This window comes from Mesoplodon mirus, assembly GCF_964341445.2.
Source record: "Mesoplodon mirus genome assembly, contig: HAP1_SCAFFOLD_405, whole genome shotgun sequence".
Classification (NCBI taxonomy): Eukaryota; Metazoa; Chordata; class Mammalia; order Artiodactyla; family Ziphiidae; genus Mesoplodon; species Mesoplodon mirus.
In genome coordinates this window covers 375,407-447,495 of record NW_028295560.1, presented here as the reverse complement: position 1 = coordinate 447,495, position 72,089 = coordinate 375,407, and positions in this window count along the sequence as shown.

Below are 72,089 nucleotides of genomic sequence, written 5' to 3'. Positions count from 1 at the left end.
GTCATCAGAATGCTCCATGGCCTTCTCATCACAATGCTCCATGCCCTTGTCATCACAATGCTCCAAGAACCCTGTAATCACAATGCTCCATGCCCCTTTTCATCTCAATGCTCCATGAACCCTGTCATCACTATGCACCATGCCCATCATCATAATGCTTCATGCTATTGTCATCACAATGAAATCAAATGCTCCGTGACTTCTGTCATCACAATGCTCCAAACCCTTGTGATCACAATGTTCCATAACACTTGTCATCACAATGCCCCATGATGCTCTTCATCACAATTATACATAGACTTCTCATCACAATGTTCCATGACTTTGTCATCACAATGCTCCCTGACACATGTCGTCAGTATGCTCCTTGAAGCCTGTCATGACAAGGCTCTATGCCTTTCTCATCACAATGATCCATGCCCTGTTCATCACAATGCTCCAAGACCCCTGTAATCACAGTGCTCCATGCACCTTTTCATCAGAATGCTCCATGAGACTTGTCATCACAAGGCTCCATGGTCTTCTCATCACAATGCACCAGGACCTTGTCATCACAATACTCCATGAATATTTTCTGCCCAATGCTCCATGACCTTCCCATCACAATGCTCCATGGCCCCTGTCATCACAATGCACTATGACCACTGTCATCACAACGCTCCATGACCCCAGACAACACAATGATCCGGGACTCTTGTCATCAAAATGCTCCATGACCTTTGTCATAACAATGATCCATGCCCTTGTCATCCCAGTTCTCCATGACCCCTGTAATCACAATGCTCCGTGACGCTTGCCATCACAGTGCTACACGACCCTTGTCATCACAATGCTCCATGCCTTTGTCAGGAAAATGCTACATGACCTTGTCATCAAAATGCTCCATGCGCTTGTCATCACAATACTCCATTACCATTGTCATCACAATCCTCCATGAACCTTGGGATCACATTGCTTCATGCCCTTGTCATCACAATGCTCCTTGCTCCTTGAAATCAAAATGATCCATGACCTCTGTCATCACAATGCTCCAAACCCTTGTGATCACAATGTTTCATAACACTTGTCATCACAATGCTCCATGATGCGTGTCATCACAATACTCCATGCCCTTGTCATCACAATGCTCCATGCCCACTCTCATCACAATAATCCATGAAAATTTTCAGACCAATGGTCCATGCCCATGTCATCACAATGCTCCATTACCCCGTCATAAAAATGCTCCATGCCCATCATCATAATGCTTCATGCTATTGTCATCACAATGAAATCAAAATGCTCCATGACCTCTGTCATCACAGTGCTCCAAACCCTTGTGATCACAATGTTCCATAACACTTGTCATCACAATGCCGCATGATGCTCTTCATCACAATTATCCATGGTCTGCTCATCACAATGCTCCATGACATTTGTCCTCACAATGCTCAATACACTTGTCATCACAATGCTCCCTGACACTTGTCATCAACATGCTCCTTGAACACTGTCATGACAAGGCTCCTTGCCTTTTGCATCACAATGATCCATGCCCTTTTCATCACAATGCTCCAAGACCCCTGTAATCACAATGCTCCATGCCCTTGTCATCACAAAGCTCCATGACGCATGTCATCAGAAAGCTCCATGGCCTTCTCATCACAATGATCCTTTCCCTTGTCATCAGAATGCTCCATGACCACTGTCATCACAATACTCCATGAACATTTTCAGCCCAATGCTCCATGACCTTCTCATCACAATGCTCCATTACACCTGCCATCACAACGCTCCATGTCCCCTGACAACACAATGATCCGGGACTCTTGTCATCAAAATGCTCCATGACCCTTGTCAGCACAATGATCCATGCCCTTGTCATCCCAGTGCTCCAGGACCCCTGTAATCACAATGCTCTCTGACGATTTTCATCACAGTGTAACATGACACTTGTCATCAGAATGCTCCATGCCTTTGTCAGCAAAATGCTACATGACCTTGTCATCACAATGCTCCATGCACTTGTCATCACAATCCTCCCTGAAACTTGGGATCACATTGCTTCACACACTTGTCATCATCATGCTCCATGCTCCTTGAAATCAAAATGATCCATGACCTCTGTCATCACAATGCTCCAAACCCTTGTGACCACAATGTTCCATAACACTTGTCATCACAATGCTCCATGATGCCTGTCATCACAATACTCCATGCCCTTGTCATCACAATGCTCCATGACCTTTGTCATCACAATGCCCAATACACTTGTCATCACAATGCTCCCTGACACTTGTCGTCAGAATGCTCCTTGAACCTGTCATGAAAAGGCTCCATGCATTTTTCATCACAATGCTCCATGCCCTTTTCATCACAATGCTCCATGCCATTGTCATCACAATACTCCACAAGCATGTCACCAGAATGCTCCATGACAATTTTCATCACAATGCTCCATGACCCCTGTCATATCAAGCTCCATGCGTTTGTCATCACAATGCTTCATGAGCTTGTCATCTAAATTCTCAATGGCCCTTTTCATCACAATGCTCCATGCCCTCGTCATCACAATGCTCCATGACCCTTGTCATCACAGTGCTCCAAACCCTTGTCATCACAATGCTCCATTACCTTTGTCATCACAATCCTCCATGACACTTGGCATCACAAGGCTCAATGCCATTGTCATCACAATAGACCATGACATGTGTCATCACAATACTCCCTGACACCTGTCTTCACAATACTCCATGACCTTGTCATCACAATGCTCCATGCTCTTGTCATCACAATGCGTCATGCCCACTGTCATCACAATAATCCATGAAATTTGTCAGACCAAAGCTCCATGCCCCTGTCATCACAATGCTCCATGACCCCTGTCATCACAATGCTCCATGATTGCAGTCATCACAATGCTTCATGACCTTTGTCATCACAATGGTCCATGCCCTCGTCATCACAAGGCTCTGTTACCTTTGTCACCACAATGCTCCATGAACTTTTCATCACAATGCTCTGTGACTCTTGTCATCACAATGCTCCATGCCTTTGTCAGCACAATGCTCCATGACCTTTGTCGTCACAATTCTCCATGCGCTTGTCAGCACAATGCTCCATGACCCATGTCATCATAATGTGCCATGCACCTGTCATCACAATGCCCACAACCTTGTCATCACAGTGCTCCATAAGCATTCTCATCACAATGCTCCATGCAGTTCTCATCAAAATGCTCTCTCACCACTGATATCACAATGTTCCATCTCTAGTCATCACAGTACTCCCTCACACCTCTCATCACAATGTTCCATGACCCGTGTCATCACAATGCTACATACCCTTATCATTACAATGTTCCATGACCCATGATATCACAATGTTCCATAACCCCTGTCATCAAAGTGCTCCATGACCCTTTTCATCACAATGCTCCATGACCCCTGACATCACAATGTTCCATAACCACTGTCATCAAAATGTTCCATGACGATTTTCATCAAATTGCTCCATGAACCTGTCATCGCAATGCTCCCTGCCCTTCTCATCATTATGCACCACGCCCTTGTCATCAAAATGCTCCATGACCGTTGCCATCACAAAGCTCTGTGACCCTTTGCATCACAAGGCTCCATGCCATTGTCATCACAATGCTCCATGAACCCTCTCATCACATTGCTCCATGCCCTTGTCATCACAAAGCTCCATGACGCTTGTCATCACAATGCTCGATGCCCTTCTCCTCACAATGCTCCATGCCCTTGTCCTTATGATACTCCATGACCCATGTATCACAGTGTTCCATGCCCTCGTCATCACAAGGCTCTGTTACCTTTGTCACCACAATGCTCCATGAACTTTTCATCACAATGCTCTGTGACTCTTGTCATCACAATGCTCCATGCCTTTGTCAGCACAATGCTCCATGACCTTTGTCATCACAATTCTCCATGCGCTTGTCAGCACAATGCTCCATGACCCATGTCATCATAATGTGCCATGCACCTGTCATCACAATGCCCACAACCTTGTCATCACAGTGCTCCATAAGCATTCTCATCACAATGCTCCATGCAGTTCTCATCAAAATGCTCTCTCACCACTGATATCACAATGTTCCATCTCTAGTCATCACAGTACTCCCTCACACCTCTCATCACAATGTTCCATGACCCGTGTCATCACAATGCTACATACCCTTATCATTACAATGTTCCATGACCCATGATATCACAATGTTCCATAACCCCTGTCATCAAAGTGCTCCATGACCCTTTTCATCACAATGCTCCATGACCCCTGACATCACAATGTTCCATAACCACTGTCATCAAAATGTTCCATGACGATTTTCATCAAATTGCTCCATGAACCTGTCATCGCAATGCTCCCTGCCCTTCTCATCATTATGCACCACGCCCTTGTCATCAAAATGCTCCATGACCGTTGCCATCACAAAGCTCTGTGACCCTTTGCATCACAAGGCTCCATGCCATTGTCATCACAATGCTCCATGAACCCTCTCATCACATTGCTCCATGCCCTTGTCATCACAAAGCTCCATGACGCTTGTCATCACAATGCTCGATGCCCTTCTCCTCACAATGCTCCATGCCCTTGTCCTTATGATACTCCATGACCTATGTATCACAGTGTTCCATGCCCTTGTCATCACAATGCTCCATGTCCACCCTCATAAAAATAATCCATGAAATTTTTCAGACCAATGCTCCATGCCATTGTCATCAAAATGCTCCATTTCCCCTGTCATAACAATGCTCCATGACCCCTGCCATCACAATGTTCCACGGCCTTGTCATCACAAGGCTCCATGACCCTTGTCATCACAAAGCTCCAAGACCCACTGTGACAGTAATCATTGTGAAAGTGCCGATGGTGGCAGTTCTCATAGTGACAGTTCTTGTGACAGTCCTCATGGTGGCAGTGCTCGTGGTAACAGTGCTCTTGGTGACAGTGCTCATGGTGGCAGTGCCCATGGTGAGACTACCGATGGTGACACTGCCCATGGTGACAGTGCACATGGTCATGGTGCATCTGGTGGCAGTGCAAAATAGTGACAGTGCCCATGGTGATATTGCTCATCGTGATAGTGCCCATGGTTAGTGCTCATGGAGACACTGCCCATGGTGACCGTGCCCCTGATGACAGTGCACACTGTGATACTGCCTATGGTGGCTGGGCCCATAGTGACAGTTCTTATCATGATAGTGCTCACGGTAGCAGTGTTCATGGTAATAGTGCTCACGGTTGCAGTGCCCACAATGAGAGTGCCCATGGTGAGAATACTGACTGTGACAGAGCGCATGGTGATATTTCTACCTTTGACAATTCCTTTGGGACAGTTAGCATAGTGAAATTTCGCACAGTGATAGTGCCCATTGTTTCAGTGCTCATAGTGTCAAGACCCATGGCGCTAGTGCACATCATGGCATCGCTCACGGTGATAGTTCTCACTGTGACAGTGCCCATGCTGCTCTTACCCAGGGTGACAGTACGCAGTGATAAAGTGCTCATGGTGACAGTGCCTAAGGTGATAGTGCACATGGTGGCAGTGCAAAATGGTGACAGTGCCCATGGTGACATTTCTTAATGGGATAGTCCTTGTGGTGATAGTGCATATGGTGACACTGCCCACCGTGACAGTGCTCTCAGTGACAGTGCTCACGGTGATAGTGCCAATGTTGAAAGGGCCCATGGTGAATGTGCCCACGGTGACAATTCTTATGGTGAGAGTGCTCAGAGCGGCACTGCTCATGGTGACAGTGCCCATTGTAGCAGTGACCATGGTGACAGTTCTAAAAGTGATAGTGCCCATGATGACAGTGCTCATGGTGACAGTCCACATTGTGCCAGTGCCCAAGGTGACAGTGCTCACTGTGACAGTGCCCACGGTGACACTTCTCACAGAGACAGTGCTCACGGAGATATTGCCCATGGTGACAGTGACCTTGGTGACAGTTCTACCAGTGATAGGGCCCATGATGACAGTACTCATGGTGACAGTCCACATTGTGCCAGTGCCCAAGGTGACAGTGCTCACGGTGACAGTGCTCAATCTCACAACACTCACAGTGAAGGTTCTCATGGTGACTTTGCACATGGTGATACTGAGAATGGTGACAGTGCTTATGGCGACAGTGGTCATGGTTGCAGTACCCATGGTGATAGTGCTGAAACTGACAGTGACCTTGGTGATAGTGTCCATGGGGAGTGTGCTCACGTTAATTATGCCCATGGTGGCAGGTCCCATTGTGAAAGTGCTCATAATGACAGTGTCCATGTTGGTAGTTCCCATGGTGACAGTGCTCACAGTGATAGTGACCAAGGTAAGAGTGCACATGGTAGCTGTGCCCTTGGTGACAGTGCCCATGATGACAGTACTCATGGTGACAGTGCTCACGGTGATAGTGCCCATGGTGAAAATGCACATGGTGGTAGTGCACATGGTGGCAGCGAAAAATGGTGACAGTGCCATGCTGACAGTTCTCATGATGACCGTGCACACGGTGACAACCCATGCTGACAGTGCTCAAGGTAGCAGTACCCGTGGTGACACTGCTCACAGTGATAGTGCCCATTGTGGCAGTGCCCATGTGGACACTGCCCATGGTGACAATGCCCATGGTGACAGTGCCCACAGTGCCATTGCCTATAGTGACAGTGCTCACAGTGACAGGACCCATGGTAACAGTGACTAAGGAGAGAGTGCTCATTTTGATAGTGTCCATGGTGACAGGGCTCATTGTGACAGTCCGCATTGTGCCAGTACCCATGGAGACAGTGCTCTCGGTGACAGAGCCCATGGTGACAGTGTCCATGATGAGAGTGCTCACGGTGGTAGTACTAACAGTAATAGTGCTCATGGTGACAGTGCCGATGGTGACAGTGCTCACGGTGACAGTGCCCATGGTGATAGTGTTCATGGTGAGAGTCCGCACGTTGATAGTGCCCATGGTGGCAGTTCCTATTGTGAAAGTGCTCATGATGACATTGCCCATGTTGGTAGTTCCCATGGTGACAGTGCTCACGGTGATAGTGACCATGGTAACAGTGCACATGGTGGCCGTGCCCTTGGTGACAGTGCCCATGATGACAGTACTCATGGTGACAGTTCTCACGGTGATAGTGCCCATGGTGATATTGCACATGGTGGCAGTGAAAAATGGTGACAGTGCCCATGTTGACAGTTCTCATGGTGACAGTGCACACGGTGACAACCCATGCAGACAGTACTCACGGTGACAGTTCTCATGGTTGCAGTACCCATGGTGACAGTGACCACAGTGATAATGCCGATGGTGGCAGTGCTCATGGTGACAGTGCCCATGGTGACACTCCCTATGATGACAGTGCCCATGGTGACAGTGCCCACGGCACCATTGCCTATGGTGACAGTGCTCATGGTAACAGTGCCCATGGTGTCAGTAACCATGGTGAGAGTGCTCACAGTGATAGTGCCCATGGGGACAGGGCGCATGGTGCCTGTCCGCATTGTGCCAGCACCATGGCGACAGTGCTCATGGAGACAGTGACCACAGTGAGAGTGCTCATGGTGATATTGCTCACGGTAATAGTGCTCATGGTGACACTGCAAATGAGGACAATACCCATGGTGACCCTACTCATGTTGAAAATACCCATAGTGGTAGTTCTCATAGCAACAGTTCTCATGGTGACAGTGCTCATAATAGCAGTGCCCAAGGTAGTGACTGTGTTAATGGTGACGGTGCACATGGTGATAATGGGCATTGTTACAGTGTTCATGGTGAAAGAGCCCAAGGTGGCAGTGGCCAAGGTGACGATGCCCAAAATGACAATGCCCATGGTGACAGTGCCAACAGTGACAGTGTCCATGGTGACACTTCTCACGGTGACAGTGCCCATGGGGACAGTTAGCATGGTGAGATTTCTCACGGTGATAGTGCCCATTGTGACAGTGCTCACAGTGACAATGCCCATGGTGCCAGTGCCCATAGAGACATTCTGCGCGGTTACATTTCTCACGGTGAAAGTGCCTATGGTGATATTACCAATGGTGACACTGCACATGGTGGCAGTGCAAAATGGTGACAGTGCCCATGGTGACATTGCTCATGATGACTTTGCTTACGGTGATAGTTCTTACGGTGACAGTGCACATGGTGACACTGCACACAGAGACAGTGTTATTTGTTACAGTGTTCACGGAGATATTTCCCATGGTGAGAGTGTCCATGGTGACAGTGCCCATAGTCCCAATTCTAATGGTGTAGTGCTCACAGTGACAGTGCACATGGTGAAAGTACCCAGGGTGATATTATTCATGGTGACAGTGCTCATGGTGACAATCCCAAGGTGACAGTGCTAATGGTGATAGTCAGCGTGGTGACAGTTATTATGTTGAATGTGACCATGCTGACAATTCTCACAGTGACAGTGCCTATGGTGAAAATTCTCATAGCGACAGTGCTCATGGTGACCGTGCACATGGTGATATTACACATGGTGACATTACTCATGTAAAAGTGCCCATGGTGACACTACACATGGTGGCAGTGCAAAATGGTGACAGTGCCCATGGTGATATTGCTCATGGTGACATTGCTTATGGTGATAATTCTTATGGTGACAGTGCGCATGGTGACACTGCACACAGTGACAGTGCTCATGGTGACAGTGTTCACGTTGATAGTGCCGATGGTGGATGTGCCCGTGGTGACAGTGCCCACAGTCACAATTCTCACGGTGTACTGCTCACAGTCACAGTGCCCAGGGTGACAGTATTCCTGGTGACATTGCGCATGGTGAGAGTGCCCATGTTCACAACTCTCACAGTGATAGTGCCCATGGTGACAATACCCAGGGTGACAGAGCTCATGGTAAAAGTGCTCACGGTGACAGTGCCCATGGTGACAGTATCTAAGGTGACAATTCCCATGATGAGAGTTCTCATGGTAAAAGTGCCCATGGTGACAATACGCAGGGTGTGCTGCCCATGGTGACAGAGATCATGGTGACACTGCTCGTGTGGACAGTGCCATAAGTGACAGAGCTCATTGTGGCAGTGCTCATGGTGAACTTGCTCATGGTGACAGTGATTATGGTGATAGATGTCACGGTGGCCGTGCACACGATGACAGTGCCCAAGGTGACAGTGCCCACGCTGACAAAGCCCATGGTGATACTTCCCATTGTGACAGTGCCCACGGTGACAGAGCCCATGGTGACAGTACCCAAGATCACAGTGCCCATGTGGAGAGTGCTAATGGTGACTGTGACCATGGTGACTGTGCCCATGGTAACAGTGCCCAGTATGACAAGGCCCGTGGTGACAGTCCTCACAGTGACCGTGCCCATGGTGACAGTGCCGATGCTGAGAGTGCCAATAGTGACATAGCTCATGGTGAAACTGCCCATGGAGACATTGCCCATGGTGACAGTGCTCATGGTGACAACCCCACGGTGACAGTGCCAATGGTGAAAGTCCCCGTTTTGACAGTTCTTACGTTGAATGTGACCATGGTGACAGTTCTCACGGTGACAGTGCCTATGGTGAAAATTCTCATAGTGACAGTGCTCACGGTGACAGTGCCCATGGTGTTATTACCCATGGTGACAGTACTCATGGTAAAAGTGCCCATGGTGACACTGCACATGGTGGCAGTTCAAAATGTTGACAGTGCCCATGGTGATATTGCTCATGGTGATATTGCTTACAGTGATAGTCCTTATGGTGATAGTGTGTATGCTGAAACTGCACACAGTGACAGTGCTCATGGTGACAGTGTTCATGGCAATAGTGCTTATGGTGAATGTGCCCATGGTGACAGTGCCTATAGTCACAATTCTCACGGTGTAGTGCTCACAGTGACAGTGCCACGGTGACAATACACAGGTTGACAGTATTCATGGTGACATTGCTCATGGTGATAGTGCTGATGTTCACAACTCTCAGGGTGAGAGGGCCCATGGTGACAATACCCAGGGTGACAGAGCTCATGGTAAAAGTGCTCACGGTGAAAGTGCCCATAGTGACAGTACCTAAGGTGACAATTCCCATGGTGAGAGTGCTCATGGTGATATTGCCCATGGTGACAATACCCAGGGTGTCCTGTCCATGGTGTCAGTGATCATGGTGACACTGCTCATGTGGACAGTGCCTTAAGTGACAGTGCTCATTGCGGCAATGCTCATGGTGAACATGCTCATGGTGACAGTGCCCATGGTTACAGTGCTTATGGTGATAGATGTCACGGTGGCCATGCCCACGGTGACAGTGCCCATGCTGAAAAAGCCCATGGTGAGATTGCCCATTGTGGTAGTGCCCACGGTGACAGAGCCCATGGTGACATGGCCAAGATCACAGTGCCCATGGTGAGAGTGCTAACAGTGATTGAGCTGATGGTGACAGCACCCAGTGTGACAACGCCCATTTTGATAGTGCTCACGGTGGCCGAGCCAATGCTGACAGTGTCGATGGGGATAGTGCCAATAGTGAGAGTGCTCACGGTGAAACTGCCCATGGAAACACTGCCCATGGTGATAGTGCTCATCGTGACAACCACTTGGAGGCAGTTCCAATGGTGAGAGTCCCCGTGGTGACAGTTCTTATGGTGAAAGTAACCCTGTTGAAATTGCTCATGGTGACAGTGCTCATGGTGACAGTGCCCAAGATGATGGTCTCCATGTTGACAGTACTGATGGTGACTGTTCTCATGGTGACATTGCCTATGGTGATAATGCTCTTAGTGACAGTGACCAAGGTGACAGTTCTCACCATGATAGTGCCCATGGTGACAGTGTTCGTGGTGACAGACCACACTGAGGCTGTGCCCGTGGTGACAGTGCTCAGGGTGATAGTGCTCACGGTGATAATACTCACGTTGACAATGCCCAAGGTGACAATAGCCACGGTGACAGTAATCATGGTGAAAGTGCCCATGGTGGCAGTTCTCATAGTAGACAGATCTTGTGACAGTGTGCATGGTGGCAGTGTTCATGGTGACAGTGCTCATGGTGACAGTGTCCATGGTAGACTACCGATGGTGACACTGGCCATGGTGACAAAGCATATGGTGATGGAGCATTTGGTGGCAGTGCAAAATAGTAACAGTGCCCATGGTGATATTGCTCATGGTGATAGTGCCCATGGTGGGAGTGCCCATAGTTACAGTGCTCAAGGTGACAGTGCCCATGGTGACAGTGCCCCTGGTGACAGTGCACACCGTGAGAGTGCCCATGGTGGCTGTGCCCATGGTGACAGATCTTATCATGATAGTGCTCACGGTAGCAGTGTTCATATAATAGTGCTCACGGTGGCAGTGCCCACAATGAGAGTGCCAATGGTTACAAAACTGACTGTGACAGTGCCCATGGTGACTTTTCTCTCTGTGACAGTGCCCTTGGGGACATTTAGCATGGTGAGATTTCTCACAGTGATAGTGCACATTGTTTCAGTGCTCATAGTGACAAGACCCATGGCGCCAGTGCCCATCATGGCATTGCTCATGGTGATAGTTCTCACGGTGACAGTGCCCATGGTGATATTACCCATGGTGAGAGTACTCAGTGATAAAGTGCTCATGGTGACAGTGCCTATGTTGGCAGTGCAAAATGGTGACAGTGCCCATGGTGACGTTGCTTACTGTGATAGTCCTTGTGGTGATAGTGCGCATGGTGACACTGCCCACCGTGACACTGCTCTCGTTGACAATGCTCACGGTGATAGTGCCAATGTTGGAAGTGCCCATCGTGAAAGTGTCCATGGTGACAGTTCTTATGGTGACAGAGCTCACAGTTACAGTGCCCATAGTTATAATGTCCATGGTGGCAGTACTAACAGTGAAATTGTTCATGGGGACAGTACCCATGGTGACAGTGCCCATGGTCACAACCCTCATGGTGATAGTGCCCATGATGACAGTGCTCATGGTGACAGTCCACATTGTGCCAGTGCCCAAGGTGACAGTGATCACGGTGACACTGCCCGTGGTCACAAGCATCACGGTGAAAGTGCTCACGGTGACAGTGCACATGGTGAAAGTGAACGTGGTGACAGTTCTAACGGTGATAGTGCCCATGATGACAGTGCTCATGGTGACAGTCCACATTGTGCCAGTGTCCAAGGTGAGAGTGCTCATGGTGACAGTGCTCAAAGTCACAATACCCATGGTGACAGTGCACATGTTGGTAGTGCATATGGTGGCAGCGAATAATGGTGAAAGTGCCAATGCTGAAACTTCTCATGGTGACAGTGCACACGGTGACCACTCGTGCTGACAGTGCTCATGGTAGAAGTACCCGTGGTGACAGTGCTCACAGTGATAGAGCCCATGGTGGCCGTGCCCATGGTGACACTGCCCACAGTGACAAAACCCATGATGACATTGCCCATGGTGACAATGCCCACGGTATCATTGCCTAGGGTGACAGTGCTCACAGTGACATTAGCGATGGTAACAGTGACCATGGTGAGAGTGCGCATGGTGATAGTGTCCATGGTGACAGGGCTCATCGTGACAGTCCGCATTGTGCCAGTACCCATAGTGACAGTGCTCACGGTGACATTGTCCATGGTGACAGTGACCACGATGAGCATGCTCATGGTGGTAGTGCTCACAGTAATAGTGCTCATGGTGACAGTGCCGACAGTGACAGTGCTCATGGTGATGGTGACCATGGTGATAGTGTCCATGGTGAGAGTCCGCACGTTGATAGTTCCCATGGTGGCAGTTCTTATTGTGAAAGTGCTCATGATGATATTGCCCATGTTGGTAGTTCCCAAGGTGACAGTGCTCACGGTGATAGTGACCATGGTAACAGTGCACATGGTAGATGTGCCCTTGGTGACAGTGCCCATGATGACAGTAGTCATGGTGACAGTTCTCACAGTGAAAGTGCCCATGGTGACACTGCACATGGTGGCAGTGAAAAATGGTGACACTGCCCATGTTGACAGTTCTCATTGTGAGAGTGCACATGGTGAAAACCCATGCAGACGGTACTCACGGTGAGAGTTCTCATGGTTGCAGTACACATGGTGACAGTGCTCACAGTGATAATGCCCATGGTGGCAGTGCCCATGGTGACACTGTCCATGATGACAGGTCCCATAGTGACAGGGCCCACGGCACCATTGCCTATGGTGACAGTACTCATGGTGACAGTGACCACAGTGAGAGTACTCATGGTGATAGTGCTCACAGTAATAGTGCTCATGGTGACAGTGAAAATGTTGACAATACCCATGGTGACAGTACTCATGTTGAAAATACCCATGGTGGAAGTTCTCATAGCAACAGTTCTCATGGTGACAGTGTTCATAATAGCAGTGCCCAAGGTGGTGACTGTGCTCTTGGTGGCAGTTCCCATCGGGACAGTACTGATGGTGACACTGTGCATAGTTACAGTGCCCATGGTAACCGTGCTCATGCTGATAGTGCACATAATGCCAGTGCCCATGGTGGTAGTTCACATGGTGACAGTGCTAAATAGTGACAGTGTACATGCTGACAGTGCCCATGGTGATAGTGCCCATGGTGACAGTGCGCACGGTGATAATGGGCATTGTTAGAGTGTTCATGGTGACAGAGCCCAAGGTGGCAGTGGCCATGGTGACAGTGCCCACAATGACAGTGCCCATGCTGACAGTGCCAACAGTGACAGTGCCCATGGTGATATATCTCACGATGACAGTGCCCATGGGGACAGTTAGCATGATGAGATTTCTCACGGTGATAGTGCCCATTGTGACAGTGCTCACAGTGACAATGCCCATGGTGCCAGTGCCCATAGAGAATTCCGCACGGTCACAGTTCTCACGGTGATAGTGCCTATGGTGATATTACCCATGGTGACACTGCACATGGTGGCAGTGCTCATGATTACAGTGCCCATGTTTACAGTGTTTATGGTGATAGATGTAACAGTGTCAGTGCCCACAGGGACAGTTCCCATGCTGACAAAGCCCATGGTGATATTTCCCATTGTAACAGTGCCCACGGGGACAGTGCCCATGATGACAGCGCCCAGTGTGACAAGGCCCATGGTGACTGTGCCCATGGTGACAGTGCCGATGGTGGGAGTGCCAATAGTTACAGAGCTCAAGGTGAAACTGCCCATGGAGACATTGCCCATGGTGATAGTGCTCATGGTGACAACCCAAGGTGACAGTGCCAATGGTGATAGTCCCCGTGGTGAGAGTTTTTACGTTGAATGTGACCATGGTGACAGTTCTCATGGTGACAGAGCCTATGGTGAAAATTCTCATAGTGACAGTGCTCCTGGTAACAGTGCCCATGGTGATATTACCCATGGTGACAGTACTCATGGTAAAAGTGCCCATGGTGACACTGCACATGGTGGCAGTGCAAAATGGTGACACTGCCCATGGTGATACTGATCATGATGACATTGCTTACGGTGATAGTCCTTACAGTGACTGTGTGTATGGTGAAACTGCACACAGTGAGAGTGCTCATGGTGACAGTGTTCATGGCGATAGTGCCGATGGTGAATGTGCCCATGGTGACAGTGCCCATAGTCACAGTTCTCATGGTGTAGGGCTCACGGTGAGAGTGCTCATGATGTCATTACACAGTGTGACAGTATTCATGGTGACATTGCTCATGGTGATAGTGCCCATGGTGAGAGTGCCCATGTTCACAACTCTCACAGTGATAGTTCCCATGGTGACAATACCCAGGCTGACAGAGCTCATGGTAAATGTGCTCACGGTGACAGTGCCCATGGTGACAGTACCTAAGGTGACAATTCCCATGGTGAGAGTGCTCATGGTAAAAGTGCCCATGGTGACAATACCCAGGGTGTCCTGCCCATGGTGACAGTGATCATGGTGACACTGCTCATGTGGACAGTGCCATAAATGACAGTGCTCATGGTGACCGTGCTCATACTGACAGTGCCCATGGTTACAGTGCTTATGCTGATCGATGTTATGGTGGCAGTGCCCAGGGTGACCTTTACCACGCGGACAAAGCCCATGGTGATACATCCCATTGTGACAGTGCCAACAGTGGCAGAGCCCATGGTGACAGTGCCCAAGATCACAGTGCCCATGGTGAGAGTGCTAACGGTGACTCTGCCCATGGTGACAGCACCCAGTGTGACAATGCCCATTGTGACAGTGCTCACGGTGACCATGCCGATGGTGATAGTGCCAATAGTGAGAGTGCTCACGGTGACACTGCCCATGGAGACACTGCCCATGGTGATAGTGCTCATCATGACAACCCCTCGGAGGCATTGGCAATGGTGAGAGTCCCCGTGGTGACAGTTCTCATGGTGAAAGTGATCCTGTTGGAATTGCTCATGGTGACAGTGCTCATGGTGACAGTGCTCAAGGTGATAGTCTCCATGTTGACAGTGTCCATGGTGACTGTTATCACGGTGACAGTGCCTATGGTGATTATGCTCTTAGTGACAGTGCTCACGGTGACAGTGCCCATGGTGACAGTGACCATGGTGACTATTCTCACCATGATAGTGCCCATGGTGACAGTGTTCATGATGACAGTCCGCATTGAGGCTCTGCCTGTGGTGACAGTGTGCATGGTGATAGTTCTCACGGTGATAGTACGCACGTTGACAGTGCCAAAGGTGACAATACCCACGGTGACAGTAATCATGGTGAAAGTGCCCATGGTGGCAGCTCTCATAGTGACAGTTCTTTTGACAGTGCCCTTGGTGGCAGTGCCCATGGTGAGACTCCAGATGGTGACACTGCCCATGGTGACAGTGCACATGGTCATGGTGCATCTCGTGGCAGTGCAAAATAGTGAGAGTGCCCATGGTGATATTGCTCATGGTGATAGTGCCCATGGTGAGAGTGTCCATGGTTACAGTGCTCAATCTGACAGTGCCCATGGTGACAGTGCCCCCGGTGACACAGCACACCTTGCGATTGCCCATGGTGTCTGTGCCCATGGTGACAGTTCTTATCATGATAGTGCTCACGGTAGCAGTGCTCATGGTAATAGTGCTCACGGTGGCAGTGCCCACAATGAGAGTGCCAAAGGGGAGAATACAAACTGTGACAGTGCCCATGGTGACTTTTCTCTCTGTGACAGTGCCCTTGGGGACAGTTAGCACAGTGACATTGCTCACGATAAGATCTGTCACCATGGGCACGGCCACCATGGGCACTCTCACTGTGTGCACTGTCACTATGGGCACTGTCACTATGGGCACTGTCACCATGAGAACTGTAACCATGGACACTCTCACCATGGGCACTATCACTATGAGCAATATCACCATTGGCACTGTCACTATTTTTCACTGCCAATAGATGCACCATGACCATGTGCACTGTCACCATGGGCAGTGTCACCATTAGTACTCTCACCATGGATCCTGCCACCATGAGCACTGTCACCAAGAGCACTGTCACAAGAACTGACACTATGAGAACTGCCACCATGGGCACTTTCACCATGATTACTGTCACTGTGGTTATTGTCACCTTGGGCACTGTCAACGTGAGTACTGTCACCTTGAGCACTATCACCCTGAGCACTGTCACCACGGGCACATCCTCAATGTGGACTGTCACCATAAACACTGTCACCATGGGCACTATCATGGTGAGAACAGTCACCATGGTCACTGTCACCATGGGCACTGTCACAGTGAGGACTGTCACTAAGAGCATTATCAACATAGGCACTGTCACCATGAGAACAGTCACCATGGGCACTGTCAACATGGAGACTATCACCTTGAACACTGTCACCATGAGCACTGTCACCATGATTAATTTCAACAGGGTGAATTTCACCATGAGAAATGTCATCACCGTGACTCTCACCATTGGCACTGCCTCTGACTGGTTGTCACAATGAGCACTATCAGCATGGGCAGTGTCTCCATGGGCAGTTTCACCATGAGCACCCTCACTATTGGCATTATCACCATCGGCGCTGTCAACATCGGTACGGTCACCGTGAGCACTGTCTCAATGGGCGTTGTCACAATGGGTGCTGTCACCATGGGAACAGTCACCATTAGCAGTCTCACCATGGGCACTGTGATTTTGGGCACTGTCACAATGGGCTCTGTCACTGTGAGTACTGTCACAATGGAAAATATCACCATGGGCTTTGTCAGCGTGGGCAATGTCACTGTGGGCACACCCACCCTGACATCTATCACCATAAGCACTGTAAACATGGGCACTGTCACCATGAGCACGGTCACTATGAGCACTGCCACAATGAGCACTGTCACTTATGGCGCTGTCCACATGAGCAGTGTCACCATGGTCACTCTCACCATGGGCAGGACACCCTGGGTATTGTCACCATGGGCACTGTCACCATGAGCAGTCTCATCATGGGAATTGTCACCTTAGGTACTGTCACCATGGGCACTGTCACCATGAACACTTTTACCATCAGCTCTGTCAGCCTGGGTATTGTCACCATGGGAACTATCACCGTGAGAGTTGTGAACATGGGCACTCTCACCAAGGACACTATCACCATGAGCAATGTCACCATGAATACGGTCACCCTATGTATTGCCACCATGGGCACTGTCACCGTGAGCACTACACGATGAGAATTGTGACTATGGGCACTGTCACCAGGGGCACATTCACCATCGGCACTATAGCCATGAAAACTGTCACCATTAGCACTGTCACTGTGTGCAGTTTCACCATACATATAATCACCATAAGGACTATAAGCAATGTCACCATGAGCAATATCACCATGGGCACTGTCACCATTTTGCACTGCAACCATGTGGAGTGTCATCATGGGCACTTTTACCATGAGTACTGTCACCATGGTAATATCACCATGGGCACTGTCACTGTGCGCACTGTAACTATGAGAATTTTCTCCATATGCACTGTCGCCATGAGAACTGTCACCATGAGCACTGTCAACATGGAGACCATCACCTTGAGCACTGTCACCATGAGCACTGTCACCATAAGAAATGTCACCATGATTACATTCAATGTAAGAACTGTTACCACGGGGACTATCACCATTGGCACTGTCACTGTGGGGTTTTCACCATGAGCACTATGATCATGGGCATTGTCACAGTGGGGTTGTCACTATGAGCACTATCACCATGGGCAATGTCTCCATGGACAGTTTCACCATGAACACTGTCACCGTAAGCACTTTCACCATGGGCCTTGTCACACGGAGCACTGTCACCATGGGCACTGTCACCGTGGATACTCTCACAATGGGAAGTATCACCATGGGCTTTGTCAGCGTGGGCACTGTCCCCGTGGCATTGACACCGTGACATCTATCACCATAAACACTCTAAACATGAGCACTATCACCATGAGCATTGTCACCATGAGCACCGGTACAATGAACACTGTTATTTATGGCACTGTCAACATGAGCACTGTCACCATGGGCATGACACCATGGGCACTGCCAACATGGGCATTGTCACCCTAGGTACTCTCACCATAGGCATTATCACTGTGAGAATTGTGAACATGGGCACTGTCACCATGGGCACTATCACCATGAGCACTGTCAACATGACTATTGTCTCCCTGGGTATTTTCACCACGGGCAATGTCACTGTGAGCACTGCACCTTGAGAATTGAGACTATGGGCACTGTCAACATGGACACTCTCACCATAGGAACTATCTCCATGAACACTGTCACCGTGAACACTGTCACTGTGTGCAGTGTCACCATGTGCACTGTCACTGTAAGGACTATCACCATAAGCAAAGTCACCATGAGCAATATCACCAGGGGAACTGTCACCATTTTGCACTGCCACCATGTGCAGTGTCACCATGGGTAATATCAACATAGGCACTTTCACTGTGAGAACTGTGACCGTGCAGAATGTCTCCATGGAACAGGCACCATGGGTATTGTCACTGTGAGCACTGTCACAATGGGCACTATCACTGTGAGAAATCTCACCATGCTAACTGTCCCCATGGGCAATGTCACCGTGAGAAGTGTCACCATCGGCACTGTCACTGTCGGCACTGGCACCATGGGCACTGTCATTGTGCCCAGTGTCACCGTAGGCAATGGCACCATGGGCCTGTCATCATGGACATTTTCAACGTGGGCAATGTCACCATGGGCACTGCCAACATAGGCACTATCACTATGTGCACTAACACCACGGGTACTGCTACAATGAGCAATGTCAGTATGGGTTGTCACTGTATGCACTGTCACCATGAGAACTGTCAGCATGGGCACTGTCACCATTTTTCACTGCCATCATGTGCACTACCACCATGTGCATTGTCACCATGGGCACTATCACCGTAAGCACTGTCACCATGAGTACTGTCATCCTGGGCACTGTCACCAAGGGCACAGCCACCATGGGCAAGGTTACCATTGTCACTATCACCGGGAGCACTGTCACCATGGGAACTACCAACATGGGCACTGTCATCATGAGCACTTTCACAATGGGAAATGCCACCATGGGCACTATTAATTTGAGCACGCTCACTATGGGCACTATCACCAAGGGCACTGTCAGTTTCAGCACTATCTCCATGGGTACTGCAACCATGACCACTGTCACCATAAGCACTGTCACCATTCTCATTATCACCACGGGCACTGTCACCATGGGCACTATCACCATGAGAACTGTCAGCCTGGGCACTGTCACCATGGGTATTGTAACTTTGGGCACTGTCACCGTGAGCACTGTCACGTAGGGCACTGGCACAGTGTGGACTGTCACCATGAGCACTGTCATCATCGGCACTATCACCATTAGAATTTACACCATGGTAACTGTCACCATGGGCACTGTCACCGTGAGCACTACCACCGTGATGGTTGTGACCATGGGCACTTTCACCATGGGCAGTGTCCCCATGGACAATTTCACTGTTAGTACTGTCACCATGGACACTATAACTATGGACACTGTCACTGTGAGCTCTGTCACTATGGGCACTTTCACCATGAGCACTGCCACTCCGACCACTCTCACCATAAGAACTGTCACCATGGGAACTTTAACGATGGGCACTTCCAACATTGGCACTATCACCGTGAGCACTGTCAACAAGAGCACTGTCACAGTGGGCAGTGTCACCATGCGCACTATCACAGCAAGGACTATCACATTAAGCAATATCAGCATGGGCACTCTCACCATTTTGCACTGCCACCATGTGCACTATCACCTTAGGCACTGTCACCATGAGCATGTTATCACTGAGTACTGTCACCATGGGTAATATCACCATCAACACTGTCACCGTGAGAACTATCACCGTGAGCAATGCCATGATGGGCACTGGCTCCATGGGTCTTGTCACTATGAGCACTGAAACAATGGGCACTATCACCGTGAGAAATCTCACCATGCTAAGTGTCCCCAAGGGCACTGTCACAGAGAGAAAAGTCACCATGGGCACTGTCACAGTCAGTTTTGTAACCATTGGCACTCTCATTGTGGGCACTGCCACCGTGAGCACTATTACCATGAACACTGCTACCGTGAGCACTCTCATGATAAGAACTGTCACCATGGGCACAGCCACCATGGGCAATCTCACGGTGTGCACTGTCACCAAGGGCACTGTCATTGTGGGCACTGTCACCATGAGTACTGTAACCATGGGCACTCTCTCCATGGGCACTATCACCTTGAGAAATCTCACCATGGGTACTGTCACTATTTTGCACTGCCACGAGATGCACCATGACCATGTGCACTGTCACCATGGGCAGTGTCACCATTGGTAGTCTCACCATGGGCCCTGCCACCATGAGCAATTTCAACAGGGTCACTATCACCATGAGAACTGTCTCCACGGGGACTCTCACCATTGACACTGCCTCTGAGGAGTTGTCACGATGAGCACTATTACCATCGGCAGAGTCTCCATGGGTAGTTTCACCGTAAGCACTCACACTATTGGCTCTAACACCATCGGCACTGTCAGAATCAGCATGGTCACCGTGAGCACTGTCACAATGAGCATTGTCACACTGGGCGCTGTCACCATGGGCACAGTCTCCATTAGCACTCTCACCATGGGCAGTGTGATCGTGGTCTCTGTCACCATGGACCCTGTCACCATGGGCACTGTCACAATGGGAAATATCACCATGGGCTTTGTCAGCGTGGGCACTGTCACCGTGGGCATGACCACCGTAATATCTATCACCATAAGCACTGTAATCTTGGCCCAGTCAACATGAGCATTGTCACCATGAGCACTGCCCCAATGAGCACTGTCACTAATGGCACTGTCCACATGAGCAGTGTCACCATGATCACTCTCACCATGGGCAGGACACCCTGGGTATTGTCACCATGGGCACTGTCAGCATGAGAACTCTCACCTTGGGAATTGTCACCTTAGGTACTGTCACCATGGGCACTGTCACCGTGAACAATTTTACCATGAGCTCTGTCACCCTGGGCACTATCACTGTGAGAGTTGTGAACATGGGCACTCTCACCATGAGCAATGTCACCATGTATACTGTCACCCTGTGTATTGTCACCATGGACAGTGTCACTGTGAGCACTACACCGTGAGAATTGTGACTATGGGCACTGTCACCATGGGCAAATTCACCATCGGCACTATCGCCGTGAACACTGTCAACATGAGCAGTGTCACTGTGTGCAGTTTCACCATACACACTATCACCGTAAGCAATGTTACCATGAGCAATATCCCCATGGGCACTGTCACCATTTTGCACTGCCACTATGTGCAGTGTGACCATGGGAAGTTTTACCATGAGTACTGTCACCATGGGTAATATCACCATGGGCACAGTCACCATGAGCACTGTCACTATGAGAATTTTCACCATAGGCACAGTCACCATGAGAAATGTCACCATGGGCACTGTCAACATGGAGACCATAACCTTGAGCACTGTCACCATGAGCACTGTCACCATGAGCAATATCACCATGGTCACATTCAATGTAAGAACTGTCACCACGGGGACTATCACAATTGGCACTGTCACTGTTGGGTTCTCACAATGAGCACTATCACCATGGCCATTGTCTCCATGGGCAGTTTCACCATGAGCACTGTCACTATTGGCACTCTCATCATCGGAAATATTCACCACGGGCACATTCACTGTGAGAACTGTCATCATGGGCTTTCTCACACTGGGCACTCTCATCATGGGCACTGTCACCCTGGGCACTGTCACATTGGGATATATCACCATGGGCTTTGTCAGCATGGGAACTGTCCACGGGGGTACTGACACCGTGACATCTATCACCATAATCACTGTAAACATGGACACTGTCACAATGAGAACGGTCAGCATGAGCACTGCCACACAGAGCACTGCTATTTATGGCACTGCCAACATGAGCACTGTCACCATGAGCAGTGTCACCAGGGGCATGACACCATGGGCACTGTCACCATGGTCATTGTCACCCTAAGTACTCTCATCATAGGCATTATCACTGTGAGAATTGTGAACATGGGCACTGTCACCATGGGCACTATCACCATGAGCACTGTCACCCTGTGTATTTACACCATGGGCACTGTCACTGTGAACACTACCCCATGAGAATTGTGACTATGGGCACTGTCACCCTGGACACTCTCACCATGGGAACTATCACCGTGAACGCTGTAACCATGAACACTATCACTGTGTGCAGTGTCACCATGCGCACTGTCACCATGAGGACTATCACTGTAAGCAAAGTCACCATGAGGAATGTCACCATGGGCACTGTCACCATTTTGCACTGCCAGCATGTGCAGTGTCACCATGGGTAATATCACCATAGGCACTTTCACCGTGAGAAATGTGACCATGCAAAATATCTCTATGGGCACTGGCACCATGGGCATTGTCACTGTGAGCACTGTCACAATGGGAACTATCACCGAGAGAAATCTCAACATGCTAAGTGTCCCCATGGGGACTCTTACTGTGAGAAGGGTCACCATGGGCATTGTCACTGTTGGCACTGTCCCCATGGGCACTGTCATTGTGGACAGTGTCACCATGGCCATTGCCACCTTGGGCTCTCTCACCATGAACACTGTAACAATGCAAATTATCACCGTGTGCTCTCTCACCATGGGCACTATCACCATGAGCACTGTCAGAATGTGCACTGTCACTATTTAGCACTGTCACCAGGTGAACTACCACCATGGGCACTATCACGATTTGCACTGTCACCATGAGCACAAATACCATGGGCACTGTAACAATGCACAGTGTCATCATCGGTATTGTCCCCATACGAACTGCCACCAAGAACACTGTCACCATTAACACTGTCACCACGAGCACTGGCACCTTGGGCACTGCTATTATGAGCACTGTCACCATGAGCACTCTCATCATGGGCACTTTCACCAAGGGCACAGCCACCATGTGCACTGTTACCATGGTCACTATCACCGTGAGCACTGTCACCATGGGAACTACCAACATGGGCACTGTCATCATGAGCACTTTCACAATGGGAACTGCCACCACGGCACTATTAATGTGAGCACACTCACCATGGGCACTATCACCAAGGGCACTGTCAGTTTCAGAACTATCACCATGGGTACTGCAACCATGACCACTGTCACCGTTATCACTGTCACCATTCTCAGTATCACCATGTGCACTGTCACCATGGACACTATCACCAGGAGAACTGTCAGCATCGGCACTGTCACCATGGGTATTGTGACTTTGGGCACTGTCACCATGAGCACTGTCACCTTGGGCAGTGGCACAATGTGGACTGTCACAATAAGCACTGTCATCATGGGCTCTATCAACATTATAAAGGTCACCGTGGTCACTATCACCAAGGGCACTGTCACTGTGAGCACTATCACTGTGAGGGTTCTGACCATGTGCACTGTTACTATGGGTAGTGTCCCCATGGTAAATTTCACTGTTAGTACTGTCACCATGGACACTATAACTAAGGGCACTGTCACCATGAGCTCTGTCACCTTGGGCACTTTCACCATGAGCAGTGCCACTGTGACCACTCTCACCATAAGAACTGTCACCGTGGGCACTTTCACGATGAGCACTTCCAACATTGGCACTATCACCTTGAGCACTGTCAACAAGAGCACTGTCATGGTGGGCAGTGTCACCATGCGCACTGTCACCATGAACACGGTCACCATGAGTACTGTCACCCTGGGTATTTTCACCATGGGCACTGTCACTGTGAGCACTACACCATGAGAAATGTGACTATGGGCACTGTTACCATGGACACTCTCACCATGGGAACTATCACTGTGAACACTGTCACAGTGAACATTGTCACTGTGTGCATTGTTACCATGCACACAGTCACCATAAGGATTATCACTGTAAGCAATGTCACCATGAACAATGTCACCATGGGCACTCTTACCATCTTGCACAGCCACCATGTGCAGTGTCACCATTGGTAATATCACCATAGGCACTTTCGCCGTGAGAAATGTTACCGAGCAGAATGTCTATATGGGCACTGACACCATGGGCCTTCTCACTGAGAGCACTGTCACAACGGGCACTATAACCGTGAGAAATCTCACCATGCTAACTGTCCCCATGGGCACCGTCACCGTGAGATGTGCCACCATGGGAACTGTCACTGTCGGCACTGTCACTTTGGGCACTGTCATTGTGGGCACTGTCACCATGGCTACTGCCACCTTGGGCTCTGTCACCATGAACACTGTTACAATGCCTATTATCACCGTGTGCACTGTCTCATGGGCACTATCACCATGAGCACTGTCAGCATGTGCACTGTCACTATTTAGCACTGTCACCAGGTGAACTACCACCATGGGCACTGTCAGGACGTGCACTATCACCGTGAGCACGATTACCATGGGAACTGTAACAATGCACAGTGTCACCATCGGTACTGTGCCCATGGGAACAGCCACCAAGGGCACTGTCACCATAAGCACTGTCACTGTGTGCAGTTTCACCATACACACTATTACTGGAAGGACTATCACCATAAGCAATGTCACCATGAGCAATATCACCATGGGCACTGTCAACATTTTGCACTGCCACCATGTGCAGTGTCACCATGGGCACTTTTACCATGAGTACCGTCACCATGGGTAATATCACCATGGGCACTGTCACCATGAGCACTGCCACTATGAGAATTTTCACCATAGGCACTGTCACCATGAGAACTGTCACCATGGTCACATTCAACGTAAGAACTGTCACCACGGGGACTATCACCATTGTCACTGTCACCGTGGGGTTGTCACCATGAGCACTATCACCATGGGCAATATCTCCATGGGCAGTTTCACCATGAGAACTGTCATTATTGGCACTCTCACCATCGGCACTGTCACAATGGGCATGGTCACCGTGAGCTGTGTCACCTTGGGCCTTGTCAAAGTGGGCGCTGTCACCATGGGCTCTTTCACAATGGGAAGTATCACCATGGAATTTGTCAGCCTGGGCACTGTCCCCGTGGGCACTGACACCGTTACATCTATTAGCATAAACACTGTAAACGTGCACACTGTCACCATGAGCACAGTCACCTTGAGCACTGTCACCATGGGCCTTGTCACACTGGGCGCTGTCACCATGGGCACCATCACCGTGAGCACTGTCACAATGGGAAGTATCACCATGGGCTTTGTCACGCTGGGCACTGTCCCTGTTTGCAGTGTCACCGTGACATCTATCACCATAAACAATGTAAATATGGGCACTGTCCCCATGAGCACGGTCACCATAAGCACTGCCACAATGAGCACTGTTATTTATGGCAATGCCAACATGAGAACTGTCACCATGAGCACTGTCACCATAGGCGTGACACCATGTGCACTGTCACCATGTGCATTGTCAACCTAGGTACTCTCACCATTGGCATTATCACTGTGAGAATTGTGAACATGGGCACTGTCACCATGGGCACTGTCATCATGGGCAGTGTCACCATGGGAACTGTAAACATGGGCACGGCCACCATGGGCAATATCACTGTGAGCACTGTCACCATGGGTACTGCAACAAAGATAACTCTCACCGTGAGTACTGTCTTCATGAGTTGTCACCGTGTGCACTGTCACCATGAGAACTGTCAACATGGGCACTGTCACCATTTTTCACTGCCACCATCTGAAATGTCACCATGGGCACTATCACCATGAGAACTGTCACCCTGAGTCCTGTCAACACGGGCACTGTCACCAAGGGCATGGCCACCATGGTCACTGTTACCATGGTCACTATCACCGTGAGTACTCTCACCATGGGAACTACCAACATGGGCAAAGTCATCATGAGCACTTTCACCATGGGAACTGCCACCATGGGCACTATCACCATCGGCACTGTCACCATGAGCACTATTACTGTGAGTACTACCACCGTGAGCACTCTCACCAAGGACACTATCACCATGCGCACTGTCACCATGAGTACTTTCCTATGGGTACTGGCACAATGCGGACTGTCACAATGAGCCGTGTCACCATGGACACTATCACCATGAGCAATCTCACCGTGGTAACTGTTACTATGGGTATTGTGACTGTCAGCACTGTCACCATAGGCAATGGCACTGTGGGCACTGTCACCATGGGCACTGTCATCATGGGCATTGTCCCCATTTTCAGTGCCACCATGGGCAATGCAACCATGTGAACTATCACTGTAAGCTCTGTCACCACGGGTACTGCTACCATGAGCACTGTCACTATGAGCACTGTCACCACGCTTACTGCTACCATGAGCACTGTCAGCATGGGTTGTAACTGTGTGCACTGTCACTATGAGAACTGTCAGCATGGGCACTGTCACCATTTTTCACTGCTGCCATGTGCACTACCACCATGTGCACTATCACCATGGGCACTATCACCGTGAGCACTGTCACCATGAGTAATGTCATCATGGGCAGTGTCACCAAGCGCACAACCACCATGTGTACCATTACCATGGTCACTATCACCGTGAGCACTGTCACCATGGTAACTACCAACATGGGCACTGTCACCATGAACACATTGACAATGGGAACGTCCACCATGGGCAGTATTAATGTGAGCACACTCACCATGGACACTATCACCAAGGGTACTGTCACTTTCAGCACTATCACCATGGGTACTGCAACCATTACCACTGTCACCATAAGCACTGTCACCATTCTCAGTATCACCATGTGCACTGTCACCATGGGCACTATCACCATGGGAACTGTCAGCTTGGGCACTGTCACCATGGGTATTGTGACTTTGGGCAATGTCACCATGAGCACTGTCACCTTGGGCACTGGCACAATGTGGACTGTCACCATGAGCACTGTCATCATGGGCACTATTACCGTTAGAACTGTCACCGTGGTCACTGTCACCATGGGCACTGTCACGGTAAGCACTGTCACAGTGAAGGTTGTGACCATGGGCACTGTCACCATGGGCAGTGACCCCATGGACAATTTCACTGTTTGTAATGTCACCATGGACACTATAACTATGGGCACTGTCACCGTGAGCTCTGTCACCATGGGCACTTTCACCATGAGCATTGCCACTTTGACCACTCTCACCTTAAGAACTGTCATAATGGGCCCTTTACCCATGGGCACTTCCAACATTGGCATTATCACCGTGAGCACTGTCAACAAGAGCCCTGTCACGGTGGGCAGTGTCACCATGTGCACTATCACCGCAAGGACTATCACATTAAGCAATGTCACCATGGGCACTGTCACCATTTTGCACTGCCAGCATGTGCACTATCACCTTAGGTACTGTCACCATGAGCACTTTATCACTGCGTACTGTCACCATGGGTAATATCACCATGGGCACTGTCACCGTTATCACTATCACCGTGAGAGATGCCATGATGGGCACTGGCGCCATGGGTCTTGTCACTATGAGCACTGAAACAATGGGCACAATCACCGTGAGAAATTTCACCATGCTAACTCTACCCAAAGGCTCTGTGACAGAGAGAAATGTCACCATGGGCTCTGTCACAGTCAGTATTCTCACCATGGGCACTCGCATTGTGGGCACTGCCACCGTGAGCACTATTACCATGAACACTGCTACCGTTTGCACTATCATGATAAGAACTGTCACCATGGGCACAGACAACATGGGTACTCTCACGTTGTGCACTGTCACCAGGGGAACTGTCACCATGGGCACTGTCACCATGAGCACTGGAACCATGGGCACTCTCACCATGGGCACTATCACCATGAGCAATATCACCATGGGCACTCTCACTATTTTGCACTGCCACCAGATGCACCATGACCATGTGCACTGTCACCATGGGCAGTTTCACCACTGGGAGTCTCACCATGGGCACTGCACCATGATCACTGTCACCAAGAGCACTGTCAACACGAGCACTGCCACCATGAGCACTGTCACAAGAACTGCCACCATGGGCACTTTCACCATGATTACTGTCATCGTGGGTATTGTCACCTTGGGCAGTGTCAACGTGAGTAATATCACTGTGAGCACTATCACCCTGAGCACTGTCACCATGGGCACAGCCTCAATGCGGACTCTAACCATGAACACTGTCACCATGCGCACTATCACGGTGAGAACAGTCACCGTCGTCACTGTCACCATGGGCACATTTACCATGAGGACTGTCACTAAGAGTATTATCACCATAGGCACTGTCACCATGAGAACAGTCATCAAGGGCACTGTCAACATGGAGACTATCACCTCAAGCACTGTCACCATGAACACTGTCACCGTGAGCATTGTCACCATGAGGAATTTCAACAGGGTCACTTTCACCATGAGAACTGTCACCACGGGAACTCTCACCATTGGCACTGCCTCCGTGGGATTGTCACGATGAGCACTATCACCATGGGCATTGTCTCCATGGGCAGTTTCACCGTGAGCACTCTCACTATTGGCACTATCACCATCGGCACTCTCAGCATCGGCACAGTCACCGTGAGCACTGTCACAATGGGTGTTGTCACACTGGGTGCAGTTACCATGGGCACAGTCACCATTAGAACTGTCACCATGGGCACTGTGATCCTGGGCACTATCACCATGGGCTCTTTCACAATGGGCACTCTCACAATGGGAAGTATCACCATGGGCTTTGTCATCGTGGGCACTGTCACTGTGAGCATGGCCACCGTAACATCTATCACCATAAGCACTGTAACCATGAGCACTGTCCACATGAGCAGTGCCACAGTGAGCACTGTCACTTATGGCACTGTCCACATGAGCAGTGTCACCATGATCACTCTCACTATGGGCAGGACACCCTGGGTGTTTTCACCATGGGCACTGTCACCTTGAGCACATTGACCATGAGCTCTCTCACCCTGGGTGTTGTCACCATGGGCAGTATCACCGTGAGAGCTGTGTACATGGGCAGTCTCACCATGTGCACTATCACCATGAGCAATGTCACCATGAATAATGTCACCCTGTGTATTGTCACCATGGGCACTGTCACCATGAGCACTACACCATGAGAAATGTGACTATGGGCACTGTCACCATGGGCACATTCACCATCGGCACTATCACTGTTAAAAGTGTCACCAAGAGCACAGTCACTGTGTGCAGTTTCACCATACACACTATCACCGTAAGGATTATTACCGTAAGCAATGTCACCATGAGCAATATCACCATGGGCACTGTCACCATATTGCACTGCCACCATGTTCAGTGTCACCATGGGCACTTTTACCATGAGTACTGTCACCATGGGTAATATCACCATGGGCACTGTCACCATGAGCACTGTTACTATGAGAATTTTCACTGTAGGCACTGTCACCATGAGAAGTGTCACCATGGTCACATTCAACGTAAGAACTCTCACCTCAGGGATTATCAGCATTGGCAATGTCACCGTGGGGTTGTCACCATGAGCACTATCACCATGGGCAATGTCTCCATGGGCAGTATCACCATGAGCACTGACACTATTGGCACTCTCACCATCAGCAATGTCACCAGGGGCACGGTCACCGTGAGCACTGTCTCCATGGGCCTTGTCACACTGGGCGCTGTCACCATGGGCACTGCCAACTTGGGCTCTCTCACCATTAACACTGTAACAATACCCATTATCACCGTGTGCACTGTCACCATGGGCACGATCACCATTAGCACTCTAAGCATGTGCACTGTCACTATTTAGCACTGTCACTAGGTGAACTATGACCATGGGCACTTTCACGATGTGCACTATCACCATGAGCACAGTTACCATGGGCACTGTTACAATGTGCAGAGTCACCATCGGTACTGTCCCCATGGGAACTGCCACCAAGAGCACTGTCACCATTAACATTGTCACCACGAGCACTGCCACCATGGGCACTGCTATTATGAGCACTGTCACCATGAGAACTGTTGCTATGAGAACTGCCACCATGGGTATTTTCAACATGAGTACTGTCAACTTGGGTATTGTCACAATTAGCACTGTCACGATGAGCAGTATTACTGTGAGCACTATCACTGTGAGCACTGTCACCATGAGCACTGTCGCCAAGGGTACTGGCACAATGCAGACTGGCACCATGAGCCCTGTCACCATTGGCACTATCAATTTGAGCATTCTCACCATGGTCACTGTCACCATGGGCACTGTTACCATGAGCACTGTCACTATAGGAAATGGTTGCGTGGGCACTGTCACCACGGGTACTGTCATCATGGGCAGTGTCACCATGGGAACTGTAAGCATGGGCACTGCCACCATGGGCAATATCACTGTGAGCACTGTCACCATGGGTACTGCAACAAAGAGAACTGTCACCGTGAGTACTGTCTGCATGGGTTGTCACCGTGTGCACTGTCACCATGAGAACTGTCAACATGGGCACTGTCACCATTTTTCACTGCCACCATGTGCAATGTCACCATGGGCACTATCACACTGAGAACTGTCACAATGAGTCCTGTCATCATGGGCACTGTCACCAAGGGCACGGCCACCATGTGCACTGTTACCATGGTCACTATCACCGTGAGCATTGTCCCCATGGGAACTAACAACATGCTCAATGTCATCACGAACACTTTCACAATGGGAACTGCCACCTTGGGCACTATCAACAAGTGGACTCTCACCATAGGCACTATCACCATGGGCACTGTCACCGTGAGCACTGTCACCATCGGCACTGTCATCATGAGCACTATTACTGTGAGCACTACCACCATGAGCACTCTCACTGTGGTCACTGTCACCATGGGCACTCTTATCGTGAGCACTTTCACTATGGGTACTGGCACAGTGCGGACTGTCACACTGAGACCTGTCACCATGGACACTATCACCATGAGCACTTTCACCATGGTCACTGTTACCATGGGTATTGTCACTGGGAGCACTGTCACTATAGGCAATTGTACCGTGGGCACTGTCACCATGGGCACTGTCATCATGGGCATTGACACTGTTGGCAGTGTCTCCATGGGCACTGTCACAGAGAGAAAAGTCATCATGGGAACTGTCACAGTCAGTATTCTCACCATGGGCACTCTCATTGTGGGCAATGCCTCCGTGAGCACTACTACCATGAACACTGCTACCGTGAACACTCTCATGATAAGAACTGTCACCATGGGCACTCTCACGGTGTGCACTGTAACCAGGGGCACTTTCACCCTGGGCACTGTCACCATGAGCACTCTAACCATGGGCACTGTAACCATGGGCACTATCACCATGAGCAATATAACCATGGGCACTGTCACTATTTTGCACTGCCACCAGATGCACCATGACCATGTGCACTGTCACCATGGGCAGTGTCACCATTAGTAGTCTCACCATGGTCACTGCACCACGAGTACTGTCAACAAGAGCACTGTCACCATGAGCACTGCCACCATGAGCACTGTCACAAGAACTGTCCCTATGTGAACTGCCACCATGGGCACTTTCACCATGATTACTGTCACCGTGGGTATTGTCACCTTGGGCAATGTCAACGTGAGTAATATCACTGTGAGCACTATCACCCTGAGCTCTGTCATCATGGACACAGCCTCAATGCGGACTGTCACCATGAACACTCTCACCATGGGCACTATCACGGTAAGAACAGTCACCATGGTCACTGTCAACATGGGCACTTTCATCGTGAGCAGTGTCACTAAGAGCATTATCACCATCAGAACTGTCCCCGTGTGAACAGTCACCATGGGCACTGTCAACCTGGAGACTATCAACTTGAGCACTGTCACCATGAACACTGTCACCATGAGCATTGTCACCATGATCAATTTCAACAGGGTCACTTTCACCATGAGAACTGTCACCACGGAAACTCTCACCATTGGCACTGCCTCTGAGGAATTGTCACGATGAGCACAATCACCATGGGCAGTGTCTCCATGGGCAGTTTCACCGTGAGCACTCTCACTATTGGCACTATCACCATAAGCACTGTCAGAATCGGCACGGTCACCGTGAGCACTGTCAAAACGGTTGTTGTCTCACTGGGCGATGTCACCTTGGGCACAGTCACCATTAGCACTGTCTCCATGGGCACTGTGATCTTGGGCACTTTCACCATGGGCTCTGTCACTGTGGGCACAGTCACAATGGGAAATATCACTTTGGACATTGTCATGGTGGACACTGTCACTGTGAGCATGGCCACCGTAACATCTATCACCATAAACACTGTAACTATGGGCACTGTCCACATGAAAACTGTCACTTATGTCACTGTCCACATGAGCAGTGTCAACATGATCACTCTCACAATGGGCAGGACACCCTGCGTGTTTCCAACATGGGCACTTTCACCATGAGCTCTCGCACTGTAGGTATTCTCACCTTAGGTACTGTCATCATGGGCACTGTCACCTTGAGCACTTTTACCATGAGCTCTGTCACCCTGGGTATTGTCACCATGGGCACTATCACCGTGAGAGTTGTGTACATGTGCATTCTCACCATGGGCACTACCACCATGAGCAATATCACCATGAATACTGTCACCCTGTGTATTGTCACCATTGGCACTGTCACCTTGAGCACTACACCGTGAGAATTGTGACTATGGGCACTGTCACCATGGGCACATTCACCATCGGCACTATCGCCATGAACACTGTCACCATGAGCACTGTCACTGTGTGCAGTTTCAGCATACACACTATCACCGTAAGGACTATCACCTTAAGCAATTTCACCATGAGCAAAATCACCATGGGCACTGTCAACATTTTGCACTGCCACCATGTGCATTGTCACCATGGGCACTTTACCATGAATACTGTCACCATGGGAAATATCACCATGGGCACTGTTACCATGAGCACGGTCAGTATGAGATTTTTCACCATAGGCACTGTCACCAGGATAACTGTCACCATGGTCACATTCAACGTAAGAACTGTCACCTCGGAGACTATCAGCATTGGCATTGTCACTGTGGGTTTGTCACCATGAGCACTATCACCATGGGCAATGTCTCTAAGGACATTATCACCATGAGCACTGTCACTATTGGCACTCTCAGCATGGGCACTGTCACCTTGGGCACGGTCACCTTGAGCACTGTCACAATGGGCCTTCTCACACTGCGTGCTGTCACAATGGGCACTGTCACTGTGGGCACTGTCACAATGGGAAGTATCACCTTGGGCTTTGTCAGCGTGGGCACTGTCACCATGGGCACGGCCACCATGAAATCTATCACCATAAGCCCTGTAAACATGGGCACTGTCCCATGAGCATGGCACCATGAGCACTGCCAGAATGAGCACTGTCACTTATGGCACTGTCCACATGAGCAGTGTGACCCTGATCACTGTCACCATGGGCAGGACACCCTGGGTATTGTCACCATGGGCACTGTCACCATGAGCACTCTCACCATGGAAATTGTCACCTTAGGTACCGTAACCATGGGCACTGTCACCATGAACACTTTTACCATGAGCTATGTTACCCTGGGTATTGTCACCATGGGCACTATCACCGTGAGAGTTGTGAACATGGGCACTCTCATCTTGGGGACTATCACCATGAGCAATGTCACCATGAATACTGTCACCCTGTGTATTGTCACCATGGGCACTGTCACCGTGAGCACTACACCGAGAGAATTGTGACTATGGGCACTGTCACCATGGGCACATTCACGATCGGCACTATCGCCATGAACACTGTCACCATGAGCACTATCACTGTGTGCAGTTTCACAATACACACTATCACTGTTGGGAATATCACCATAAGCAATGTCACCATGAGCAATATCACCATGGGCACTGTCACCATTTTGCACTGCCACCATGTGCAATGTCACCATGGGCAATTTCACTATGAGAACTGTCACCATGGGAAATATCACCGTGGGCACTGTCACCATGAGCACTGTCACTATGAGAATTTACACCATTGGTCCTGTCAACATGAGAACTGTCACCATCGGCACTGTCAACATGGAGACCATCACCTTGAGCACTGTCAACATGAGCAGTGTCACCATGAGCAATGTCACCATCGTCACATTTAATGTAAGAACTGTCACCACGGGGACTATCACCGTTGGCAATGTCACCGTGGTCTTGTCACCATGAGCACTATCATCATGGGCGATGTCTCCATGGGCAGTTTCACCATGAGCACTGTCACTATTGGCACTCTCAGCATGGGCACTGTCACAATGGGCACCACCACCGTGAGCAGTGTCACCATGGGCCTTGTCACACAGGGTGCTTTTAGCATGGGCACTGTCACTGTGGGCACTGTCTCAATGAGAAGTATAACAATGGGCTTTGTCAGCCTAGGCAGTGTCACTGTGGGCACGGACACCGTGACATCTATCACCATAAACACTGTAAACATGGGCACTGTCACCATGATCACGGTCACCATGAGCATTGATACAATGAGCACTGTTATTTATGGCACTGCCAACATGAGCGCTGTCACCATGGGCAAGACACCATGGGCACTGCCACCATGGGCATTGTCACCCTAGGCACTCTCAACATAGGCATTATCACTATGAGAATTGTGAACATGGACACTGTCTCCATGGGCATTAACACCATTAGCACTGTCACCATGAGTACTGTCAGCATGTGCACTGTCACTATTTAGCACTGTCACCAGGTGAACTACCACCATGGGCACTATCACGATGTGCACTATCACCATGAGCATGGTTACCATAGGCACTGTAACAATGTGCAGTGTCACCATCGGTACTGTCTCCATGGGAACTGCCACCAACAGCACTGTCACCATTAACACTGTCACCACCTTGGGCACTGTTATTATGAGCATGGTCAGCATGAGAACTGTCGCTGCGAGAACTGCCACCATAGGTATTTTCAACAAGAGTACTGTCACCGTGGGTATTGTCATCATTTGCACTGTCACCATGAGCACTATTACCGTGAGCACTATCACTGTGGTCACTGACACCATGAGCACTGTTGCCATGGGTACTGGCACAATGCGGACTGGCACCATGAACCCTGTCACCGTGGCCACTATCAATGTGAGCACTCTCACCGTGGTCACTGTCACCATGGGCACTGTTACCAGGAGACCTGTAACCATGGTCACATTCAACATAAGAGCTGTCACCATGGGGACTATCACCATCGGCACTGTCACCATGGGCACTGTCACCATGAGCACTGTCACCATGGGCCTTGTCACACTGGGCGCTGTCACCGTGAGCACTGCCACAATGGGAAGTATCACCATGGGATTTGTCAGCCTGAGCACTGTCCCCGTGGGCACTGACACCATGACATCTATCACCATAAACACTGTAACAAGGGAACGGTCACCATGAGCACTGCCACAATGGGCCCTGTTATTTATGGCACTGCCAACATGAGCACTGTCACCATGAGCACTGTCACAATGGCCATGACACCATGGGCCTGTCACCATGGATATTGTCACCCTAGGTAATCTCGCCATAGGCATTGTCACTGTGAGAATCGTGAACATGGGCACTGTCACCATAAGCACTGTCACCATGAGTACTGTCACCCTGGGTATTTCCACTATGGGCACTGTCACTGTGAGCACTACACCATGAGAATTGGGACTATGGGCACTGTCAACATGGACACTCTCACCATGGGAACTATCACCATGAACACTGTCAGCATGAACACTGTCACTGTGTGCAGTGTCACCATGCACAATGTCACCATAAGGACTATCACCGTAAGCAAAGTCACCATGAGCAATGTCACCATGGGCACTGTCACCATTTTGCACTGCCACCATGTGCAGTGTCACCATGGGTAATATCACCATAGGCACTTTCACAGTGAGAAATGTGACCATGCGGAGTGTCTCAATGGGCACTGGCACCATGGGCATTGTCACTGTGAGCACTGTCACAACGGGCACTATCACCATGAGAAATCTCACCATGCTAACTGTCCCCATGGGCACTATCACCGTGAGAAGTGTCACCATGGGCACTGTCACTGTTGGCACTGTCACCATGAACACTGTCACCATGGCTACTATCACTGTGAGAACAGTCACCATGGGCACTGTCAACATGGAGACTATCACCTTGAGCCCTGTCACCATGAGCACTGTCACCATGAGATATTTCAAGAGGGTCACTTTCACCATGAGAACTGTCAACACGGGGACTCTCACCATTGACAATGACTCCAAGGGGTTTTCACGATGAGCACTATCACCATGGGCAGTGTCTCCATGGGAAGATTCACCATGAGCACTCTCACTATTGGCACTATCACCATCGGCACTGTCATCATTGGCACGGTCTCCGTGAGCACTGTCACAATGGGCATTGTCACACTGGGTGCTTTCACCATGGGCACTGTCACCATTCCACTCTCACCATGGACACTGTGATCTTGGTCACTGCCACCATGGGCTCTGTCACCGTGGATACTGTCACAATGGGAAGTATAACCATGGGCTTTGTCAGCATGGGCACTGTCACCGTGGGCATGGCCACCATGACATCTATCACCATAAGCACTGTAAACTTGGGCCCTGTCACCATGAGCACGGTTACCATGAGCACTGCCACAATGAGAACTCTCACTTATGGCACTGTCCACATGAGGAGTGTCACCATGATCACTGTCACCATGGAAAGGAAACCCTGGGTATTGTCACCATGGGCACTGTCACCATGAGCACTCTCACCATGGGAATTGTCACCTTAGGTACTGTCACCATGGGCACTGTCACCGTGAGCACTTTTACCATGAGCTCTGTAACCCTGGGCACTATCACCGTGAGTGTTGTGTACATGGACACTCTCACCATGAGCAATGTCACCATGAATACTGTCACCCTGTGCATTGTCACCATGGGCACTGTCACCATGAGCATTACACCGTGAAAATTGTGACTCTGGGCACTGTCACCATGGGCACATGTGCCTTCGGCACTATCGCCGTGAACACTGTCACCATGAGCACTGTCACTGTGTGCAGTTTCAGCATACACACTGTCACCGTAAGCAATGTCACCATGAGCAATATCTCCATGGGCATTGTCACCATTTTGCACTGCCACCACGTGCAGTGTCACCATGGACACTTTTACCGTGAGTACTGTCACCATGGGTAATATCACCATGGGCAATGTCACCCTGAGCACTATTACAGTGAGCACTATCACCATGAGCACTCTCACTGTGGTCACTGTCACCATGAGCACTGTCGCCATGGGTACTGGCACAATGCGGACTGGCACCATGAGCCCTGTCACCGTGGCCACTATCACTGTGAGCACTCTCACCGTGGTCACTGTCACCATTGGCACTGTTACTAGGAGCACTGTCACCATGGTCACATTCAACGTAAGAGCTGCCAACACGGAGACTATCACCATTGGCACTGTCACCATGGGGTTGTCACCATGAGCACTATCACCATGGGCGATGTCTCCATGGGCAGTTTCACCATGAGCACTGTCACTATTGGCACTCTCACCATCGGCACTGTCACCATGGGCACCGTCACCGTGAGCACTGTCACCATGGGCCTTGTCACACTGGGCACTGTCACCATGGGCACTGTCACCATGAGCACTGTCAAAATGGGAAGTATCACCAACGGATTTGTCAGCCTGAGCACTGTCCCTGTGGGCACTGACCCCGTGACATCTATCACCATAAACACTGTAAACATGGGCACTGTCACCATGAGTATGGTCACCATGAGCACTGTCACAACGGGCACTATCACCGTGAGAAATCTCACCATGCTAACTCTCCCCATGGGCACTGTCACCGTGAGAAGTGTCACCATGGGCACTATCATGGTGAGAACAGTCACCATGGTCACTGTCACCATGGGCACTGTCATTAAGAGCATTATCACCCTAAGCACTGTCACTGTGAGAACAGTCACCATGAGCACTGTCAACATGGAAACTATCACCTTGAGCCCTGTCACCATGAGCACTGTCACCATGAGATATTTCAACAGGGTCACTTTCACCGTGAGAACTGTGAACACGGGGATTCTCACCATTGACACTGCCTCCGAGGGGTAGTCACGATGAGCACTATCACCGTGGGCAGTGTCTCCATGGGCAGTTTCACCATGAGCACTCTCACTATTGGCACTATCACCATCGGCACTGTCATCATCGGCACGGTCACCGTGAGCACTGTCACAATGGGAAGTATCACCAACGGATTTGTCAGCCTGAGCACTGTCCCTGTGGGCACTGACCCCGTGACATCTATTACCATAAACACTGTAAACATGGGCACTGTCACCATGAGCATGGTCACCATGAGCACTGTCACAACGGGCACTATCACCGTGAGAAATCTCACCATGCTAACTCTCCCCATGGGCACTGTCACTGTGAGAAGTGTCACCATGGGCACTATCACGGTGAGAACAGTCACCATGGTCACTGTCACCATGGGCACTGTCATTAAGAGCATTATCACCCTAAGCACTGTCACTGTGAGAACAGTCACCATGAGCACTGTCAACATGGAAACTATCACCTTGAGCCCTGTCACCATGAGCATTGTCACCATGAGATATTTCAACAGGGTCACTTTCACCGTGAGAACTGTGAACACGGGGATTCTCACCAATGACACTGCCTCCGAGGGGTAGTCACGATGAGCACTATCACCATGGGCAGTGTCTCCATGGGCAGTTTCACCATGAGCACTCTCACTATTGGCACTATCACCATCGGCACTGTCATCATCGGCACGGTCACTGTGAGCACTGTCACAATGGGCATTGTCACACTGGGTGCTGTCACCATGGGCACAGTCACCATTCCACTCTCACCATGGGCACTGTGATCTTGGTCACTGTCACCATGGGCTCTCTCACCGTGGGCACTGTCACAATGTGAAGTATAACCATGGGCTTTGTCAGCATGGGCACTGTCACCGTGGGCATGGCCACCATGACATCTATCACCATAAGCACTGTAACCTTGGGCCCAATCACCATGAGCACGGTTACGATGAGCACTGCCACAATGAGAACTGTCACTTATGGCACTGTCCACATGAGGAGTGTCACCATGATCACTGTCACCATGGGCAGGACACCCTGGGTATTGTCACCATGGGCACTGTCACCATGAGCACACTCACCATGGGAATTGTCAACTAAGGTACTGTCATCATGGGCACTGTCACCGTGAGCACTTTTACCATGAGCTCTGTCACCCTGGGCACTATCACCGTGAGTGTTGTGTACATGGACACTCTCACCATGAGCAATGTCAGAATGAATACTGTTACCCTGTGTATTGTCACCATGGGCACTGTCACCATTAGCATTACACCATGAGAACTGTGACTCTGGGCACTGTCACCATGGGCACATTCGCCATCGGCACTATCGCCATGAACACTGTCACCATGAGCCCTGTCACTGTGTGCAGTTTCAGCATACTCACTATCACCGTAAGCAATGTCACCATGAGCAATATCTCCACAGGCACTGTCACCATTTTGCACTGCCACCATGTGCAGTGTCACCATGGACACTTTTACCATGAGTACTGTCACCATGAGTAATATCACCATGGGCACTGTCACTGTGAGCACTGTCACTATGAGAATTGACACCATAGGCCCTGTCAACATGAGAACTCTCACCATCGGCACTGACAACATGAAGAACATCACCTTTAGCACTGTCAACATGAGCACTGTCACCATGAGCAATGACACCATGGTCACATTCAATGTAAGAACTGTCACCACGGGGACTATCAACATTGGCAATGTCACAGTGGGGTTGTCACCATGAGCACTATCACCGTGGGCAATGTTTCCATGGGCAGTTTCACCATGAGCACTGTCACTATTGGCACTCTCAGCATGGGCACTGTCACAATGGGCACCATCAACGTGAGCACTGTCAACATGGGCCTTGTCACACTGGGTGTTATCAGCATGGGCACTGTCACTGTGGGCACTGTCCCAATGGGAAGTATCACCATGGGCTTTGTCAGCCTAGGCAGTGTCACTGTGGGCACGGACACCGTGACATCTATCACCATAAACACTGTAAACATGGGCACTGTCACCATGAGCACAGTCGCCATGAGCATTGTCACAATGAGCACTGTTACTTATGGCACTGCCAACATGAGCACTGTCATTATGGGCATGACAACATGGACACTGTCACCCTAGGCACTCTCACCATAGGCATTATCACTGTGAGAATTGTGAACATGGACACTGTCTCCATGGGCATTATCAACATGTGAACTGTCACCATGAGTACTATCACGCAGGGTACTTTTACAATGGGCACTGTCACTGTGAGCACTACACCTTAAGAATTGTGACTATGGGCACTGTCACCATGGAAACTCTCACCATAGATGTATCACCATGAACACTGTCATCATGAACACTCTAACTGTGTGCAGTGTCACCATGCACACTGTCACAATAAGGACTATCACCATAAGCAAAGTCACCATGAGCAATGTCACCATGAGCAAAGTCACCATTTTGCAATGCCACCATGTGCAGAGTAACCATGCGTTTTATCACCATAGGCACTTTTACCCTGAGAAATGTGACCATGCAGAATGTCTCTATGGGCACTGGCACCATGGGCACTATCACCGTGAGCACTGTCAGCATGTGCACTGTCATTATTTAGCACTGTCACCAGGTGAACTACCACCATGGGCACTGTCACGATGGGCACTATCACTGTGAGCACGGTTACCATGGGCACTGTAACAATGCACAGTGTCACCATCGGTACTGTCCCGATGGGAACTGCCACCAAGAACAGTGTAACCATTAGCACTCTCACCACGAGCACTGGCACCTGGGCACTGCTATTATGAGCGCTGTCACCATGAGATCTGTCGCTATGAGAACTGCCACCATGGGTATTTTCAACATGAGTACTGTCACCATGGTATTGTCACCATTTGCACTGTCACCATGAGCACTATTACCGTGAGCACTCTCACCGTGAGCACTCTCACTGTGGTCACTGTCACCATGAGCACTGTCGCCATGGGTACTGGCACAATGTAGACAGACACCATGAGCACTGTCACCATGGGCACCATCAGTGTGAGCACTCTCACCATGGTCACTGTCACCTTGGGCACTGTTACCATGAGCACTGTCACCATAGGCAATGGCACCATGGGCCCTGTCATCATGGGCACTCTCACCATGGGCACTATCACTGTGAGCACTGTCACCATGGATACTGCAAACATGAGAACTGTCACCGTGAGTACTGTCACCATGAGTACAGTCTGCACGGGTTGTCACCATGTGCACTGTCACCATGAGAACTGTCAACAGGGGCACTGTCACCATTTATCACTGCCACCATGTGCAGTGTCACCATGGGCACTATCACCATGGAAAGTATCACCGTGAACACTGTCACCATAAACACTGCAACTGTGTGCAGTGTCACCATGCACACTGTCACCGTAAGGACTATCACTGTAAGCAAAGTCACTATGAGCAATGTCACCATGGGCACTGTCACCATTTTGCACTGCCACCAGGTGCAGTGTCACCATAGGCACTTTCACCGTGAGAAATGTGACTGTGCGGAATGTCTCTATGGGCACTGGCACCATGGGCATTGTCACTGTGAGCACTGTCACAACGGGCACTATCACCGTGAGAAATCTCATCATGGTAACTGTCCCCATGGGCACATTCACTGTGAGAAGTGTCACCATGGGCACTGTCACTGTCGGCACTGTTACCGTGGGCACTGTCATTGTGGGCACTGTCACCATGGCCACTGCCACCTTGGGCTCTGTCACGATGAACACTGTAATAATACCCATTATCACCGTGGGCACTCTCACCATGGGCACTATCACCGTGAGCACTGTCAACATGTGCACTGTCACTATTTAGCACTGTCACCAGGTGAACTACCACCATGGGCACTGTCACGATGTGCACTACCACCGTGAGCACGGTTACCATGGGCACTGTAACAATGCACAGGGTCACCATCGGTACTGTCCCCATGGGAACTGGCACCAAGAGCACTGTCACCATTAGCACTGTCACGAGGACTGCCACCTTGGGCACTGCTATTATGAGCACTGTCACCATGAGAACTTTCGCTTCGAAAACTTCCACCATGAGTATTTTCAACATGAGTAGTGTCAACCTGGGTATTGTCACCATTTGCAATGTCACCATGAGCACTATTACCATGAGCTCTATCACTGTGAGCACTCTCACTGTGGTCAGTGTCACCATGAACACTGTCGCCATGGGTACTGGCACAATGCGGACTGGCACCATGAGCCCTGTCACCATGGGCACTACCAGTGTTGGCACTCTCACCATGGTCACTGTCACCATGGGCACTGTCACTATAGGCAATGGCGCCGTGTGAACTTTCACCATGGTCACTGTCATTATGGGCAGTGTCACCATGGACACTGTCACCATGGGCACTGCCACCATAGGCAGTATCACTGTGAGCACTGTCACTATGGGTACTGCAACCATGAGAACTGTCACCGTGAGTACTGTCTGCATGGGTTGTCACCGTGTGCACTGTCACCATGAGAACTGTCAACATGGGCACTTTCACCATTTTTCACTGCCACCCTGTGCTTTGTCCCCATGGGAACTATTACCATGTGAAGTGTCACCATGAGTACTGTCATCATTGGCACTGTCACCAAGGGCACGGTCACCATGTGCACAGGTACCATGGTCAATATCACCGTGAGCACTGTCACCATGGGAACTACCAACATGTGCAATGTCATTATGAGCACTTTCACAATGGGAACTGCCACCATGGGCACTATCAATGGGCGGACTCTCACCTTGGGCACTATCACCATAGGCACTGTCACCATGAGCATCGTCACTGTCGGCACTGTCACCATGAGCACTATTACTGTGAGCACTAGCACTGTGAGCACTCTCACCATGGTCAATGTCACCATGGGCACTGTCCCTATTGGTACTGGCACAATGCGGACTGTCACAGTGTGATCTGTCACCATAGACACTATCACCATGAGCACTCTCACCGTGGTCACTGTTACCATGGGTATTGTCACTGTGAGCACTGTTACCATAGGCAATGGCTCCGTGGGCACTGACTCCAAGGGCACTGTCATCATGGGCATTGTCACCATGGGCATTGTCACCATGGGCACTGCCACGATGGGCACTATCACTGTGAGCACTGTCACCACGGGTACAGCTACCATGAGCAGTGTCAGCATCGGTTGTGACCGTGTGCATTGTCACAATGAAAACTGTCAGCATGGGAACTGTCACCATTTTTCACTGCCACCATGTGCACTACCACCATGTGCACTGTCACCATGGGCACTATCACCGTGAGCACTGTCACCATGAATACTGTCATAATGGGCACTGTCACCAAGGGCACCACCACCATGTGCACTGTTAACATGGTCACTATCACCATGAGCACTGTCACCATGGGAACTAGCAACAAAGGCACTGTCATCATGAGCAATTTCACAATGGGAACTGCGACCATGGACACTAGTAACACGAGCACACTCACCATGGGCACTATCCCCAAGGGCACTGTCAGTTTCAGCACTATCACCATGGGTACTGAAACCATGACCACTGTCACCATAAGCACTGTCCCCATTCTCTGTATCACCATGGGCACTGTCACCATGGGCACTATCACCTTGAGAACTGTCAGCCTGGGCACTGTCACCATGGGTATTGTGACTTTGGGCACTGTCACCATGAGCACTGTCACCTTGGGCACTGGCACAATGTCGACTGTCACCATGAGCACTGTCATCATGGGCAGTATCACCATTAGAAATGTCACCGTGGTCACTGTCACCATGTCCACTCTCACCGTGAGCACTCTCACCGTGAGTGTTGTGATCATGGGCACGTTCACCATGGACAGTGTCCCCATGGACTATTTCACTGTTAGTACTGTCACCCTGGACACTATATCTGTGGACACTGTCACCGTGGGCTCTGTCACCATGGGCACGTTCACCATGAGCACTGCCCCTCTGACCACTCTCATCATAAGAACTGTCACCATGGGCACTTTCACGATGGGCACTTTCAACATTGGCACTATCACCATGAGCACTGTCAACAAGAGCACTGTCGTGGTGGGCAATGTCACCATGCGCAATGTCACCACAAGGACTATCACATTAAGCAATGTCTCCATGGGCACTGTCACCATTTGGCACTGCCACCGTGTGCACTATCACCTTAGGCACTGTCACCATGAGCACTTGATCACTGAGTACTGTCACCATGGGTAATATCACCATGGGCACTGTCACCGTGAGAACTATCACACTGAGCAATGCCATGATGGGCACTGGCGCCGTGGGTCTTTTCACTATTAGCACTGAAACAATATGCACTATCACTGTGAGAAATCTCACCATGCTAAGTGTCCCCAAGGGCACTGTCACAGAGAGAAAAGTCATCATGGGCACTGTCACAGTCAGTATTCTCACCATGGGCACTCTCATTGTGGGCAATGCCTCCGTGAGCACTATTACCATGAACACTGCTACCGTGAACACTCTCATGATAAGAACTGTCACCATGGGCACAGACACCATGGGCACTCTCACGGTGTGCACTGTCACCAGGGGCACTGTCACCATGAGCACTGGAACCATGAGCACTGGAACCATGGGCACTCTCACCATGGGCACTATCACCATGAGCAATATCACCATGGGCACTCTCACTATTTTGCAATGCCACCAGATGCACCATGACCATGTGCACTGTCACCATGGGCAGTGTCACCATCGGTAGTCTCACCATGAGCACTGCCACCATGAGCAATGTCACAAGAACTGTCAGTATGAGAACTGCCACCATGGGCACTTTCACCATGATTACTATCACCTGGGTATTGTCACCTTTGGCACTGTCAACGTGCGTACTATCACCGTGAGAACTATCACCATGAGCACTGTCACCACGGGCACAGCCATAATGCGGACTGTCATCATGAACACTGTCACCATGGGCACTATCACAGTGAGAACAGTCACCGTGGTCACTGTCACCATGGGCACTTTCACCATGAGCACTGTCACTAAGAGCATAATCACCATAGGCACTGTCACCGTGAGAAGAGTCACCATGGACACTGTCAACATGGAGACTATCACCTTGAGCACTGTCACCATGAGCACTGTCAGCATGAGCAATTTCATCAGGATCACTTTCACCATGAGAACTGTCACCACGGGGACTCTCACCATTGGCACTGCCTCCGAGGTGTTGTCATGATGAGCACTATCACCATGGGCAGTGTCTCCATGGGCAGTGTCACCGTGAGCACTCTCACTATTGGCACTATCACCATCGGCATGGTCACCGTGAGCACTGTAACAATGGGCATTGTCACACTGGGTGCTGTCACCATGGGCACAGTCACCGTTAGCACTCTCACCATGGACTCTGTGATCTTGGGCACTGTCACCATGAGCTCTGCCACCGTTGGCATTGTCACAATGGGAAGTATCACCATGGGCTTTGTCACCGTGGGCAATGTCACCCTGCTCACGGCCACTATGATATCTATCACCATAGGCACTCTCACCATGGGCACTTTCACCATGAGCACGGTCACCATGAGCACTGCAACAATGAGCACTGTCACTTATGGCACTGTCCTCATGAGAAGTGTCACCATGATCACTGTCACCATGGACAGGACACGCTGGGTATTGTCACCATGGGCACTCTCTATGAGCAGTCTCACCATGGGAATTGTCACCTTAGGTACTGTCACCATGGGCACTGTCGCCGTGAACACTTTTACCATCAGCTCTGTTACCCTGGGTATTGTCAACATGGGAACTATCACCGTGACAGTTGTGAACATGGGCACTCTCACCATGAGCAATGTCACCATGAATACTGTCACCCTGTGTCACCTTAGGTACTGTCACCATGGGCACTGTCACCGTGAGCACTACACCATGAGAATTGTGACTATGGGCACAGTTACCATGGACAATCTCACCATGGGAACTATCACTGTGAACACTGTCACCATGAACACTGTCACTGTGTGCAGTGTCACCATGCGCACTCTCACTGTAAGGACTATCACTGTAAGCAAAGTCACCATGAGAAATGTCACCATGGGCACTGTCACCATTTTGCTCTGCCACCATGTGCAGTGTCACCATGGTTAATATCACCATAGGCACTTTCACTGTGAGAAATGTGACCATGCGGAATGACTCTATGGGCACTGTTACCGTGAGAACTATCACCGTGAGCAAAGCCATGATGGGCACTGGCGCCGTGGGTCTTTTCACTATTAGCACTGAAACAATATGCACTATCACTGTGAGAAATCTCACCATGCTAAGTGACCCCAAGGGCACTGTCACAGAGAGAAAAGTCATCATGGGCACTGTCACAGTCAGTATTCTCACCATGGGCACTCTCATTGTGGGCAATGCCTCCGTGAGCACTATTACCATGAACACTGCTACCGTGAACACTCTCATGATAAGAACTGTCACCATGGGCACAGACACCATGGGCACTCTAACGGTGTGCACTGTCACCAGGGCCACTGTCACAATTGGCACTGTCACCATGAGCACTGGAACCATGGGCACTCTCACCATGGGCACTATCACCATGAGCAATATCATCATGGGCACTCTCACTATTTTGCACTGCCACCAGATACACCATGACCATGTGCACTGTCACCATGGGCAGTGTCACCATCGGTAGTCTCACCATGGGCACTGCCACCATGAGCACTGCCACCATGAGCACTGTCACAAGAACTGTCAGTATGAGAACTGCCACCATGGGCACTTTCACCATGATTACTATCACCTGGGTATTGTCACCTTTGGCACTGTCAACGTGCGTACTATCACCGTGAGAACTATCACCATGAGCACTGTCACCACGGGCACAGCCTTAATGCGGACTGTCATCATGAACACTGTCACCATGGGCACTACCACAGTGAGAACAGTCACCGTGGTCACTGTCACGATGGGCACTGTCACCATGAGCACTCTCCCTAAGAGCATAATCACCATAGGCACTGTCACCGTGAGAACAGTCACCATGGGCACTGTCAACATGGAGACTATCACCTTGAGCACTGTCACCATGAGCACTGTCACCATGAGCAATTTCAACAGGATCACTTTCACCGTGAGAACTCTCACCACGGGGACTCTCACCTTTGGCACTGCCTCCGAGGGGTTGTCATGATGAGCACTATCACCGTGGGCAGTGTCTCCATGGGCAGTGTCACTGTGAGCACACTCACTATTGGCACTATCACCATCGGCATGGTCACCGTGAGCACTGTCACAATGGGCATTGTCACACTGGGTGCTGTCACCATGGGCACAGTCACCGTTAGCACTCTCACCATGGGCACTGTGATCTTGGGCACTGTCACCATGGGCTCTGCCACCGTGGGCACTGTCACAATGGGAAGTATCACCATGGGGTTTGTCAGCGTGGGAAATGTCACCCTGGGCACGGCCACCATGATATCTATCACCATAGGCACTGTCACCATGGGCACTGTCACCATGAGCACGGTCACCATGAGCACTGCCACAATAAGCACTGTCACTTATGGCACTGTCCTCATGAGAAGTGTCACCATGATCACTGTCACCATGGAGAGGACACGCTGTGTATTGTCACCATGGGCACTGTCTATGAGCAGTCTCACCATGGGAATTGTCACCTTAGGTACTGTCATCATGGGCACTGTCACCGTGAACACTTTTACCATCAGCTCTGTTACCCTGGGTATTGTCACCATGACAGTTGTGAACATGGGCACTCTCACCATGAGCAATGTCACCATGAATAGTGTCACCCTGTGTATTGTCACCATGGGCACTGTCGCCATTTTGCACTGCCACCGTGTGCACTATCACCTTAGGCACTGTCACCATGAGCACTTGATCACTGAGTACTGTCACCATGGGTAATATCACCATGGGCACTGTCACCGTGAGAACTATCACCGTGAGCAATGCCATGATGGGCACTGGCGCCGTGGTGCTTTACACTATTAGCACTGAAACAATGTGCACTATCACTGTGAGAAATCTCACCGTGCTAACTGTCCCCATGGGCACTGTCGCAGAGAGAAAAGTCATCATGGGCACTGTCACAGTCAGTATTCTCACCATGGGCACTCTCATTGTGGGCAATGTCTCCGTGAGCACTATTACCATGAACACTGCTACCGTGAACACTCTCATGATAAGAACTGTCACCATGGGCACAGACACCATGGGCACTCTCACGGTGTGCACTGTCACCAGGGGCACTGTCACAATGGGCACTGTCACCATGAGCACTGGAACCATGGGCACTCTCACCATGAGCAATATCATCCTGGGCACTCTCACTATTTTGCACTGCCACCAGATGCACCATGACCATGTGCACTGTCACCATGGGCAGTGACACCATCGGTAGTCTCACCATGGGCACTGCCACCATGAGCACTGTCACCAAGAGCACTGTCACCACGAGCACTGCCATGATGAGCACTGTCACAAGAACTGTCAGTATGAGAACTGCCACCATGGGCACTTTCACCATAATTACTATCACCTGGGTATTGTCACCTTTGGCACTGTCAACGTGCGTACTGTCACCGTGAGAACTATCACCATGAGCACTGTCACCACGGGCACAGCCTTAATGCGGACTGTCATCATGAACACTGTCACCGTGGGCACTACCACGGTGAGAACAGTCACCGTGGTCACTGTCACCATGAGCACTGTCACCATGAGCACTGTCACTAAGAGCATAATCACCATAGGCACTGTCACCGTGAGAACAGTCACCATGGGCACTGTCAACATGGAGACTATCACCTTGAGCACTGTCACCATGAGAAATTTCAACAGGATCACTTTCACCGTGAGAACTGTCACCACGGGGACTCTCACCTTTGGCACTGCCTCCGAGGGGTTGTCATGATGAGCACTATCACCATGGGCAGTGTCTCCATGGGCAGTGTCACCGTGAGCACTCTCACAATTGGCACTATCACCGTCGGCATGGTCACCGTGAGCACTGTCACAATGGGCATTGTCACACTGGGTGCTGTCACCATGGGCACAGTCATCGTTAGCACTCTCACCATGGACACTGTGATCTTGGGCACTGTCACCATGGGTTCTGCCACCGTGGGCACTGTCACAATGGGAAGTATCACCATGGGGTTTGTCAGCGTGGGCAATGTCACCCTGGGCACGGCCACTATGATATGTATCAACATAGGCACTGTCACCATGGGCACTGTCACCATGAGCACGGTCACCATGAGCACTGCCACAATGAGCACTGTCACTTATGGCACTGTCCTCATGAGAAGTGTCACCATGATCACTGTCACCATGGACAGGACACGCTGGGTATTGTCACCATGGGCACTGTCTATGAGCAGTCTCACCATGGGAATTGTCACCTTAGGTAATGTCATCATGGGCACTGTCACCGTGAACACTTTTACCATCAGCTCTGTTACCCTGGGTATTGTCACCATGGGAACTATCACCGTGACAGTTGTGAACATGGGCACTCTCACCATGAGCAATGTCACCATGAATAGTGTCACCCTGTGTATTGTCACAATGGGCACTGTCACCGTGAGCACTACACCATGAGAATTGTGACAATGGGCACTGTCCCCATGGTCACATTCCCCATAGGAACTAACGCCGTGTACACTGTCACCATGAGCAATGTCAATGTGTGCATTTTCACCATACACACTCTCACCGTAAGCAATGTCACCATGAGCAATATCACCATGGGCACTGTCACCATTTTGCACTGCCACCATGTGCAGTGTCACCATGGGCAGTTTCACTATGAGAACTGTCACCATGGGTAATAGCACCATGGGCACTGTCACCACGAATACTGTCACTATGAGAATTTTCACCATAGGCCCTGTGACCGTGAGAATTGTCACCATCGGCACTGTCAACATAGAGACTATATCCTTGAGCACTGTCACCATGAGCACAGACACCATGGTCACATTCAATGTAAGACCTGTCACCACGGGGACTATCAACATTGGCACTGTCACCGTGGGGTTGTCACCATGAGCACTATCACCATGGGCGATGTCTCCATGGGCAGTTTCACCATGAGCACTGTCACCATGCGCCTTGTCACACTGGGTGCTGTCACCATGGTCACTGTCACCGTGAGCACTGTCACAATGGGAAATATCACCCTGGGCTTTGTCAGCCTTGGTACTGTCCCCGTGGGCACTGACACCGTGACATCTACCACCATAAACACTGTAAACATGGGCACTGTCACCATGAGCACGGACACCATGAGCACTGCCACAATGAGCACTGTTATATATGGCACTGCCAACATGAGCCCTGTCACCATGAGCACTGTCACCATGGGCATGACACCATGGGCACTGTCACTGTGAGCACTACACCATGAGAATAGTGACTATGGGCACTGTTACCATGGACAATCTCACCATGGGTTCTATCACCATGAACACTGTCACCATGAACACTGTCACTGTGTGCAGTGTCACCATGCGCACTGTCACTGTAAGGACTATCACCGTAAGCAAAGTCACCATGAGCAATGACACCATGGGCACTGTCACTATTGTGCTCTGCCACCATGTGCAATGTCACCATGGTTAATATCACCATAGGCACTTTCACCGTGAGAAATGTGACCGTGCGGAATGACTCTATGGGCACTGACACCACGGGAATTGTTACTGTGAGCACTGTCACAACGGGCACTATCACCGTGAGAAATCTCACCATGCTAACTGTCCCTGTGGGCACTCTCACCGTGAGAAGTGTCACCATGGGCACTGTCACTGTTGGAACTGTCACCATGGGCACTGTCATTGTGGGCACTGTCTCCATGGCCACTGCCACCATATGCTCTGTCACCATGAACTCTGTAATAATGCCCATTATCACCGTGTGCACTGTAACCATGGGCACTATCACCGTAAGCACTGTCAGAATGTGCTCTGTCACTATTTAGCACTGTCACCAGGTGAACTACCACCATGGGCACTGTCACGATGTGCACTATCACCGTGAGCACAGTTATAATGGGCACTGTAACAATGCACAGCGTCACCATCAGTACTGTCCCGATGCGAACAGCCACCAAGAGCACTGTCACCATTAGCACTGTCACCACGAGCACTGGCACCTGGGCACTGCTATTATGAGCACTGTCACCAGGAGATCTGTCGCTATGAGAACTGCTACCATGCGTATTTTCAACATGAGTATTGTCACCATGGTATTGTCACCATTTTCACTGTCACCATGAGCACTATTACCGTGAGCACTATCACCGTCAGCACTCTCACTGTGGTCACTGTCACCATGAGCACTTTCGCCATGGGTCCTGGCACAATGTAGACAGACACCATGAGCAATGTCACCATGGGCACCATCAGTGTGAGCACTCTCACCATGTTCACTATCACCTTGGGCACTGTTACCATGAGCACTGTCACCATAGGCAATGGCACCATGGGCCCTGTCATCATGGGCAGTGTCACCATGGGCACTCTCACCATGGGCACTTTCACTCTGAGCACTGTCACCAGGGATACTGCAAACATGAGAACTGTCACCGTGAGTACTGTAACCGTAAGTACAGTTGGCACGGGTTGTCACCATGTGCACTGTCATGAGAACTGTCAACAGGGGCACTGTCACCATTTATCACTGCCACCATGTGCAGTGTCACCATGGGCACTAACACCATGGAAAGTATCACCGTGAACACTGTCACCATGAACACTGCAACTGTGTGCAGTGTCACCATGCACACTGTCACCGTAAGGACTATCACTGTAAGCAAAGTCACTATGAGCAATGTCACCATGGGCACTGTCACCATTTTGCACTGCCACCAGGTGCATTGTCACCATAGGAACTTTCACCATGAGAAATGTGACCGTGCGGAATGTCTCTATGGGCACTGGCACCATGGGCATTGTCACCATAGGCAATGGCGCCGTGCGAACTTTCAACATGGGCACTGTCATCATGGGCAATGTCACCATGGGCACTGTCACCATGGGCACTGCCACCATGGGCAGTATCACTGTGAGCACTGTCACCATGGGGACTGCAACCATGAGAACTCTCACCATGAGTACTGTCTGCATGGGTTGTCACCGTGTGCACTGTCACCATGAGAAGTGTCAACATGGGCACTTTCACCATTTTTCACTGCCACCCTCTGCCTTGTCACCATGGGCACTATTACCGTGAGAACTGTCACCATGCGTACTGTCATCATTGGCACTGTCACCAGGAGCACGGCCACCATGTGTACAGTTACCATGGTCACTATCACCGTGAGCACTGTCACCATGGGAACTACCAACATGGGCAATGTCATCATGAGCACTTTCACAATGGGAACTGCCACCATGGGCACTATCAATGGCCGGACTCTCACCATGGGCACTATCACCATAGGCACCGTCACTGTCGGCACTGTCACCATGAGCACTATTACTGTGAGCACTAGCACCGTGAGCACTCTCACCGTGGTCAATGTCACCATGGGCACTGTCCCTATTGGTACAGGCACAATGCGGACTGTCACAGTGTGACCTGTCACCATAGATACCATCACCATGAGCACTCTCACCGTGGTCACTGTTACCATGGATTTTGTCACTGTGAGCACTGTTACCATAGTCAATGGCTCCGTGGGCACTGACTCCATGGGCACTGTCATCATGGGCATTGTCACCATGGGCAGTGTCACCATGGGCACTGTTAACATGGGCACTATCACCATGAGCACTGTCACCACGGGTACAGCTACCATGAGCAGTGTCAGCATCGGTTGTGACCGTGTGCATTGTCACAATGAGAACTGTCAGCATGGGAACTGTCACCATTTTTCACTGCCACCATGTGCACTACCACCATGTGCACTGTCACCATGGGCACTATCACCGTGAGCACTGTCACCATGAATACTGTCATCATGGGCACTGTCACCAAGGGCACAGCCACCATGTGCACTGTTAACATGGTCACTATCACCATGAGCACTGTCACCATGGGAACTACCTACATGGGCACTGTCAACATGAGCACTTTCACAATGGGAACTGCCACCATGGGCACTATTAACACGAGCACACTCACCATGGGCACTATCCCCAAGCACACTGTCAGTTTCAGCACTATCACCATGGGTACTGCAACCATGACCACTGTCACCATAAGCACTGTCCCCATTCTCTGAATCACCATGTGCACTGTCACCATGGGCACTATCACCTTGAGAACTGTCAGCCTGGGCACTGTCACCATGGGTAATGTGACTTTGGGCACTGTCACCATGAGCACTGTCACCTTGGGCACTGGCACAATGTGGACTGTCACCATGAGCAATGTCATCATGGGCAGTATCACCATTAGAAATGTCACCGTGGTCACTGTCACCATGTCCACTCTCACCGTGAGCACTATCCCCGTGAGTGTTTTTATCATGGGCACTTTCACCATGGACAGTGTCCCCATGGAATATTTCACTGTTAGTACTGTCACCCTGGACACTATAACTGTGGACACTGTCCCCGTGGGCTCTGTCACCATGGGCACTTTCACCATGAGCACTGCCATTCTGACCACTCTCATCATAAGAACTGTCACCATGGGCACTTTCACGATGGGCACTTCCAACAATGGCACTTTAACCATGAGCACTGTCAACAAGAGCACTGTCGTGGTGGGCAATGTCACCATGCGCAATGTCACCACAAGGACTATCACATTAAGCAATGTCCCGATGGGCACTGTCACCATTTGGCACTGCCACCGTGTGCACTATCACCTTAGGAACTATCACCATGAGCACTGTCACCACGGGTACAGCTACCATGAGCAGTGTCAGCATCGGTTGTGACCGTGTGCATTGTCACAATGAGAACTGTCAGCATGGGAACTCTCACCATTTTTCACTGCCACCATGTGCACTACCACCATGTGCACTGTCACCATGGGCACTATCACCGTGAGCACTGTCACCATGAATACTGTCATCATGGGCACTGTCACCAAGGGCACAGCCACCATGTGCACTGTTAACATGGTTACTATCACCATGAGCACTGTCACCATGGGAACTACCTACCTGGGCACTGTCATGATGAGCACTTTCACAATGGGAACTGCCACCATGGGCACTATTAACACGAGCACACTCACCATGGGCACTCTCCCCAAGGGCACTGTCAGTTTCAGCACTATCACCATGGGTACTGCAACCATGACCTCTGCCACCATAAGCACTGTCCCCATTCTCTGTATCACCATGTGCACTGTCACCATGGGCACTATCACCTTGAGAACTGTCAGCCTGGGCACTGTCACCATGGGTATTGTGACTTTGGGCACTGTCACCATGAGCACTGTCACCTTGGGCACTGGCACAATGTGGACTGTCACCATGAGCACTGTCAACATGGGCATTATCACCATTACAAATGTCACCGTGGTCGCTGTCACCATGTCCACTCTCACCGTGAGCACTATCACCGTGAGTGTTGTGATCATGGGCACTTTCACCGTGGACAGTGTCCCCATGGATTATTTCACTGTTAGTACTGTCACCCTGGACACTATAACTGTGGACACTGTCACCGTGGGCTCTGTCACCTTGGGCACTTTCACCATGAGCACTGCCACTCTGACCACTCTCATCATAAGAACTGTCACCATGGGCACTTTCACGATGGGCACTTCCAACAATGGCACTTTCACCATGAGCACTGTCAACAAGAGCAATGTCGTGGTGGGCAATGTCACCATGCGCAATGTCACCACAAGGACTATCACATTAAGCAATGTCCCCATGGGCACTGTCACCATTTGGCACTGCCACCGTGTGCACTATCACCTTAGGCACTGTCACCATGAGCACTTGATCACTGAGTACTGTCACCATGGGTAATATCACCATGGGCACTATCACCGTGAGAACTATCACCGTGAGCAATGCCATGATGGGCACTGGCGCCGTGGGTCTTTTCACTATTAGCACTGAAACAATATGCACTATCACTGTGAGAAATCTCACCATGCTAAGTGTCCCCAAGGGCACTGTCACAGAGAGAAAAGTCATCATGGGCACTGTCACAGTCAGTATTCTCACCATGGGCACTCTCATTGTGGGCAATGTCTCCGTGAGCACTATTACCATGAACACTGCTACCGTGAACACTCTCATGATAAGAACTGTCACCATGGGCACAGACAACATGGGCACTCTCATGGTGTGCACTGTCACCAGGGGCACTGTCACAATGGGCACTGTCACCATGAGCACTGGAACCATGGGCACTCTCACCATGGGCACTATCACCATGAGCAATTACACCATGGGCACTCTCACTATTTTGCACTGCCACCAGATGCACCATGACCATGTGCACTGTCACCATGGGCAGTGTCACCATCTGTAGTCTCACCATGGGCACTGCCACTATGAGCCCTGTCACCAAGAACACTGTCACCACGAGCACTGCCATGATGAGCACTGTCACAAGAACTATCAGGATGAGAACTGCCAACATGGGCTCTTTCCCCATGATTACTATCACCTGGGTATTGTCACCTTTGGCACTGTCAACGTGCGTACTATCACCGTCAGAACTATCACAATGAGCACTGTCACCACGGGCACAGCCTTAATGTGGACTGTCATCATGAGCACTGTCACCATGGGCACTATCACAGTGAGAACAGTCACCGTGGTCACTGTCACCTTGGGCACTGTCACCGTGAGCACTGTCACTAAGAACATAATCACCATAGGCACTGTCACCGTGAGAACAGTCACCATGGGCACTGTCAACATGGAGACTATCACCTTGAGCACTGTCACCATGAGCAATTTCAACAGGATCACATTCACCATGAGAACTGTCACCACGGGGACTCTCACCATTGGCACTGCCTGCGAGGGGTTGTCATGATGAGCACTATCACCATGGGCAGTGTCTCCATGGACAGTGTCACCGTGAGCACTCTCAGAATTGGCACTATCACCATCTGCATGGTCACCGTGAGCACTGTCACAATGGGCATTGTCACACTGGGTGCTGTCACTATGGGCACAGTCACCGTTAGCACTCTCACCATGGGCACTGTGATCTTGGGCACTGTCACCATGGGCTCTGCCACCGTGGGCACTGTCACAATGGGAAGTATCACCATGGGCTTTGTCAGCGTGGGCAATGTCACCGTGGGCACGGCCACCATGATATCTATCACCATAGGCACTATCACCATGGGCACTGTCACCATGAGCACGGTCACCATGAGCACTGTCACTTATGGCACTGTCCTCCTGAGAAGTGTCACCATGATCACTGTCACCATGGACAGGACACGCTGGGTATTGTCACCATGGGCACTCTCTATGAGCAGTCTCTCCATGGGAATTGTCACCTTAGGTACTGTCACCATGGGCACTGTCACTGTGAACACTTTTACCATCAGCTCCGTTACCCTGGGTATTGTCACCATGGGAACTATCACCGTGACAGTTGTGAACATGGGCACTCTCACCATGAGCAATGTCACCATGAATACTGTCACCCTGTGTATTGTCACCATGGGCACTGTCACCGTGAGCACTACACCATGAGAATTGTGACTATGGGCACTGTGCCCATAGTCACATTCACCATAGGAACTAACACCGTGAACACTGTCACCATGAACAATGTCACTGAGTGCAGTTTCACCAAACACACTATCACTGTAAGCAATGTCACCATGAGCAATATCACCATGGGCACTGTCACCATTTTGCACTGCCACCATGTGCAGTGTCACCATGGGCAGTTTCACTATGAGAACTCTCACCATGGGTAATAGCACCATGGGCACTGTCACCGTGAACACTGTCACTATGAGAATTTTCACTATAGGCCCTGTCACCGTGAGAATTGTCACCATCGGCACTGTCAACATGGAGACTATAACCTTGAGCACTGTCAACATGAGCACAGACACCATGGTCACATTCAATGTAAGACCTGTCACCACGGGGACTATCAACATGGCACTGTCACCGTGTGTTTGTCACCATGAGCACTATCACCATGGGCAATGTCTCCATGGGCAATTTCACCATGAGCACTGTCACTATTGGCACTCTCACCATCGGCACTGTCACCATGGGCACCATCACCGTGAGCACTGTCACCATGAGACTTGTCACACTGGGCGCTGTCACCATGGGCACTGTCACAATGAGCACTGTTATTTATGGCACTGCCAACATGAGAACTGTCACCATGAGCACTGTCACCATGGGCATGACACCATGCGCACTGTCACTGTGAGCACTACACCATGAGAATTGTGATTATGGGCACTGTTACCATGGACAATCTCACCATGGGAACTATCACCGTGAACACTGTCACCATGAACACTGTCACTGTGTGCAGTGTCACCATGCGCACTCTCACTGTAAGGACTATCCCTGTAAGCAAAGTCACCATGAGCAATGTCACCATGGGCACTGTCAATATTGTGCTCTGCCACCATGTGCAGTGTCACCATGGTTAATATCACCATAGGCACTTTCAACGTGAGAAATGTGACCGTTCGGAATGATTCTATGGGCACTGTCACCAAGGGCACAGCCACCATGTGCACTGTTAACATGGTCACTATCACCATGAGCACTGTCACCATGGGAACTACCAACATGGGCACTGTCATCATGAGCACTTTCACAATGGGAACTGCCACCATGGACACTATTAACACGAGCACATTCACCATGGGCACTATCCCAAAGGGCACTGTCATTTTCAGGACTATCACCATGGGTACTGCAACCATGAACACTGTCACCATAAGCACTGTCCCCATTCTCTGTATCACCATGTGCACTGTCACCATGGGCACTATCACCTTGAGAACTGTCAGCCTGGGCACTGTCACCATGGGTATTGGGACTTTGGGCACTGTCACCATGAGCACTGTCAACTTGAGCACTGGCACAATGTGGACTGTCACCATGAGCACTGTCATCATGGGCAGTATCACCATTAGAACTGTCACCGTGGTCACTGTCACCATGGCCACTCTCACCGTGAGCACTATCACCGTGAGTGTTGTGACCATGGGCACTTTCACCATGGGCAGTGTCCCCATGGACAATTCACTGTTAGGACTGTCACCGTGGACACTATAACTATGGACACTGTCACCCTGGGCTCTGTCACCATGGGCACTTTCACCATGAGCACTGCCACTCTGACCACTCTCATCATAAGAACTGTCCCCATGGGCACTTTCACGATGGGCACTTCCAACATTGGCACTATCACCATGAGCACTGTCAACAAGAGCACTGTCATGGGGGGCAATGTCACCATGCGCAATGTCACCACAAGGACTATCACATTAAGCAATGTCCCCATGGGCACTGTCACCATTTTTCACTGCCACCATGTGCACTATCACCTTAGGCACTGTCACCATGAGCACTTGATCACTGAGTACTGTCACCATGGGTAATATCACCATGGGCACTGTCACCGTGAGAACTATCACCGTGAGCAATGCCATGATGGGCACTGGCGCCGTGGGTCTTTTCACTATTAACACTGAAACAATGTGCACTATCACTGTGAGAAATCTCACCTTGCTAGGTGTCCCCAAGGGCACTGTCACAGAGAGAAAAGTCATCATGGGCACTGTCACAGTCAGTATTCTCACCATGGGCACTCTCATTGTGGACAATGCCTCCGTGAGCACTATTACCATGAACACTGCTACCGTGAACACTCTCATGATAAGAACTGTCACCATGGGCACAAACACCATGGACACTCTCACGGTGTGCACTGTCACCAGGGGCACTGTCACAATGGGCAGGGTCACCATCGTTAGTCTCACCATGGGCACTGCCACCATGAGCACTGTCACCAAGAGCACTGTCACCACGAGCACTGCCACCATGAACACTGTCACAAGAACTGTCAGTATGAGAACTGCCACCATGGGCACTTTCACCATGTTTACTATCACCTGGTTATTGTCACCTTTGGCACTGTCAACGTGCGTACTATCACCGTGAGGACTATCACCATGAGCACTGTCACCACGGGCACAGCCTTAATGCGGACTGTCATCATGAACACTGTCACCATGGGCACTATCACGGTGAGAACATTCACCGTGGACACTGTCACCATGGGCACTGTCACCGTGAGCACTGTCACTTAGAGCATAATCACCATAGGCACTGTCACCGTGAGAACAGTCACCATGGGCACTGTTAACATGGAGACTATCACCTTGAGCACCGTCACCATGAGCACTGTCACCATGAGCAATTTCAACAGGATCACTTTCTCCATGAGAACTGTCACCACGGGGACTCTCACCATTGGCACAGCCTCCGAGGGGTTGTCATGATGAGCACTATCACCATGGGCAGTGTCTCCATGGGCAGTGTCACCGTGAGCACTCTCACTATTGGCACTATCACCATCGGCATGATCACCATGAGCACTGTCACAATGGGCATTGTCACACTGGGTGCTATCACCATGGGCACAGTCACCGTTAGCCCTCTCATCATGGGCATTGTGATCTTGGGCATGGTCACCAAGGGCTCTGCCACCGTTGGCAATGTCACAATGGGAAGTATCACCATGGGCTTTGTCAGCGTGGGCAATGTCACCCTGGGCATGGCCACCATGATATCTATCACCATAGGCACTGTCACCATGGGCACTTTCACCATGAGCACGGTCACCATGAGCACTGCCACAATGAGCACTGTCACTTATGGCACTGTCCTCATGAGAAGTGTCACCATGATCACTGTCACCATGGACAGGACACGCTGGGTATTGTCACCATGGGCACTGTCTATGAGCAGTCTCACCATGGGAATTGTCACCTTAGGTACTGTCACCATGGGCACTGTCACCGTGAACACTTTTACCATCAGCTATGTTACCCTGGGTATTGTCACCATGGCAACTATCACCGTGACAGTTGTGAACATGGGCACTCTCACCATGAGCAATGTCACCATGAATACTGCCACCCTGTGTATTGTCACCATGGGAACTGTCACCATGAGCACTACACCATGAGAATTGTGACTGTGGGCACTCTCCCCATGGTCACATTCACCATAGGAACTAACGCCGTGAACACTGTCACCATGAGCAATGTCACTGTGTGCAGTTTCACCATACACACTATCACCATAAGCAATGTCACCATGAGCAATATCACCATGGGCACTGTCACCATTTTGCACTGCCACCATATGCAGTGTCACCATGGGCAGTTTCACTATGAGAACTGTCACCATGGGTAATAACACCATGGGCACTTTCACCGTGAACACTGTCACTATGAGAATTTTCACCATAGGCCCTGTCACCGTGAGAATTGTCACCATCGGCACTGTCAACATGGAGATTGTAACCTTGAGCACTGTCACCATGAGCACAGACACCATGGTCACATTCAATGTAAGACCTGTCACCACGGGGAATATCAACATTCGCACTGTCACCGTGGGGTTGTCACCATGAGCACTATCACCAAGGGCGATGTCTCCATGGGCAGTTTCATCATGAGTACAGTCACTATTGGCACTCTCACCATTGGCACTGTCACCATGGGCACCATCACCGTGAGCACTGTCACCATGAGCCTTGTCAAACTGGGCGCTGTCACCATGGGCACTGTCACCGTGGGCACTGTCCCAATGGGAAGTATCACCCTGGGCTTTGTCAGCTTTGGCACTTTCCCCGTGGGCACTGACACCGTGACATCTATCACCATAAACACTGTAAACATGGGCACTGTCACCATGAGCACGGACACCATGAGCACTGCCACAATGAGCACAGTTATTTATGGCATTGCCAACATGAGCACTGTCACCATGGGCATGACACCATGGGCACTGTCACTGTGAGCACTGCACCATGAGAATTGTGACTATGGGCACTGTTACCATGGGCAATCTCACCATGGGAACTATCACCGTGAACACTGTCACCATGAACACTGTCACTGTGTGCAGTGTCACCATGCGCACTGCCACTGTAAGGACTATCACCGTAAGCAAAATCACCATGAGCAATGTCACCATGGGCACTGTAACTATTTTGCTCTGCCACCATGTGCAGTGTCACCATGGTTAATATCACCATAGGCACTTTCACTGTGAGAAATGTGACCGTGCGGAATGACTCTATGGGCACTCTTACCATGGGCATTGTTACTGTGAGCACTGTCACAATGGGCACTATCACCGTGAGAAATCTCACCATGCTAACTGTCCCCATGGGCACTGTCACCGTGAGAAGTGTCACCATGGGCACTGTCACTGTCGGCACTGTCACCATGGGCACTGTCATTATTGGCCCTGTCTCCATGGCCACTGCCACCGTGTGCTCTGTCACCATAAACTCTGTAACAATGCCCATTATCACCGTGTGCACTGTCACCATGGGCACTATCACTGTGAGCACTGTCAGCATGTGCACTGTCACTATTTAGCACTGTCACCAGGTGAACTACCACCATGGGCACTGTCACCATGAGCACGGTTACCATGAGCACTGTAACAATGCACAGTGTCACCATCAGTACTGTCCCGATGGGAACTGCCACGAAGAGCACTGTCACCATTAGCACTGTCACCACGAGCACTGGCACCTGGAAACTGCTATTATGAGCACTGTCACCATGAGATCTGTCGCTATGAGAAATGCCACCATGGGTATTTTCAACATGAGTACTGTCACCATGGTATTGTCACCATTTGCACTGTCACCATGAGTACTATTACCGTGAGCACTATCACCGTGAGCACTCTCTCTGTGGTCACTGTCACCATGAGCACTGTGGGATGAGTACTGGCACAATGTAGACAGGCACCATGAGCACTGTCACCATGGGCAAAATCAATGTGAGCACTCTCACCATGGTCACTGTCACCATGTGCACTGTTACCATGAGCATCGTCAGCATTATCATTTGCCCCATGGGCCCTGTCATCGTGGGCAGTGTCACCATGGGCACGCTCACTGTGAGCACTGTCTCCATGGATACTGCAAACATGGGAACTGTCACCGTGAGTACTGTCACCTTGAGTACTGTCTGCATGGGTTGTCACCATGTGCACTGTCACCATGAGAACTGTCAACAGGGGCACTGTCACCATTTATCACTGCCACCATGTGCAGTGTCACCATGGGCACTATCACCATGGAAAGTATCACCGTGAACACTGTCACCATGAACACTGCAACTGTGTGCAGTGTCACCATGCACACTGTCACCGTAAGGACTATCACTGTAAGCAAAGTCATTATGAGCAATGTCACCATGGGCACTGTCAACATTTTGCACTGCCACCAGGTGCAGTGTCACCATAGGCACTTTCACCGTGAGAAATGTGACCGTGGGGAATGTCTCTATGGGCACTGGCACCATGGGCATTGTCTCTGTGAGCACTGTCACAACGGGAAGTATCACAGTAAGAAATCTCATCATGGTAACTGTCGCCATGGGCACATTCACTTTGAGAAGTGTCACCATGAGCAGTGTCACTGTCGGCACTGTTACCATGGGCACTGTCATTGTGGGCACTGTCACCATGGCCACTGCCAACTTGGTCTCTGTCCGGATGAACACTGTAATAATACCCATTATCACCGTGGGCACTGTCACCATAGGCTTTATCACCGTGAGCACTGTCAGCATGTGCACTGTCACTATTTAGCACTGTCACCAGGTGAACTACCACCATGGGCACTGTCACGATGTGCACTATCACTGTGAGCACGGTTACCATGGGCACTCTAACAATGTGCAGTGTCACCATCGGTACTGTCCCCATGGGCACTGGCACCAAGATCTCTCTCACCATTAGCACTGTCACCACGAGGACTGCCACCTTGTGCAATGTTATTACGAGAACTGTCAGCATGAGATCTGTCGCTATGAGAACTGCCACCATGGGTATTTACAACATGAGTACTGTCACCATGTTTATTGTCAACATTTTCACTATCACCATGGGAACTGTCGCTATGAGAACTGCCACCATGACTACTTTCAACATGAGTACTGTCACCATGGGTATTGTCACCATTTGCACTGTCACCATGAGCACTATTTCCATGAGATCTATCACAGTGAGCACTCTCACTGTGGTCAGTGTCACCATGACCACTGTCGCCATGGGTACTGGCACAATGTGGACAGGCACTATGAGCCCTGTCACCATGGGCACTCTCAGTGTGAGCACTCTCACCATGGTCACTGTCACCATGGGCACTGTTACCATGAGCACTGTCACCATAGTCAATGGCGACGTGGGAACTTTGATCATGGGCACTGTCATCATGGGCAGTGTTACCATGGACACTATCACTTTGAGCACTGTCACCACGGGTACATCTACCATGAGCTGTGTCAGTATCGGTTGTGACCGTGTGCACTGTTACAATGAGAAATGTTAGCATGGGAACAGTCACCATTTTTCACTGCCACCATGTGCACTACCAACATGTGCACTGTCACCATGTGCACTATCTCCGTGAGCACTGTCACCATGAGTACTGTCATCATGGGCACTGTCACCAAGGGCACAGCCACCATGTGCACTGTTAACATGGTCACTATCACCATGAGCACTGTCACCATGGGAACTACCAACATGGGCACTGTCATCATGAGCACTTTCACAATGGGAACTGCCACCATGGGCACTATTAACACGAGCACACTCACCATGGGCACTATTCCCAAGGGCACTGTCAGTTTCAGCACTATCACCATGGGTACTGCAACCATGACCATTGTCACCATAAGCACTGTCCCCATTCTCTGTATCACCATGTGCACTGTCACCATGGGCACTATCACCTTGAGAACTGTCAGCCTGGGCACTGTCACCATGGGTATTGTGACTTTGGGCACTGTCACCATGAGCACTGTCACCTTGGGCTCTGGCACAATGTGGACTGTCACCATGAGCACTGTCATCATGGGCAGTATCACCATTAGAACTGTCACCGTGGTCACTGTCACCATGGCCACTCTCACCATGAGCACTATCACCGTGAGTGTTGTGAACATGGGCACTTTCACCATGGACAGTGTCCCCATGGACAATTTCACTGTTACTACTGTCACCATGGACACTATAACTATGGGCACTGTCACCGTGGGCTCTGTCACCATGGGCACTTTCACCATGAGCACTGCCACTCTGACCACTCTCATCATAAGAACTGTCACCATGGGCACTTTCACGATGGGCACTTCCAACATTGGCACTATCACCATGAGCACTGTCAGCAAGAGCACTGTCGTGGTGGGGAATATCACCATGCGCAATGTCAGCACAAGGACTATCACATTAAGCAATGTCCCCATGGGCACTGTCACCATTTTGCACTGCCACCATGTGCACTATCACCTTAGGCACTGTCACCATGAGCACTTGATCACTGAGTACTGTCACCATGGGTAATATCACCATGGGCACTGTCACAGGGAGAAATTTCACCGTGAGCAATGCCATGATGGGCACTGGCACCGTGGGTCTTTTCACGATTAGCACTGAAACAATGTGCACTATCACTGTGAGAAATCTCACCTTGCTAGGTGTCCCCAAGGGCACTGTCACAGAGAGAAAAGTCATCATGGGCACTGTCACAGTCAGTATTCTCACCATGGGCACTCTCATTGTGGGCAGTGCCTCTGTGAGCACTATTACCATGAACAGTGCTACCGTGAACACTCTCATGATAAGAACTGTCACCATGGACACAGACACCATGGGCACTCTCACGGTGTGCACTGTCACCAGGGGCACTGTCACAATGGGCACTGTCACCATGAGCACTGGAACCATGGGCAATATCACCATGAGCAATTTCACCATGGGCACTCTCACTATTTTGCACTGCCACCAGATGCACCATGACCATGTGCACTGTCACCATGGGCAGTGTCACCATCGGGATTCTCACCATGGGCACTGCCACCATGAGCACTGTCACCAAGAGCACTGTCACCTCGAGCACTGCCACCATGAGCACTGTCTCAAGAACAGTCAGTATGAGAAATGCCACCATGGGCACTTTCACCATGATTACTATCACCTGGGTATTGTCACCTTTGGCACTGTCAACGTGCCTACTATAACCGTGAGAACTATCACCATGAGCACTGTCACCACGGGCACAGCCTTAATGAGGACTGTCATCATGAACACTGTCACCATGGGCACTACCACGGTGAGAACAGTCACCGTGGTCACTGTCACCATGGGCATGGTCACCGTGAGCACTGTCACTAAGAGCATAATCACCATAGGCACTGTCACCCTGAGAACAGTCACCAAGGGCACTCTCAACATGGAGACTATCACCTGGAACACTGTCACCATGAGCAATTTCAACAAGATCACTTTCACCATGAGAACTGACACCACGGGGACTCTAACCATTGGCACTGCCTCTGAGGGGTTGTCATGATGAGCACTATCACCATTGGCAGTGTCTCCATGGGCAGTGTCACCGTGAGCAATCTCACTATTGGCACTATCAACATCAGCACGGTCAGCATCGGCATGGTCACCATGAGCACTGTCACAATGGGCATTGTCACACTGGGTGCTGTCACCATGGGCACAGTCACTGCTGGCACTCTCACCATGGGCACTGTGATCTTGGGCACTGTCACCATGGGCTCTGCCACTGTTGGCACTGTCACAATGGGAAATATCACCATGGGCTTTGTCAGCGTGTGCAATGTCACCCTGGGCACGGCCACCATGATAACTATCACCATAGGCACTGTCACCATGGGCACTGTCACCATGAGCACGGTCACCATGAGCATTGGCACAATGAGCACTGTCACTTATGGCACTGTCCTCATGAGAAATGTCACCATTGTCACTGTCACCATGGACAGGACACGCTGGGTATTGTCACCATGGGCACTCTCTATGAGCAGTCTCACCATGGGAATTGTCACCTTAGTTACTGTCACCATGGGCACTGTCACTCTGAACACTCTTACCATCAGCTCTGTTACCCTGGGTATTTTCACCATGGGAACTATCACCGTGACAGTTGTGAACATGGGTATTCTCAGCATGGGCACTATCACCATGAGCAATGTCACCATGAATACTGTCACCCTGTGTATTGTCACCATGGGCACTGTCACCGTGAGCACTGTCAGCATGTGCACTGTCACTATTTAGTACTGTCACCAGGTGAACTACCACCATGGGCACTGTCACGATGTGCACTATCACTGTGAGCACGGTTACCATGGGCACTCTAACAATGTGCAGTGTCACCATCGGTACTGTCCCCATGGGCACTGGCACCAAGAGCACTCTCACCATTAGCACTGTCACCACGAGGACTGCCACCTTGGGCAATGCTATTACGAGAACTGTCACCATGAGAACTGTCGTTATGAAAACTGCCACCATGGGTATTTAAAACAGGAGTACTGTCACCATGGGTATTGTCACCACTTGCACTGTCACCATGAGCACTATTATCGTGAGCTCTATCACAGTGAGCACTCTCAGTGTGGTCAGTGTCACCATGACCACTGTCACCATGGGTACTGGCACAATGTGGACTGGCACCATGAGCCCTGTCACCATGGGCACTATCATTGTGAGCACTCTCACCATGGTCACTATCACCATGGGCACTGTTACCATGAGCACTGTCATCATAGGCAATGGCGACGTGGGAACTTTCATCATGGGCACTGTCATCATGGGCAGTGTCACCATGGGCACTATCACTGTGAGCACTGTCACCACGGGTAGAGCTACCATGAACAGTGTCAGCATCGGTTGTGACCATGTGCATTGTCACAATGAGAACTGTCAGCATGGGAACTGTCACCATTTTTCACTGCCACCATGTGCACTACCACTATGTGCACTGTCACCATGGGCACTATCTCCGTGAGCACTGTCACCATGAGTACTGTCATCATGGGCACTGTCACCAAGGGCAGAGCCACCATGTGCACTGTTAACATGGTCACTATCACCATGAGCACTGTCACCCTGGGAACTACCCACATGGGCACTGTCATCATGAACACTTTCACAATGGGAACTGCCACCATGGGCACTATTAACACGAGCACACTCACCATGGGCACTATCCCCATGGGCACTCTCAGTTTCAGCACTATCACCATGGGTACTGCAACCATGACCACTGTCACCATAAGCACTCTCACCATTCTCTGTATCACCATGTGCACTGTCACCATGGGCACTATCACCTTGAGAACTGTCAGCCTGGGCACTGTCACCATGGGTATTGTGACTTTGGGCACTGTCACCATGAGCACTGTCACCTTGGGCACTGGCACAATGTGGACTGTCACCATGAGCACTGTCATCATGGGCAGTATCACCATTAGAAATGTCACCGTGGTCACTGTCACCATGGCCACTCTCACCGTGAGCACTATCACCATGAGTGTTTTGACCATGGGCACTTTCACCATGGGCAGTGTCCCCATGGACAATTTCACTGTTAGTACTGTCACCATGGACACTATAACTATGGGCACTGTCACCGTGGGCTCTTTCACCATGGGCACTTTCACCATGAGCACTGCCACTCTGACCACTCTCATCATAAGAACTGTCACCATGGGCACTTTCACGATGGGCACTTCCAACATTGGCACTATCACCATGAGCACTGTCAACAAGAGCACTGTCATGGTGGGCAATGTCTCCATGCGCAATGTCACCACAAGGACTATCACATTAAGCAAAGTCACCGTGGGCACTGTCACCATTTTGCACTGCCACCGTGTGCACTATCACCTTAGGCACTGTCACCATGAGCTCTTGATCACTGAGTACTGTCACCATGGGTAATATCACCATGGTCACTTTCACCATAATAACTATCACCGTGAGCAATGCCATGATGGGCATTGGCGCCATGGGTCTTGTCACTATTAGCACTGAATCAATGGGCACTATCACCGTGAGAAATCTCACCATGCTACGTGTCCCCAAGGGCACTCTCACAGATAGAAAATTCACCATGGCCACTGTAACAGTCAGTATTCTCGCCATTGGCACTCTCATTGTGGCACTGCCACTGTGAGCACTATTACCATGAAATCTGCTACCGTGAACACTCTCATGATAAGAAGTGTCACCATGGGCACTCTCACGGTGTGCACTGTCACTAGGGGCACTGTCACCATGGGCACTGTCACCATGAGCACTGTAACCATGGGCACTATCACCATGGGCACTATCACCATGAGCAATATCACCAGGGGCACTCTCACTATTTTGCACTGCCACCAGATGCACCATGACAATGTGCACTGTCACCATGGGCAGTGTCACCATCAGTAGTCTCACCATGGACACTGCCACCATGAGCACTGTCACCAAGAGCACTGTCATCACGAGCACTGCCATCATGGGCACTTTCACCATGATTAATGTCACCGTGGGTACTGTCACCTTCTCCCTGTCAATGTGAGTACTATCACCATGAGCACCATCACCCTGAGCACTGTCACCACGGGCACAGCCTCAATTCGGTCTGTCACCATGAACACAGTCACCATGGGAACTATCACGGTAGGAACAGTCACCATGGTCACTGTCACCATGGGCACTGTTACTGTGAGCACTGTCACTAAGAGCATTATCACCATAGGCTCTGTTACCATGAGAACAGTCAACATGGGCTCTGTCAACATTGAGACAATCACCTTGAGCACTGTCACCATGAGCAATTTCAACAGTGTCACTTTCACCATGAGAACTGTCACCACGGGGACTCTCACCATTTGCACTGCTTCCGAGGTGTTGTCACGATGATCACTATCACCATGGGCAGTGTCTCCATGGGCAGTTTCACTGTGAGCACTCTCACTATTGGCACTATCATGATCGGCACTGTCAACATCGGCACGGTCACCGTGAGCACTGTCACAATGGGTGTTGTCACATTGGGCACTGTCACCATGGACACAGTCACCATTAGAACTCTCACCATGGGCACTGTGATCTTGGGCACAGTCACCATGGGCTCTGTCACTGTGGGCACTGTCAAAATGGGAAATATCAACATGGGCTTTGTCAGCGTGAGCAATGTCACCATGAGCATGGCCACCGTGACATGTATCACCATAAACACTGTAACCATGGGCACTGTCACTATGAGCACGGTCACCATGAGCACTGCCACAATGAGCACTGCCACTTATGAAACTGTCCACATGAGCATTGTCACCATGATCACTGTCACCATGAGCAGGACACCCTGGGTATTGTCAGCATGGGCACTGTCACCTTGAGCACTCTCACCATTTCAGATGTCAGCTTAGGTACTGTAACCACGGGCACTGTCTCCGTGAGCACTTTTACCATGAGCTCTGTCACCCTGCCTATTGTCACCATGGGCACTATCAATGTGAGTGTTGTGAACATGGGCACTCTCACCATGAGCAATGTCACCATGAATACTGTCTCCCTGTGTATTGTCACCATGGGCACTGTCACTGTGAGCACTACACCGTGAGAATTGTGACTATGGGCACTGTCACCATGGGCATATTCACCATCAGCACTATCGCTGTGAGCACTGTCACAATGAGCACTGTCACTCTCGCAGTTTCACCATACACACTATCACCGTAAGGACTATCACTGTAAACAATTTCACCATGAGCAATATCACCATGGGCACTGTCACCCTTTTGCACTGCCACCATGTGCAGTGTCACCATGGGCACTTTTACGAAGAGTACTGTAACCGTGGGTAATATCACCATGGGCACTGTCACCGTGAGCTCTGTCACTATGAGAATTTTCACCATAGGCACTGTCACCGTGAGAACTGTCACTATGGTCACATTCAACGTAAGAACTGTCACCACGGACACTATCACCATTGGCAGTGTCACCGTGGGGTTGTCAGCATGAGAACTATCACCATGGCCAATGTTTCCATGGGCAATTTCACTATGAGCACTGTCACTATTGGCACTCTCACCATCAGCACTGTCACCATGGTTACGGTCACCGTGAGCACTGTCATCATGGGCACTTTCACCGTGGGCACTGTCACAATGGGAAGTATCACCATGTGCTTTGTCAGCCTGGGTACTGTCACCGTGGGCACTGACACTGTGACATCTATCACCATAGACACTGTAAACATGGGCACTGTCACCATGAGCACATTCACCATGAGCACTGTCACCATGGGCATGACACCATGGGCATTGTCACCCTAGGTACTCTCACCATAGGCATTATCACTGTGAGAATTGTGAACATGGACACTATCACCATGGGTACTATCACTGTGAGCACTCTCACCATGGTCACTATCACCATGGACACTGTTACCATGAGCACTGTCACCATAGGCAATGATGCCATGGGCACTGTCAACTTTGGCACTGCCACCATGGGCACTATCACTGTGATCACTGTCACCATGGGTACTGCAACAATGAGAACTGTCACCGTGAGTACTGTCTGCATTGGTTGTCACCATGTGCACTGTCACCATGAGAACTGTCAACATGGGCACTGTCACCATTTTTCACTGCCACGATGTACATTTCCCATAGTGATATTATCCGTAGTGACAGTACTCAATGATAAAGGGCCCATGGTGACAGTGCCCATGGTGATAGTGCTCATGGTGACAGTGTCCATGGTGATATTGTGCATGGTGACATTTCTTAAGGTGATAGTCCTTGCGGTGATAGTGCACATGGTGACAGTGCAAATGGTGACAATACCCATGGCGACAGTACTCATGGTGAAAATACCCATGGTGGCAGTTCTCATAGCGACAATTCTCAGGGTGACAGTGCTCATAATAGCAGGGTCCAAGGTGGCAGTGCTTCCGGTGACAGTGGTCATGGTGACAGTTCACTTGGTGACAGTTCCCATGGGAACAGAACTGATGGTGAAAATGCTCTTTGTGAGAGTGCCAATGGTTACCTTGGTCTCGGGAATATTGCACATGATGAGAGTGCCCATGGTGACATTGCCCATGGAGACACGGCTCACTGTGACAGTTCTCATGGTGACAGTGCTCATGGTGGAAGTGCCCATGGTGACACTGCTCATTGTGGCAGTGCTCATGGTGACAGTGCCGATGATGACAGTACTTGTGGTGATAGAGTTCACAGTCGCTGTGCTCATATTGATAGTGCTCATGGAAGCAGTTCCCTCAGTGACACTGCTCATGCTGGCAATGCCCACGTTGATAGACACATGGTGACAGTGCCCACAATCGCAGTGCAATGGTGAGAGAGCTCATGGTGACAGTGAAACAGGTGACAGTGCCCATGAAGACAATGGCCATGGTTACAGTGCCCATGTGCCAAGGCCCATGGTGACAGTGCCCACGGTGACACTGACCATGATGTCACTGCCCATGGTGA